We start from the raw sequence: 72,089 nt of genomic DNA, 5'->3' as shown, positions 1-72,089 counted from the left end.
AAGTTTCCTCGGTCTGGCTGCACGACGTGGGCAGGGAAGGAGGACACTCGCCTGCTCCACTCGTGCAGGGAATAAATAGTACTGACCTCCTGCCACTTCAGACCTGCACAGCGTTTAATTAATGTTATAAGGCTCCAAACACCAAATCCCTTCCTCTTCCGAAGGACGGTGGGACCCTGGCAGGCCACAAGACGACTGCCAGCCGTTTTGAGGGCGACAGGCTGGAAAGGACCGAAAATCAGTAAGTCAGGAACTGTAAAGAGGCACTTGCAGCCTGTCAGGGTTCAGTACATATTGCCGTGTGGCCATCCAGGGACAGAACTTAGCTGCTGGCTATTTTCCTTCCTCCACAGCTTGGAGCAAGGGGAGCCACCAGGCTGCATCCCTGCCGCAGGCAGAGGCTTCTCTGCACCCAGCTGAGCTAACCTGGCTTGGGAGACTGCCTGACTGCAGGTCTCTGCGATAGAAGTTTTGGCAGATACCCAGAGAGTTAATAAATGAAAATTACAATATCACGTTATACACTTATTTTTGGAGAAATGTCTACAGCTTACTTAAAGAAAAAGAAGTCCTACTTAAAAAGGCCAAACCATAAGTATGGGAACTGGGTGCAACGGAGAACCTGAACTTCCTACCGCCTGAACGACTCAGAAATCAAGCATTCCCACTACTTTCTCCGTTTAGATTTATCCATTTTAGCTGTAGAATGCGGAACTGCACTCATCTGCAGAACCATAGCCACACAGCACTCAGGATAATTTTAACCCCACAGACATATGGAGAACACTCCTTTCACCCTCCTCTGCAGAAAAAAGGAAAGATGATCTGAGCCTACAGACTTTCAACAGGGAAAAAACAAACTTCTCCAGACATTTCAAATAAAAAAAAATAATAATGGAAAAGAATTATGGCTGTTTATATTTACAGTGTAAAAACATGCACTACATTTTAGTCACCAAGTATGCAGTGATACATACAAGAACACAGGGGGAACAATTTTATGCCACTTGCAATTTTTTTTTAATTTCAAACGGCTAATTTCTACAAATTTAATTACTCTGATTATGAAGTACAGTTGTTAGACACCTACAAGTACCCTTTTAAAACCTATCATTGTAACCATACTTTAAGAAAAGTAATTATGAAAGTATATGTCTGAAGGAAAAACCAGTATGAAGCAGCTGTGGGTGCCAGCTGACTGCACTTCACGGCATTAATCCAGGTGCAGCTTGTTTCCTCCCAAAGACACAATATCAGTAACGAAAACCAAAATAGGTTTGGTTTCCTGATAAGCGTAAACTTTCTTGAAGAAAACGCATTTTATACAACCACAAAGTAACAGGTACAAACGTAAAAATAGAATGAATGTGCTCTGGATTAAAAGCGCTCTGGCACAATGATGGGAATAATTACCAAATGTGTATGTCTTTATCCTGAAGTACTGGAGATGGGACTGCCGTGGCTCTGGGGAGAAGCAGGTAGACCTTATGATAGTTTTGTAACTGTCACTTGTGTTTTCCCAAATCCACAGCTAATCTGAAGACAGGAAAGATCCTCTGCACTTCTCACTGCAATATAAGGTACGGAACAGAAGTTCCAACAGCGCAACAGATAGTGGCAAACCACTGCCAGACCATACACAGACGCCTCTGTGCATCACCCACTCGCATCACCGTATCAATCCCCTTTTTTCACCTGGCTGGGATCCACCTCTTAAAAAGAGCATTGAAAAAAAATAATAAAATAAATTCAAAGCTCCGCAACTGCCCAGCCTACTCCGTGCAAGAGTAAACTTTAAAAAGTTGAGCCTGGACCTGACAGCACTGCAGCTCTGATGTAGAGGCTTCCACTTCAGTTCACCATTTCCTCACTGGTTTTACACTGTTATACTGGAAAGCAAGTGCTGGTGCCTCCCAATATGCAGGTCTTCGATCCATTAGGCAGCCACAAAGACCTACCAAATAAAGAAGCAATTAAACGTCGCTGCAGAGTAAAATGGAAAAAGCGGTAACTACTCCAGGGACTGCACCACATTGCAATCTGAACATATAGTGAATTATGGGAAGGGAGAAGGGGGCTGGTTGCAAATGCTTTCTCTGATGTATTCAACCCCAGCATAGAAAAGAAGTTTCCTAAAAGATGAGTGCTACGGGAGGAACATCCCTACCCTAAGGTGAAGCAGAAGAGGAGCACATGCATTTCTGCTGGTGAAGAAGCATGTGTAAACATCAGCCGTTCCACGGAGAGGAGTTTGGAAGACATCTCCTGCTTGTTCCTTGTTTTATAAATAAAACAACAGCACTCTCAATAAAAGTGCAGCCAGCATCAATTCCTCCCAGTAATAAGAGCAACAAGCAAACTCCACAACAGTAATACCTCAGGTCAAAGAAGAGAAGCAACATTTAATCTAGAAAAATCCATCAAATTTTTCTACTGATGTGCACGAAGTCAACAGGAGTTTGCTTAAGACTAAGTTACTATTTTTTATCATAAAGCTTCTCCATTTTTACATGAGTCTAAACAAATACCTTATCGTTTGCTTACCAAGTACTTCCTAACTTTTATTACAGTAAACGAATTGAGGGATTAATTTCATTACAACTACGTTACATGCCAGGAGTCTTGCACCAGAACAGTACTTGTCCTGTAGAGACTAATAGTCTTGAAGAGTAATACTTGTACAAAATATTTTTACATGGATAGCGGGTGATTAAGAAACAAGTAAAGATGCTAAAGAATGTATCTTTCCACTTCCTTCTAATTAGCTACTTGCCTGTGACCTGATTACTTTTCCTCTTTGAAAAAATATATGTTTTTCTGTGAATATGCCAATAAGCTCCAGTAGAAACCAAACCATTAGGTAAACAAGTATTTATTTTTACAGTTCTTACGCCTGACTTCATTTGAACACTGCCTTGTTCTGGCCTTTCTAAGAAAAGGCATTTAAAAAGTCTTCAATTTATATTTGAATTATCTGTGACCCACAAGCAGCTTGAAAAAAAAAAAAAAAAACAAACACGGTCCTGTGGGTCCTCCAAAAATTACAGAAATGAATAAAAATGAATGAAAAACGTGAAAAAGCACACAGGCCCAATTCCCCTACAGAACAGGGGAACATTGGACACGTGGCAAGTAACACATCAAACCTTTACCAGTATAGGCAGGGGATTTCAGGATACCAAAACTTTATGCATATGCTGAAAGCAAATGAAAAGCTGAGAATGGGAAAAGATCACCAGCTTCGTAAAAGCGCCAGGCTTCTAATCATCCCGCTTACCCAAGTATTTCTCTTATGTTAATGGTTTTCGTCTAAAGGTCTGTGAGTTACATATATACATAATTCATTAGGAAAGTGGAGGGAAGAGGGGCTATAATAGAAATTTCTGAATGAATTCTAGAAAGGAAATGGAAAGTTGAGACCGAGAAGAGCGAGAAAGAGGACACAAAAAACGTCAACTGAGGCACATTCACTTCCCCCAATGCTGCATACCTGAGAAAAAACAAAGGGGAAGGATATCCTTAGAACCATTATGGAAGACTATTAGCTGTTAAGATAGCAGCAGACCACTTGCCTAGAGCTTTTTGATGATGTACCACTTTTTGAGCTCTCCCAAGCAAGAATCTGTTACAAAACCCTCAGGGTTTGCAGGCAAGGACAATGCTACACCCGATCTGACCCTCCAACTCTTCTTCTTGCCCTGTACCTCACCACTAAGGCTCCCAGGAGAAGTTTCCAGGACTTTCAAGGATGACCATGTGGGGACAGGTTTCCTGCTTTCCTTTGAGGATCCCAAAAGATATAGCCTAGATACCCCGAGAGTTTTCTCCAGTGGGAAGAGGAACACTTCTGGCAGAAGCTGTGATCTGAATCCAAGCTCTCAAAATAACACTTACCATCAACCTTCTAAATGCTCTTCGACTCCCACCCAAGAATGGCTAGCGTGATTGTGCACCCCAAACACCACTAGCCCTTCTCAGAGGAAAAATGGAGAATCTTGTGACAATTTTCCAAGCTGATGCCTACAGCGATGGCAAATGTTATACGTGGACACCTTTTCTTCAAGTAGAATGACCAAAATGGGCAGTGGTGGGTTTAGCTCTTGCACCACACAGGCACTGTGAGATTTATGATTAGTATTCCTGAGCACACTGTGCATCCTGAGAATATGATTTTCTTTGAACAGAATCCCATCAAACAGAGCAGCTTCACCCTGAAGGTTTCCATATGTTTTATACTTATTTTCTTCTCAAGAACTCTTGTGAGGTTGGATCATTTTCTGTTTCTTATTTGGGCTTGTAGTTTCAGAAATGGCTACTACTGAGGATTAATCATTTCGGATTCCTCTCTTCCTGAAGTTCCTGTTTTCACTATTTATAAGCACTCTTGAAAGTATCCCTGTTGCAAGGAGCTCCACTCCAGATTTATCTTTCACATTTAACAAGTGCTCTGGCAATTTCAGAAGATTTTTTTTTGTACTGTTTATTCAAGTGGTATGCAGTCTATTTCTTCCTCAAGCAATTACTGAATTACAAAAGCATGAATGAAACAAAAAATCAATTGCAAGAATTTATTTTTCACTCTGAGCATAGTACTGTGCCTTCAACCAATGCTCTGAAGTAGCTTTTCACTTGGTGACCACCTTGCAGGCAGAAAGCATTCAATCCGCATCCATCTGCATGACTCAGATGTTAAGCTTTGTTTAGCAACAAGAAGGTTAGAGAAGGTTCTGCCCCATCGAGGGAAATTTCTCCCCTTTTTTCTTGACATTTCATAGTTTACATCCCCAAACTGATTCTTAAGACAGCAGTGAGAAAACACTGTGGCTCCAACAACTCCCAGACTCCTTGTATGCTGCAGATAGCCACTTTATTTGGATTAGTTTCCAGAAGAAACGCTGTTTCTTGTGTGTCAATGGCACCTGAGTTCACTCAGGACCCCAGGCAAAAACAAAAATTAAAATATCATGGTTATTTATTCTAGCAAAGCAAAGGGTCAACTTCTTGTTTACAAGTTTAGAGACAGTGTTACAAAGGAAAAACATCTAAAAGAATACCAAGGAGAAAATTCTGGCATTACGCTCTCACTCTAGCTATCTTTTGCAGCTTCCCTGAGGTGTCTTTGTCTGTAAAAAAACACATTACCACCTCAGCAGAATATTGTCTCTAAAACATTGCCAACAGGTTCCTTCTGGGTTTAGGAGAGCAGAGATGACTTCTCTTCCAGACATGACTTACAAAGCCACCCTATGGCATCAGCTTGTTAGGTGCTCCCGCTCTGCTGTGCTTCCCGGCTCTCTGTCATCTTCAAGACCATAATGTTCCCTTGAATTTATTTTAGACGACCTCTCTTTCCCCTTTTCTCTCTTCCTACTCCTGTACTTGTAGAACGGACCTTCTGCTCTGTGCGTTCATTTACAACAGACGCCTTGAATATCTTGTGCAAAATCATTCTTTCATTGCAAACATCACACCAACAGCCCCTGTCCTACTTTGTGCAAGTTGAAAAGTATTTGATAAAAAAAAAAAAAAAAGGTATTAGTACCTGCTGCTTGGTTACCCTTTTAGTCAACCTTTTGTTACCTGTTATGTATTAACTATAGTCATTCTAGTTCTGCTGCTGCTGCTGCCTAACACTTCATGCTTGGAAGGCGCACATTTTACCACAAATAGCTGCTGTTCCCTGCAAAATCTGCTGCATATAATCAGGTCAAAAGTAGGGTATTATCAGCTACGCTGCAAATAATTAGAGAGCAAATGAGTATGTATTAACTGTTTAGCAGCTAAGTCGGGTCAGTTTAATGTTCTCAACCGACAGCTGTTTGCAAATGAAGTACATTTCAGCAAATGACAGTCAAATTATTTCTCAAAAATGTCACCTAATAGTTTGCATCCTCGTGCTCCCATTGAATCGCGGCACAGACCTTCAACATAACGCAAAACCGCTGAGGAGGTTTTCCATCCTCTTCAAGGCATCCCTCATGACACCCCAAGAAAAAAAAGAGAACATCAGTCACCTCAACTTTGCACTGCAAAGGATCCTGGTGGCTTCTACTGCTTTTCTGTTACCAGAAACTCATTTAACATATGATAAAGTACATCATACACTGAAATACTCGTATTTCATCAACTTACCTGCAGCCCACAGGAAAACAGAAGTGCTGTAAGTGCTTTCTTGGTCAACCAACAAGGAAACCACAGAGGTTTTTGACCACCTGAGGAGGTTTTGACCACCCATCCTCTGAATTAACTAGTGTTTCAATTACAAAAAGAAACTTTAAACAACTCAGCCTTCATTTTCAGAGACTGGAATGCAAAGAGAGGGGAAAATTCCTCTGAAGAGTAGTAATAAGGATTTAAAGTCTTCAATGGTACAAAAATTTATGAAGCTTGCAGCTCTTTTTGATCAGGTTCATCTTTTCTGTAAGTGCCCAGACAGGACGTTCCTCAGGCTCTGGCTTCCCCAAGACAGCCTCCACAGCCTGGTTTGAAGGAACCTCTGGTGTAGGGCACAAAAGGCACTGACACACTACATTTAACATTGGATAGTGAACATCCCATCGGGTCTCTGAAAGGAACATCTACATTTATTCCTAAGTCTAAAGCTAGCGAGGCAAGGGAGAAATGGCTTGGTTTACTGGCAAGGAAGGGTCAGTATGGCTACAGCAAGGGTTGGATGGAATCCTTCACGGAGGGAAGGCTCAAAAAAACCTTAGAGCTGACTCCGCTTGCTGGGACAGGAAAGCAGTCCCCATATTGCCGCTGGCAATGGTGACAGCCTAACAGGAATCATTTTTAATGGAAACCTGGATCTTAACTCCAGCTCATGAAGGCTGCTCATCTTCAGAGCCCATCAAAAGACGTTTGCCTACTTGGCTCCAGCCGTCACAGTTTAAGGACCGCAATTTAGCACATTTAACACATTTTAGCGTGTTAGCTGCTCCCATTTCCAAATCCAAGCTCAGAAACTCAACCCTACCCCTATCTATGGCTTTAACCGTCTAGTCAAGACTTATCCTTCAAGGCATTTCCCCGTATCAGCCCTTTTTGGTGTTACGGAAATGGTCATCAACCCACAGCCTGGCAATCCCTAACCCTAATTTTAGTCATACTACTACATGCAAAATTTCTACACATGGGGAAAAACACCTAAGCTCATGACAGATCTCATCCCTTTTCTAGTGTCTTTTTATGCCATGTCGCACTGAACTCTCAGGTACTTCTACCCCACCAGAACCTACTGTAACTTCACATAAGCCAACAGTAACTCCATGTCACCCACTCACGTCATCCAGAGCCCAAATGCCAAATCCAATCAGCCTCATTTCCCCATCCCACAGCCCATCATAAACCATTTGTTTGTGCTAGCACCAACTCTTATCCGTCTCTCAACTCTTCAACGATTTAACAGTAAAGATGTTCAGCCCATAAGGTACCAAGCTTTATAATTCTACCCCAAATAAGCTACCTTTTTTTCCTATCTAAAATAACTCCCTCTATAAAATACCTTTGGTCTACACTGTCCCAATTCCTAACTTACGTTTTCAGTACCACCAAGACTGTCCTTACTTCTTCCAGACCCTGAACCTGCACAGTTGCCTCCAGATCCTACATCCCTGTTTGTCACAGCCCGCTTTCACGGCTCCCCTACCAACACTAAGCAACCCTGGTCGCCCTCATGGAAACGTATTATCAGTGTCCTACCCACACCTGATAACACCTCGCCCCACAAAGGGACATCCTCCCTCCCCTCTCTCTGGCTGCTGGCCACCTCTCAGCAGGTGACAAACCAGGACAAGAAGGCATAGGTAGAAGGAAGTAGGCAAATGCCATCACGTGCACAAAGCACTATCCAGCCCATGATATAGCTTTTGGTTCCACTTGCTTCCTCATTCCCCATTGGCAAAACTATATATAACACTCTTTGCTTGGCTTCCAAAAGCAGAGAACATTCAGGAAAAAGAGATGGATGGAGAGGAGGAAAAAAATCCCACAAACCACACACACAAAAATCCCACACAGATAGAAAGAAAAGGGAGAAGCAAAGACAACTAAAAGGGGAATTTTCTGGATCTTCTTCCCCTGACTTATTAATAAAATAAAGTGTATTGTTAAGTGCACAAACATGAGAAAGTGCCAAACTCAGAGTGCACATGTGCACTTACCGAATTACACTTTTTAAGCATCTGAATAGCCACAAATCTAATCCATCATCATCCACTAATCTATTTTCTCATCACTGACAGTAACGCCAGATGCTTCAACAGAAAGTGCAAGAAATTCCACTGTAGGCAGACGTGGAATAATCTGCTCTCCTAGAAAGTTTCCTCCAAGCCTTCTTTCTCAGAGACTGGCTTAAGCTATGAAGGGTAAACATTTACATCTTTGCTACAGCTCTCCAAAATTGTCTTTTTAGTATTTGCAAAGTTTTTCATACTTCTGGATAATTCTGTGATTTACAGAAATTATTTTGGATCTAGCCAAGTTCTGTGGTTCAAGAACACCCTGGCAAATAGTCCCTCAGTCTATTTATACCTCTAATGGAAAAAAAAAAAATAAATTAACAGTCTTAGATTTTTCAATTTCACTGCATGTCTACTTGTTCTTACATTGTACGACCAGTAAAGAGCCTCTTAACTTACCTTCTCTGTACCATTTACCATGGTCTCTCAAACGTGTTAACCTGAATAAGGGATATACACTTAAACTATTTGAGACTTACAGGCATGTAGGGCTTACCAACCATGTTTTACACTCACAGAATGACACTGACAGAAAAGAGAAACAGACCTTTCGTGCATGTTTTTAACAAGCACCATGATACTATCAATTTGCCTTTTATTGTATAAACAAGATTTTAACGCTGAAAAATATTTTCATAATTAAAGATATTCAGCTAAAACCTTTTTACCTAAAACAGCTAAATAACCATTCCTCTGCATTGCCTGAAACCAAAACATTGCAGCAGCAAGAATTTGAAAGTGAAGCTGACAAATTATTTTAATTCTCTAAACTAAGAGAAATACAAGGGGGAAAAAACCCAGAGCATGAATAATAACATCAGATTATTATCCTTTTGCTTTAGAAGCAATGCATGTAGATACACATTCGTTTGCAATAGCCTTAAAGTTTAGGGGAGTTCTTTCACTTTGTCATTCATTCTACGCCTTTCTAATATTTTTTCCATCTGCTAAGGCTATATTTATCCTACTGCCATAATTGTACAATTTCATTTGCTGATAGAACTAGTCTAAAGTTTTACATGCTTTATTTTCTGCATAATAGGCATTTAATTTAAACAAGAAAAAGGTATCTCTACACACCATTTTGTCACTTTTTTTCCTCAATGCTTAAGAACTATCCACATCTATACCGGGACAGCTTGGATCACTCCAGGGCAGGGTTGTTTGGGTAAACCAAATCATCCCAACTGGCCCAACCTGTCAGCACTTAAAATTGCCATTTTAGGAAGGATTTTACAAATCTATCCACAGCTATCCATTTCAAATATGGAAATTCACGACAGTTGATTGTAACAACTTGTTAAACAAGACTACTGTTCACAAAGATGATTAGTCAGCTAATCTGTTATAAGCTTCCTAAGTCAGACTCTTGAGTAAGGATGTGAATGCTGAATAAGGAGAGGCTCTCACATGAGGTGGAAAAAGCTGGGAAGTAAGTACAGGGGTGGTTGGGGAAGAATTGGAAGGCCTGGGACACAAAGCTGCCAGCGCGGGCAAACCCAGGGGCTGGTGAGCACCTGGAAAAGCGAGAGGAAAGACGACGAACAAAGCAGGACAACTCTGTAGCACTTTCACAGTACTTCAGAGCAGCAAAAGAGGCAGCAGCAGAAGGACCTAGTGATTACGTTCAGCACGGTCAGACCAACAGGTACGGGAAACGGTTTGGACAGTGAGATTGCCATCAAATATACAACCGCACATAATGGTGCAAAAGTAACCACAAAGAAGGAAACTGCAGTAACCAGAAGGCACAAAGCTCAATGAAGAGTTTTTGCAATCTAGCTCAGAAGAGGAGAAGCTGTATTTGCAGAAGGTAGCACCTTAGTTACTACCAGAAAATTAGAAAAGGGTCCCTCCTACAAATATCAAAATAGCATGGGATCGGGATTTGGTACACCACTTATCTCATGACACAGAGTAGACTTTGCTTGAATTTTTGCACATTGATGCAAATTCAACCTGAATATGTTTTTGGAGGAAGCAGCCAACAAGGCTGAATCTTGTATTTTACTTCAGGTTCATGTTTAAGCATTACATAAAAAATGGTTTACTGGAATCTAAAATGTCCAAAGATGAGAATAAAGTAAGATATAGGTGTACCTGGAGCACCTGAGCAGGCACATGGAAACACACTAAAATAGAGTGGATGACAAGAGAAACAGATAATTACTATGAATAATCTGCTATATGCAGCACAGTATACTGAATAGGGTACTAGAAAAGCACCCTTTGTACTAAAGAGCTTTAGATTCTAGATGATTTATAAATCAGAGATTTGTTTACAATCTGACCACCATCTCTGGAGCCAACAGTGAGGGATGCAGCACACAAGCGTCTCTCTTGAAGTGGTATAAAAAGTTCCCTGTTTCATTGGATTTAAAACATGCAAATGCAATTATTCAGCTTATTCACTGCTGCTTCGTCTGAACATCAGAATTTCAGAGGAAAAAGATAAAAAGCGTTGTACTAATTCTGCTGTTAAGATAACTTACAAATCTATCAGGAATTCTCTCTTCAGTGTAGGCGACCTCTTGGGATATTTTCTACTGCAGCTGAGCACCACACAAAACAACTCCTTACCTCCGAGGCTACACCGCACCCCGACAGACCTAGAGTAAATAGCTCGTTGCCTATCAGAGGCGATTTATCACTCCTCAACCTTCACCCAAGGAGGTGAAGGGAGCACCCCTCTCTGCTCTCCTGCCCGGCACCCCACGAGCATCGGAGACGATGTGGAAGACGATGGAAAACTCAACTTCCAGATCTATGCAGAGGAAACACTCAACTTCCAGATGCTCCCTAAACTCCCAACTCCCACCAGGCACCCAAGTGAGAAAAGGAGAATCAGAAAATAAAAAAAAAACAAACCAACAAACTGACTCAAACCACATGCTAGCGAACATGATGCATCGTTGTAAAGCCTGGAAGGGAAAATGTCACAGAGAAATTAAACGTGGGGAGGGCTGACCCGAGAAGAAGTGAGGGGGACCCAAGGCTGCAGGCCAGGCTGGAGGCGCAGCCACTGTCCCACCCGTTTCGGGGGGCGGCCGCACAGCGTCGCATCCCCCGGCACAGGGCCGCCGTACCGCCGGGGGGAACGCAGGTCCCGGGGACCCGCTGAAACGAAACGCGGTGCTGTGAGGAGACAGCCTTCATGGGTCTAAAATAAAACGAGTAATTCCAACGGAAATGTGAGGGGGGGGGGGGGGGGGGGAGGAAGTAAAAAAAATTAAATAATTAAAGTATATCTTCCCTCTTTGAAAAACATAAAAAAAAACCACCTTTTTTTTTTTTTTTAAAAAAATCCTATCAGTTCTTAATGCCATGCGATTCAATACGACAAAACTTACTGAAACCACCGAAACAACCCACAAGTGACTCAGATGTTTTCCTCAGCCCAACCTGCTGCGCGCAGGTGGCGGTGCCGCGCAGCCGGGCTCACCCCGCGCCCGCCACAGCCCCCCGGACCCCCGGGACTCCCGGGCAGGACGGCCAACGGCCCCCCCCGGGGGGGTCCCTCCCTCACCAGGGGCTGACAGATCCCCGGCCCCGGGCGGCGGCGAGGCGCAGTCGGTAGCCCCCAGCGCCGCTGCCGCCCCGGCCCGGAGCGGCGGGCAGGGAGCCGAGGAGCGCTTACCTTCTCCCCGGTGTCGTCTCCGGGGGCCGCGCTCCTCTCCCCGCGGCAGCGCGGTTCCCCGTCAGCCCCGCCGGCCGCCGTTCCTCAGAGCTCCATGGCTCCGCCGCTCTCCTCAGCCGGCGCCGGCAATGGCAGCGGGGGGCGAGCAAGCGGCGGCAGCGGCGGCTTAGGGCGGCGGAGCTATGGGGGCCACCACCTGCTGGGCTGGGCTGGGCTGGGCTGGGCTGAGCTGAGCTGAGCTGAGCCCCGCTCCCTTCCCCGCGCTGCCGGTAGGGAGCGGCGCCCTTCCCCTGTGGGCGCGGGGCGGGCTCGCCTCAGCGCCCCGCTTCCCGCCCGCCGGGCGGGGGCGGCCTGAGGGGCGAGCGGCGGCGGGCCGGCCGTGAGGCGAGGCGAGGCGAGGCGGGGCGGGGCGGGGCAGGGGCTGCGGCCCGGCGGCCCGCTGTGAGAAGGACGGCAGCATCGGGGGGGACCCACCGGAGCCTTCGGCCCTGCCCTGCCTGCGAGCCCGGGCCCAGCAACGCCCGCCGCGGGAGCCATGAGGGTGTCTCCCCCTCCCCCCCCCCCAGCCATCCGTGAGGCGCGGTACGGGCCTCCCTCGCCGGGTTTGGCCAACAGCCCTGCTGGGCGAAGGTGAGCTGTGAGAGAAGGTCTGCTGCAGATTGCTCAGGAATAAAGCAGAAAGGCAATTTTATCGTTGCAGAGCAGGAGGGGGAAGCAGCTCCTGGCGCCTTGAGGACCTGCCTTCGGAAACATCGCCCTCAGCGCCCCGCAGCCTCGGGCACGGAGCAGGGGACACCCCGGCACCACCGTGGCAGAGGCACCACCGGTTCCCCACACGCCTGGAAAGCCACCCCGGCATGGCCTGGCCAGGCGGGCAAACAAGCAGCTGCTGACCTTAAAGGTAACAACAACTGCAGAGTGTTTCATATCGGTATGGTAGAGCCACTGGCTGGTCACACCACCGCCAGACGCTCATGATGTGGAAGATAAGGGTAACTCATTTTGTATGGTTTCGTTACGGTAGGAGCTTCCGTTTGATCCGAACAGTGATGGCGAGATCTTTGGGTGTTTGATGTCTTTATCAAAGGCCAAGTTTCTAGAGTAAAGATGTGAAGAGCTTGGTTCACATTGTAAAAGAGGAAGTTTCTAGTCTTCACAGTTGAGGAGCGGCATTTAAAAGGCTCAAAGAACCCGCTCCAGTTCCCCAAACCTCAGGATCCAGAATACAAACCCAAAATGTATTCATGACAAAACCTTTTGAATTAAGAGTTAAACTTGCCATTTGTGGATGACACACAGACCCCTGATTTTTTCCAGGGATTAATGACTACAGTCTCTGAAAACTGAACAGAAGGCTGCTGTGTGGTAATTCTTGCTCAAGTACCATCCCATCGCCCAATGTCCCACAGACCCACAGGACAGACCAGACCAGATCTTGATAAACCGGTCTTTATGCAGTGCAGTGTAAAAGAACAATATTGAATGAAAGTTTTGTACCACATAATCATAAAGAGGAAAAAAGGTTGCCTGTATAGCTGCTCAGTTACATTGTGGTAGAGCTAAGAGTTAATAGCTGCTTGATAGATTTCTAGAATATAGAGAAGTTGCTTTTTAGCACACGCAAAATATAAAACTAATTATCAACAAAAGTTCAATTTTCCCTACCCCCCAAATAAGGGCAAATTTATTTCTGTACACGTAGTGTAAAAAAAGTGTAAGATTGCTAACAGTTGTAATTCAAATGATGATTTTTGGTATATACTGTTATTTCCTTCATTACTTCGTACTGCAAACAAGGGTAGAGAAGAAAGGCAACTTCCATGAATACATGGTGCTGTGCTGCCAGAATTTTTAAGGCAACTGAAAAGCATTTCTCTACAATGTTTTGCACCATTATAACTTATCAACTCATCCTTTCCTTTGCCCCTGAAATACCACTTTTAGGCATTTACTAGTCTATCAAGGCTGAAGTTCCAAAAAAGGAAGATTCACAGCACTATATTGGACAACTCTTCCCAATGTTGTGGTTGGATGTGGAACTAAGGATGCTTGTGTTTGGTCACAGGAACTGAACTTTGTTGTTTCACACAAAAGCAAGACACCAGAGGCTGGGGCAACAGGGACTCCAGCTGAGTTTTGGCAGAAACAGGAGCTATCACCTCACAGAGCAGCCAGCCAGGCTCTTCCCTCTGTGACCACCGCCGGTTCCTGCAGAGGAAGGCCGCTTGGTGCCATACTGCTTTACTAGGCAGCTGTCCAGAGATAGTTTACCCCCGTGCGAAGCAACAGTGGCCAAAGCAGCCTGTGTGGCAGTGTGTGCCGGAGCCCTGCTTGACACGGGGCTGCCGGCCTCTGCAAACCCTGGTCAGGATGGCACTGTAGGTCTGAAAGTGCTGGGGTGGCTTATGGCCCCATACACAGCCCAACATGGGTGGACACCTACCCATCTGCTTTCCTTGCCCTTAGCCTCACCCTTAGGTAAGGAACACCTTCATTTTTGTCATGTGAAGGATGTGCTTTTGGGGAAACAATAAGGCACACAGGTCCCATTTGCCTCCAAAGGAAGCAAGCTAGACCAGCACTAGAGCTAGTCTGACATTCTGCACTTCATAGGCCATTACATTTCACCAGGTTCCTCCTGCTCAGTATTGTGTACTTGACTAAAGCTTATCTCCCGAAGTCACCCAGCCTGGGTCAGAAGATGGGACAGAGAAGTCACCACTTAGCAGTCTGTTGCTCCCTGACAACAATAAAATGTGTACATAATGCTCTGATTTGAACTGGTCAGGCTTCAGCTTTCAAACAGTGGTTCTTATGCCCTCCCCTGCTGAACCAAAAACTTACAGCATTTTACATCCTAATCAAGTCACTGCTTAATCCACTTTTTGATAAGCCAAGTAGATCAAACTCTTCAAGTTCATTATACGTGGCATTTTCTTCACTCTTCACACATTTTTACAATTTTTTTTCTAGGCCTCTCAAAATGTGCCAATACCTTTTACAAAATTTGGGCTGCAAACCCATTTGTAGTATTTCGATAGCTTGCAGGAGCTGAGAGTAAGAAGCCAGATGTTTTCTGCCCCCTCCACCCCATATGCTGCCTTGGTTGGAGAGTCATGTGTAAGAAACCTGATCAAGAGTCTGACGTGCAAAGGCGTTAAACTCTGTGAAACTCTACAGTGAGGTCAGGCTCAGCAACCCTTCCCTAGATTCTGGATTTAATCTCTGTGGTGTAGGTTCAGGCAAATCTGTAATTGTTGGGTATGGAGTGTTTAGGAGAATTGTTTCTTTACTGTAAGCACTGAACATATATGAGTTATGGCAGGACACGACATTCTCAAACGGCTAAAATAAACCTTTATCTCCTAGACTACAAGGCCAGGAAAATTGAAATCTTGCTCTTAGTCCCTCACAGCCTTCGGGCAGCACATACTATCTTTTAACTCCCTGGCAACAAGAAATATCAGTAATCCTGATTCAGTCAACAATTCGTGAACACTGAAGAAGTTCCAAAGCCTAATAGACAGCAGCGCTTCACCCTGATGGGAGGAAGACCTGGTCGCTACTGCTGTATGTTAGCTTGCAGCAGCAGACTCAAACGATCCTCATCTCTTCACCAGTCTCTGGCTTTCTGATGTCCTATTGGAAACTTGAATACTGATAGCAGAGGGTGATAAGGGAGGATGAAATTAAGAAACTCCTTAGAGCTCATGCTGTGATCGTATCACAGCCTGTGTTATTCTTATCTTCCTCCGCTGAATCTGCCAAGTCAACTTCAAGAAGTCTTACGTGGCATTAAGATATTGCGCCAACCCTGAGCGCTCGTAATCTACACTAGAACTGAATACTGAAAGCTGCAAAGCTTACTGTTCTTACACTGCTGTACTAATGTTTGCCAAATACCATTCGTGAGCACAAATTTTTCATTACCGAGAAGCTCTAAACACCCTAAAGGACTTAATACCCATAAATCTGACTGATATCCTGCCAGCCTTGTGAAAAGGTGGTGAGTGACTTACACTGACCAATACTGTATGATCAATGCTACTGTCATTCCCCACAGGCATCTATTTGACTCTCAAACATCCACTAGTCAGGCAAATCCTGAAGATTCCCACTTAGGGCACACCTGTTTATGGCAAAACCTCCCTGTTCCTGTGAAAGTCCAAAGACAAGCTGCCAAAGGCCACCTCCAAGCGCATCTCTCTGGAACTAATATTCACAGCTCAGCACAAATTCAGGCCAAGGCGTAGAGATGAAACAGTTTTACTGCAGTGATGAACTGGTCTCCTCCTCTCAGTAGGTAGGAGGAAGGCATCTGTTCTCATTCCCCAGAGTCACTTCATGCTTAAACTTTTGACCCTGGGATCCCACTGCCTTCCATACAGGAATTGGCAGGATAATACACTACAAGGCTTTGAATGCTTTCTGAATGGGGACATCTGTTTTGCAGTAATGGGACCATGTTCCTCCACTGCTGGACCTTTCACTGACAGGGTCCCATACCAGTCAGTGGACAGACATCTGATGGTAAACACTCACATGCCAACAGTGGGGAGATGATGCACAAGTGGTCAGTTCAGGCAGTAGCTTGGGAGTGGTTTTGGATGCATTGTTGACACTGAGCTCTCACCGGTCTGAGTAATGCTTTTCATCATCTCCCGGTGACTTACCATTTCTGTCCCATTCTGGTGGATGACTTGACTGCAATTATTCATGCCTTCATCACCTCTCAGTTGAAGTACAGCAGTGTGATGCAGTTGGGAAAGAAGCTAACAGCACTTCAGAAACTCCAGCAAGTATACAGGACATTGCAGAACATCACCGCAGCAGCACCGGTAACTGTCCTGGATGCAAGTTCCCAGTAAAACAAAATCTAGTGCAGGGTTCTCACCTTCCTAATCCTCCATGCTGCAATCCCACCATAGCCAAAAGGCTGCCCAGTAGGATGAAGAGTACCACTGACACCTTCATTACTGCCAGTCGGTGGAGGGATGGTACGGCTTTGTGGCCAGAAAGAAGAACTGCCTCTGGATTAAACCTGAGGATATCAAGTTAACCAAGAAGTAAATATCATTAATAAATGTGTTGCCAGTTGTTCCACGTGAAGTGTACATTTCTTAGGCATTGCTTTGTCAACTATAAAAAAAATAGACCGATGTATATGTAAAAGAAGATGGGGAAAAAGTCCCATTTACCAAAATAGGACACTATTGCATCCTTTTTTTTTTTTTTTTCCTGAGAAGACTGAGAGAAAAAAATAACCTGGCAGATGTTAGTCATTTTGCTTAATGCACTCAGATACTTTGGCAATAAATGTGGTAGGAGAGCTTGTACAGAATAGAATAAATGGCTTCAGTGAGGTACTGTCAAAACAGTAAAAAGAAGATATGTTTCCTATTAAAATAGAAAGGGAGTAAAAGCAAATGTGTTTTGAATGAGGATGGCTGATATTAGCAATGCTAAAAATAAGGGGAAGCGAAGGGGAACACAGCCCTTACTCCACTGCCAAAAGAAAAAAGAAAATTTTTCTGTCTCTAAAGTGAAATTACTTCCCTCCCCAATCTCTTCTTTGCTGGTTAGCTAGTTGGTGTTGCACTATGAAGAACATGCCTGTCAGAAAGGTTTAAGGACATCCCTGGCAGAAAGGTTTCCCAGTTCCTCCGGTTCCTATGCTTTTCCCCACTCCCCCAACAGGCAGCACAGCCCCAGATCTTCCACAGAGAAGATAGTTCCTGTTTTGCGGTATTTTGCGCAATCTTCTGTGTTTGTTCTTGGTTTGTTCCCCCTCCATAATTCCTCTTTTCAGAGAAGATCAGAAGAAGATTCTTGGTACCGCCAACACCAAGCAGAGAAGACAGCCAGTACCGCCCCCACAACTGTCTTCTTTCCTCTATGCCCTCAGTTCATCTAACCCAAATGGCTTTGTCATAAAATCATAGAATCACAGAATGGTTTGATTTGGAAGGGACCTTAAAGCTCATCTAGTTCCACCCCCCTGCCATGGGGAGGGACACCTCCCACCAGCCCAGGTTGCTCAAAGCCTTGTCCACCCTGGCCTTGAACACTTTTGTCATGTCCTCTCCTCTTCCATAAAGGCCCTGGTACCAGAAAAAAGGAATTCGGGTGAAAACTGATGGGAGGCTGCAGGCTGCTAGGAGATTAATAGCTCAGAATGGAAATAGGGGAAGGAAACAAATATCCTGAATAGTCTGAGAGATCAATGAATTAATTCATTGGGCAGAATTAACGAATGTTTGTGCTCCCATCTCTGTCTTTCCACTGCAGCTGAAATAGCTGAGAAGCTTATATATATCAAATAGAGGGGAGTTAAACGGGGTATAACAGATACTGTCTGTGCTCCCGTGGTCAGGCAACAAAATTGACCCTCCACATTTAATACCAGAAGTAGGAGAATTGTTGCTTTTGCTTTCAAGAGCTGAGAGAAGAGAGACTGAGCAGAGGGACAATGTGTGGGGCAGGCACTCCATCCCCGTTTAGCGTCCCTCTAGTATTATTAGAAACCTATTTGTGAGAAATGCGTAGAACGGTTAGCTGTGCTGTGAAGGATGCACTTCCTAGCCCTTCAAAAGTTCATTTGGGAGGCTGTTAATAAGTCGTCTTACTCTCACGAATGGATGAGAAAACTGTTGTTGATTCCCTAATCATGCATGTGAACAGATAAATATAGCAATCCAGGCAGCCCCACCACCCAACAGATGAGCTTCCCTAGAAAAGATCAACGAGTTTTCCATATGAACAGGGCAGTAGCTTACTAAACCCCTGACGTTCATTTTACTCATTTTAAAATCTTTGAAAATGCAATGTAGCTTTTAAACATAGCCTACTTCTATGCAGCCCTAAAGCAAAGCCGAGGATGGTATGCAACCACTGGGATTTCTCATTTATAAACCAGCACGCGGGTGTAGCTTGCAGCGGTCAGGATGTCAGGAGATGGGAAGCAGCGGTGGCATGAAAGGTTTTATCGTAGTCTAAAGCCAGTAAGGATAATTCCATGGATGATTTCTCCTTCTGAAATAAGTTTGAAAAGCAGAATGTTTTGGTTAAAGACAACAGTGTTTCAGTGCAGAAGTAACATTACAGCACTTCCTGGGATGTGAGGCTGAGATGGCTCAGGCTCCCATTTTTCTCTATAGACTGGGCTCTAAGAGGGAGGCTGGGCATCAGGGGAATCCTTAGCCCTGGGGCATCATCACAGACATTCTCTGGGAAGCGCTGGATGCCCTGTAAAATACATGTAACAGAGCAGAAAAAAGATCAGCAGGAAGGTGGATTATTTTGTGCCGTTTTGGAAAAGCTGGGTGTTCCCACTGCTTCAGTTCAAGGTTCAGCATCTTTCCTAACAGGCCAAAAGGTACCACCTTAACGCCTGCTCCCAAGGGATCGGGTTTAGGAGAGAGGGCAGGACAAGGCTGTTTCTTTCAGGCAAAGTATTGAGAAAGGAAGAAGCTTGTGTCACTTAGCTAGTGTGCTGTAGCTTCTCCACAGCCTTGGTTGTGTACTGATCAGTACATGCACTTCACTCCTCTTCCTCCCCCTCAGCCACCCAGTATTAATTGACAAGACTGTCAGACACAGAGCTGATTCATTCGGCCAAGCCTTTTATGAATATCTAAATCCCTGAGAGGGTCGAAGTGGAAAGTGGTGGTCAGGGTCACAGCTGACACTTGCAGAGAAACCTGCTTGTGAGTAATTCAAGTCCTCGCGGTGAGGACTCACTGGCTGGCAGCCTAAAACCCAAGCGTTGATGCATCCAGCCCAGTTTATAAAACTGTAGGAGGAAGGGCTGCTCTGTTGGCTAGATGTCGAGGAGTTCTGTGAAAAAATAGCCACTAACAATATTTTTCAGCTCTCGTCTTGCATAACAGCTAAGGCTGGAAGGTCCTTGTATTTTATGAAGCAACCAGCTAAAGTTCCATCTAATAAACCGATCTGATCACAAGTAATACGTGTAACAGGTACAAGAAATTAAGTCCTGACATTAAAGCTAGCATTCTTCATCTGTTGGGAAATGTTTGGTTTCGCAAATTGCCAATAATCTAGCCACTTAACTTAATTAACCATTAGTATTTTACATGGAATAGGAAAATAGGTTTACTTTGAAACAAATATTAAAGGCTCAACACTACTATGAAACACAGCTTTAAGATCATTTATCCTTAACAGTTAGTTACAACCACAAATTTCAATGAAGTTTCAACCCATTCTCTCCATGGGCCTTTCTCTTCCCACATCAATTGTGGAAATCCCAAGTGATGTTCCCCCCCATGGCAGGGGGTTGGAACTAGATGATCTTTAAGGTCCCTTCCAACCTAAACCATTCTGTGATTCTATGATTCTTGTACAACCCATTCTCCACTGAGGAAAACAATGCTTTTGCGAATTACACCTTAAACTTGTTCAACTATCAAAACCCAAGTGGACACAGTCGTGGGCAGCCTGCCCTAGCTGACCCTACTTTGAGCAGGGGGTTGGACTAGACAATCTCCAGAGGTCCCTTCCCACCTCTGTTATTCCATGACTCTCTTCATGCAGAACGTGTTCATGTTTCTGGCAGGATAGTTGCAAATCACCAGCCCAAACTGGATATACGCTCATCCAAATAATCTATTCTGCACACCAGTTCCTCACAGCTGTGTCAGAGAAAAAATTCTAAGTGAACTACAAAAAACCCCAGCTGTTGCATTTTAGGACATTTATGCCTGTTTTGTTCTAACAAGGACGTCACTACCTCATCGTTCCTCTAGGCAGATTCCCAAGCCTCCATCCCAAGGTTCTGGGGACAGTGGTGCTCTGGCTGGGTCAGGTCCAGTGACAGTAACTGGGGGAGACACGTCCCAGTGATTGCTGGGCAGGTCCATAGCGATGAGACATGCCTGGGGTGAAGTCAGCCCACAGGCTGGGATCAAGGGTGTCCATGGCCATGTACAGCTGCGATGGAGCCACAGAGAAGTGCTCCTCCAGCATAGCCCAGGTGGGGGCTGAGGGCTGAGGACTGAGCTTAACATCGAGCCCTCGGGCAGGGGTGTGAGTGGAAGCCCTGGGTGAGGCTGGCCAGGGGCCTCCTTTCCACCTCTCATACATGCCTTGCAAAGTGATTTTCTCTCTTTTGCCACCAGGAAAAATGACAAGAGCCACATCAGGGTCACTCTCTGCCATAAACACGAGGCAGGTACAGCATTCTCATCGCATCTTTCGCGCTGCTGCATGTAATGGAACGGGCACTTCTTCCACTGACCTGGCCCTCCTTTTTCTGGTCTTCATCTGCAAGTCCGAGTCTAGACGAACGTCTGTAAACTGACCTGTGACACTTTGTCATGGAAGTCTGTAAGATGACAGGTTCCTACCACTTCACACTTCTTTCCTCAGCTCGCGATGTGTTTTGATCAGCCCTGAAGAATGGATGGCTCCAAATGGCTTGTTAAGAGCTACAATTAGATTTGTACATTGCAGTATTTTTCCTGAAATAAATTCAGCAGCAGGATGAACATGTCCCTTCATGCTGGCTATTAGTGCTCCCATGCTTCTCGTCCCTTTTTCCAGTTGTTCATCCTGACTGATGATGTCATTCTCCTTAGAAATCATTGTCTTTCGAGGATTTGAGCCAACCTTCTGCTTTTCCTCTCCCAGGTCAGTATATGTCATAAATAGGGCCCAGAACAGTTGTAGCTGTCTGCTGTAACCCATGTCCTCTGGCTCACGCAGTGCTGTATGCAGGCTGCCAGCACCCATTGCTGTCGTACGATGTTCTTTACAAGGTGTTTTTCTTCACTCCTTTTCTGCAGCTCGTCTCCAGCTTGGTCTGCAGGACAAGGTTTCGTTGCTGTTGCCTGTGCGCACACACACAGAAACTCGCAAATCCAGAGCGCAGACCAGGTAAGCTGCATCTCATGCACAAACGTCTGAAGTCCTCAGTAACCCACAGCCACCGGCAGAAGGAGGCTTACAAAGATAACGTCTTATTTAGCTTTCTTGTTTGCATCTAGGTTTTTAGAAAATCTTGTCCAAAAAAAAATGTGTCTAATTGAGTCAGGGTACAACTCCACTAACATAACCCATTTTACAAATCAGTCATTTTACTAGGCTCAGCTAATTAACATCAGCTCTCTAAAACCATACCAAAGCAGTAGCCATTTAGACTTGAGATTCTAACCCTGTGATTTTTTTGAGTGTGAAAAAGGATCTCAAATTGGCAAGAAAAGTCTCAGTGTCTTTCACACACTACATTTTGCCCATGAAAAACAGAGCAAATTTTTAAAACAAGAAAAACATTCTATGTTTTAGCCTGACAATAACTGATCCGAGGAAAAGAAGTTAGAAGAAAACAAGATAGAATAAACAACAGCTGTTTAGGGCATTGAACGTCAGCCACATCTCTGACCACTGTAATGGCAGGCGAGACATGATTCAGGTTGTGATCTGAGTAGTGGCTATTAAACTCAGTTCTAATGATTTGTTTTGCTGACATACGTGGCAGCACTGGAAATATTTGTTCTCTGAAGACCCCCTGTATTTTCCCGTACATTCAACAGGAGCAGAGCAGAGTAATAAATATGGGGCCAGCGGGTTTCTGTCTGCTAGTGATGGAGGAAGCAGGATGGAAGGTTTTAGCAATGGATGCTGAAGGTGCATGGTCAGCTTGGAAAATGTGGGGCAATATCTGTGTTTCCAAACCTGTGCTATCCGAATCATCATCAGAGCAGGATTTTTCCTTCCTTTGTTCATTACAGCTGGGCAGGCTGTGAAGAGCTCGTTTCTTGCTGGCATTTGGCCCCTCTCGTTTGCCTCAGACGCTGACACTAGCCTGGCTTGTGTTTCTGGTCGCTGTCACTACTTAATGGTTTTGGGCAGCACCGCAAAGGTGTCACAAAGCAGCACTTGCATTGAAATATATCTTCAGATAGGCTGAATTTAGATCTCTGCAAAAGCTAGTGCAGTTTTAACCTTGCGAATGCAACGAGGAGTGGCTGCTGCAGCTGGATAGCTCCCAGTGGTTTACAGAGCGATCTATTAAACCCCAGATAGGAAATTGGCTGTTAGTTATCACAGAGTGATAAGGACAGGGCTCCTAATTCAACATCTATTTTCATATCAGAAAAAGAGCAAAAAGGGACTCACCGTTATAAGACAAGCTGCAAATAAAATGTTGTCTGTATTTTCAGAGCGCATGTCAAAATCTTACAGATTGAAAACAAAAAGAAGCCCAGCAAACATCCCTCATATTAGATACAGTTGTAGGAAGGAATGTCTCTGTAGCCATCTTTTCTTCTGCTGCAGCCAGAGAAGGTGGCCAGGGCGCACAGGACAGGGTGCAGTGCAGAAAGGGAGCCGAGGCTGGAGCCCCCAGCAGGGCACTCTCCTGGTCCTTGAGCTGAGGAGTGAGTCGCTCCCCGCTTAGGAGCAGCGGCTGCACAGCGCTTCAGCTGGTGTTTTCATGACCGCGCAACCAAAAGCAGAGGGATGGCAAGCTGTTCTAGCAAAACAGCATCAGGTCTCTGCAACTCGCTTTTGACATTAGGCAGGCAGAAGACTAAACAATTATTTCACTGCCAGGCTCTTCTGGCCCAGATCTTTAATCATCATTTGAAGCTTGAAGGAAGTCCCTGAGTGTTTCTTTCCAGCGCAAGTTCCAGCCTGCGCTGTGTCTCCTGCCCACCTCTGTACAGTTCTCCCCACACCACCTTGCCAGCGCTGATTTGGGAGGATTAACAGTGAGTCTGTTCCATGGCTTTCCCATCACACCCATTCTTCCTCACAAAGTGATATCGCTGACAGTCCATTGGTTTCAATATTGAAATGAGTTTCTCTGCTGAGAAGCAGCTTTGTAAAAGCAGCACCAGAAAGTTTTGCGGTTGTTGTCTGTCCTGAATGCTGTGCTCAGGTTTAAAGACATAAGTGGGTCTTTTGAAAGTAATTTTCAGGGATAGGAAATGAGCTTCATTTGCATTCACAAAGGACCCATCTAGGAGTATGCAAAGAGGCGCTGTGCATTGCTGGTGGTAAGAAAGGCAAGACAAGACACTCTAATTACAGCTGAAATACAAACAGAACTGTGCGCTGCGGTGACCTTTATCGTACACAGGCTCCACACGGCCCAAAGACCTCGCTGTCCAAGGCTTTTCGTCAACATGAAAAGCCCCCCCAGGACCTCCTTTCCTCCGTCTCTCTTCATCATTTGTTTTTCCATTCATTCCCTAACAGCAGGACACTGCATTATTTCATAAGCCATCAAGACTGATTTTCAGATCTCCTAGTGAGAGTTTCTCAGTGCCTTTCCCTGCTTTGCTGATGACAGCTCTTGCGTAAGAAGCTCCTGATGGGTAGTAATTAATTAGAGTCTCACACAGACAATTCACTTTTTCTTTTGTTTAGAATAATTAGTGAACAGAGTGACACCTGCCAAAACCAAGCGGTTTTCCATCCGCGAGGGTGCTGCGTATTTCCAGTTTGGCGCTTCTTGAAAGGAAATTATTTTTGCGGGTCCTTTTGGTCTTCCTGGGGCTGGGTGCCAGCAGCGCAGCGCTCCATTGTGAGAGCCACAATGCTGCCACCGAGTCTTTGTGAACGGCAGCATCTGGCCACTGGGTCAAGTGCTGAAATCTCAGTGTTTTATTGTTGCACATCGGGAAAAATCTGTATGCACACCAGGGCCTGTGGATTTCATTCAAGCCTTGACAAAATTAATTCCTGTTGCTTTCCCAGCAGAAGGAAGACTGGAGGAATGGGGTCCTTCCTCTTATAGAAATTCACACCAGAAACCTGCATTTTAATTACCTGTTCTGCAATAGGGGACACATAAACTGGAATATCCACAGCAAAGTCACAGTCCGGGTAACTACTGGAAGCATGTATTGCTCACGTCTGTATTTTTAAAACACCTCCCTCGACCCGCTGGCAGTGCTCTGGACACAGCCCAGGGTGCCGGGGGACTTCCGTGCCCCGAGAGCACATGGCTGGTTCACGGTCAACTTGACGTCCACCAGGACCCCCAGCTCCTTCTCTGCAGAGCTGCTGGCCAGCCCATTTGGCACCTACCCTGTACTGGTGCTTGTGCTGGGGCTGATTCCTCCCCAGCGCAGGACTTTGCATTCTTCTTTGTTGAACTTCATGAGGTTCCTCTGGTTTGTCCAGTGTGTCAGGCACTCCTCCATCCCCAAGATGGGAGACCAGGTCGTCCAATGGACTGCTGAGCTCTTGCAGAGAGAAACGGGGTCTCTCCTGCCCTGCGCAGGTTTGGGGGCCAGTAGCTCACTGACGGGCTAAAGGCTCTTGCAGTGTCCTATGAGGCTGGCAATTTTATTATGTAAAAGTAGTTTTGTGTTATTATGATACAAGACTCACTGAGCCGCCACGCTGAGGTTCCACCAGACAGGCCAGATCTCATCGGTAGCAGCAACAGAAAGCCGGAGCCCGTGTCTCAGAGGGATGCAGCGATGCTCAGCCAGGTGGGGGGGTGTCTCCTCTGCCCCCAGCCGGCAGTGACCCACAGAACAGAGAGCAAGTGGGTGGCTTTGGGGGCTCGGCCGGGCGGCGGAGTGGCTGTGGGCAGGCAGGGGACAGGGGACATTCCTTCTCTACTTCAGGACGCCATCTCCCGGCCACCAGCTCCCCCTGCGCGGAGTGGCAGTGGGTGCCATGGGCTGCCTCCTCCGTGATGCGAGGAGAGGGTGACGTGCAGGCTTGGTGAAAGCCCATTCCGGCAAAGAGGAATCAAGGAAATGAAGTACAAATTCTGTGCAGAAAGGAGGTACAGAAATAGCCATTTGTACTCGGCAGCTCGGCCCCAGCTGGTGGTACCCGCAGGGTAATTTCCCTGACTTGCCAGGGGATGGAAACCTGCCTGAGGCCGGTGACTACCCGCTTCCCCAAATTTCACCTGCAGCATCTTCTAAATATAAACTGCAGGAAGGAAGAAGGTAGCGCAGTTCCAGAGATCACGCTCGTTACACCTGTAAATGCCATACAGCCTCCACAGCCATCGTGCTCTGGCTGTGCCCTGTCACATTGCCATCGCCCTACACTTGTCTGTGGGGACAAGTGTTAGTGACAGTAGGCATTTACTGCAGTAAAGCTATAAAAAAGTAGGGTAATAAACCCAACTGTACTGTATAGAATATTATTATGGAGGGAGCTGTGGATTTGAGTCCTTTCCCATGGAGGTCTCAGTGAGACAGTGGCTATAAAAGAAATACCTGAAGCAGTAATTTTACCTCTTCTGTGTTTATTTAAAGGCAAAAAGACCACCTGCCCACAGTAAACCAGTTATGTGTTTCTTAGGAAAAAAAAAACAACTTACAGCATCTCCATGGGGGCTCCTTCCCCACACAGCCCCACACCGGGCAGTGGCCGGCTGGTGCCAGTGGCTCCTCGGGGAAGGGGAGATGGGGACAACCCAGCTCCCATGGGACTGGATGGCTTTTCAGGGCACCCGAGGGCTTTGTGTTGCCATTTCTGTCCCAAATCTGCCTGAACTCTGTGACTGCGGGGCAGGGGCTGCTCACAGCAATGCCTTTGTCGGGCTGCTCAAAATAACAACCTGCAGCGTCTCATCGCGAAGCAGGGAGGGAAATGCCTAACAGCAGAGCAGACACCGAGCAGGTGACACATGCTGTGCCAGCCACGCTCACGAGGGAGGGATTTGGGCAGGGACGAGGGCAAGGAATCTGCTCTTTCCATCAGTTAGGCCGGCACCTGCAAGCGCGGACACAGAGGGACCAGGCGTGCGTGCGACAAAGGAACCAGATCATGGAATCACAGATTCATTTAGGTTGGAAAAGACCCGCGAGGATCCTCCATCCCAGCGAAAGTGGGGACACCCGCCCCGAGTCCTCTGAGCGCTGCCCTGGGACACTGCAGGGCAACAGTATGTTACATTTCAGAGCTGACCAAAAGAAATGTTACGTATTATACATCAACTCCAGTCTTCTCAAGGTCCCGTTCCAGTAAACTGCAAAGTGGAACTCTAAAGATTTATTTTTTCTGATTTAACAAACCACATCAGCGATGGAGTTAATTGGGGGGAAATCCCGGGGGGAAGGACAGGCTCCCACAGGCTGCCGGCTCCCGTGCCAGGCACAGGCTCATTGTGATAAGCAAACACCTATTCAACAGCCACAACAAACATTTTATTCACAAAATTAATTACAAAATTACTCTGACACTGTTGGAAAGTGGTGGTTCAAGTTACACTCTCATCAGTGGGAAATAATTACCGTAAATGCTCCAGAAGTAAAAGCCATGTACAGAAATCAGTTTGCAGATTATGCAGGGGGGAAAGAAAAACCCAAACCCCGTTTTGCTGCAAACCTCCCAAGCCAAGGCCGACGGCGCAGATCGCGGGCTCAGAGAAAGACCAACAACCTACACAGGTACAAAATGTGAAAACCCGTTTCTTGCTGCTTCAAACATCTATTGCAGTTTAAAGAAAAAAAAGAAGGGTATTTAACTGTAGCTGCAAGTGACGTGTAAAAGGAATAATGACACATTTGATTAATTTTCTTAGATAAATGAGCTAGAGTACTGAATGCTTTTCAAAATCAATTTGCAAGAGCTTAATATTAGGGCTTAATACATACGTCAGAAGCTGCACATGGCTCCTCCTAATTGCTTGTCCAGTTTAAATTGAAAAAGCCTTTCCTGGTGGGTATGGAGCCATGGCAAAAACAAATAAAATCTCTGCAAAATGATGACATTTACTGGTAATTAACACTGAATTATTGGTAGCAAAGGCACAGGTGTATTTACAGGGAAGCATGAACAGTTTCACTGTTAGAAGCAAATAGAAAGCGTGCGGGGTTACTCCTGTGGCCCGGCCCCGGGTTGCTGGTGGCACTGCCCTGTCAGGATGCTCCGAAATGCATTTCCGCAGCGTTTCTCTTCCCTCGCTGTGCCCCAGGGCAGGTGAGGCCCTGCAGCCCTCCCAGGCACTGAGCCCGGGAGCAGCCCTGGCTGGAGGGGACTGCGTCAGAGCAGAGGTGGCAATGAAGGCCACCAGTTGACACCTGCTTTGCCCCCAGCAACCCGCTTCCTCTGATGCAGATCACAGCCTGACCCTGGTCCCGACTTTCTCCCTCGTCCTGACTTTCTCCCCGTTTCTCAGCAGGGATTTCTCCGGTCTCTTGCCAAGGCAGGTCTGGAGCCCAGGAGAGGCACCAACCATGGGCTCCTGGCTCCGTTCTGTTTCAGACAGCTTTCAGTATGCAACTCCCAAGGGCGGACGTCTCCTTCCAGCCCTTCACTGGGTGGAACAGTGGTGTCCCTTAGCACCCAGATCCGGGCAGAGCTTAGGGCCTCTTCCAGTCCCTAAAGGGGCTCCAGGAGAGCTGGGGAGGGACTCTTGATCAGGGAGGGGAGCCATAGGATGAGGGGGAACGGTTTTACACTGAAAGAGGGGAGATTTAGATCAGGTATCAGGAAGAAATTTTTTACACTGAGAGTAGTGAGCCCCTGGCGCAGGTTGCCCAGAGAAGCTGTGGCTGCCCCATCCCTGGAGGTGTTCAAGGCCGGGTTGGACGGGGCTGGGAGCAACCTGGGCCGGGGGGAGGTGTCCCTGCCCAGGGCAGGGGGGTGGAGCGAGATGATCTTTAAGGTCCCTTCCAACCCAAACCATTCTGTGATTCTGTGATTTCACAGTGTGTGTGTGGGGAAGCTGAGTGCCACCTCCTACCCCGGTCACAACAGCTCAGCTGTCAGGAAAAATTTTCCTTGTGGGATTAATACAGATTAATTAATACAGTTTCCTCTGCAGTTTTTCACCTCTGGTAACTTCAATTTCAAATAGGAAATGGCACATTTAAATTTCACTGGCTTTCAGAAGAAATGTGCCTGAAAGGGGGTTGTGCTCACCGATATAATTTCTGTACAGCATTTGGAGTTCCTGGGTACTTAACAATGCTCTACCTGCTCTTAAAAATCAGCACTCCGACTCACTACAGGCCCAAGCAAAACTCTCTTGCTGGGGGTGGAGTGTGTCTCCAGTGCTTCCAAAGGGAATTGAGCCACAAGTCTCCAAGGACTGAAAGCCAACCCTGGTAGGAAGCCCCGCTGCTGGCACAGGCAGGAGCACATCCGCTGCTCCAGCCCTTCTCGTGACACAGAGTGGCAGCCGTGAAGCCACTGAGATAAGGCAGGAGGGGCGTCTCCTTGCAGCTCCGCGGGGGAAAACAACCCTCCAAAATTACCTCTCAAGATGGCTTTGCCCAGGCACTGTACCTGCCCGTCTTTGTCTCACCCAAGAATAAGCAAATGAGATTTTACTCCTGCGTAAAGCACGTGTGTCGACTGCCCTGTGAAAGGAGGAGACCACTGTAAACACAGAATAAACCTCTGTTCTGTAAGGTGGCATGTGAAGATTTCTGCTTTGTTGTATGAATTGACCTGAAGTCGAGGGGGAAAAAAAATAATGGTGAGAAAAGAATGTGGTAACTGACCCCAGCTCTTAATTTCCTCTCCCAAAGGCAGATGCTGCCCGCGGGAGCGGCTGAGGCTGAAACCGTAACCGGAGCCCAGGGCAGAGGCAGACAGCAGCAGATGGCGGATTCAGGATATGCAGATTTTGGCTTTACAGAAGAGCGAAGAAAGGTGAAGAGCGGGATTGAATGTCCATTCAACGCGGATGAAAATGCCAGCCCGAGAGCCAGTTTTAGGGAGTATTTATTGACTAAACTCACACAGCCGTGTTCACTGTGGGTCAGGACCTGGGTTTACCTGCACTATCAGAAACTTAGTGATGGGAGACGTGATGTGGAGGCTGCTTCAGAAAAAGCACACCTACATTAAGGGATTAAACAGCTTGGTTCTACAGTAATTATACTTAAATTCTTTTATTTTTGCTGAAGCAGAAGTGGTCAGCTAATATTTGCAGTATTTCTTCCATTCACAGCAGGGATTTTTGTAAATACCCTATCAATTTGGTTTTTCTAAGGAGCACCACTCGCTGTGGCCATTAGGAAAACCCCATGATTGGGATGGCAGAGGCACCCAGAGGACAGGCTGGACTCCCAGAGGTGGTGATATCTCGGTACTACCAACTGCCACCGAGGGGAGACATTCTGCAGTACTTTTTTAACATAGCAACCCTCGAGGGCAGCCACGGGCATCACATCGAGCCCAGGCTGCAAACAGTCGCCTGCCATCAGCGCTGAGGCACGTCCGGGTCCTGCATGACAGGCGACAATTAACTGTGGCATTTCCCCATGTTCCCAGGAAAGTCTTCACTGGTTCACTCGGCTGATTGTCCCCACAGATAATGGTACTCCTGTCCTTACAGAGTCACATGGTAAAATCAATGTGAGCTTTTCATTTCTTGAGAAAGACGATCTTCAAACACAACTAAATAATTTTTCTGGACACTGTAAGTAAAGAAATCCAAACCTCATGGTGAACTACGCACTTATTATTCCAGTCTACGGAGGGATCCCCGTGGTGTTAGCTGCAGGAGTCTGGGGGGGGCAGGTGATCTACCCTGGCCTCCCCACATCTTCAGCGTCTGGAGACGTTGGAGGGTGGGCAAACCCTCGGGAGAGGCAGAATCCAACACCTGAGGCCATTCCCAGGGCGCTCTGAGGGCCCTGGAAGTTGTGCCATGTCACATTCACGTGCTGGCAGGAGTGAATTTCTTTTTTCAGATGAATTCTTAGTTTAGCATTCACCTGGGTGCTAATCACAGCTTTACTCCTGGAACTCTAGAGGAACATTTTCAAGACTTCAGGTTTGTCCCTGAAGCCTTTGATCCCATTTTCAAGTGACAAGGAGTTTTGGACACTTACACAAAACATGTTTTAATTCCCCCCGCCCATACAGAATATTTTTGAAACAAGTACATTAGATTTGTGTCATATTCAACATCCAGAAATGGAGACACCCAGCGAGAGCCAGGTTAGCAGCTTGTTTGAGAAAAAGCAGTGGGTTTTTTTGGTAAAGCTTGTCTTAAATTCAAAGTGCAGATAAATGCTTGCTTTAGTCCCTTTTACTCCATAGGATTTCTTATCCATAATATATTAAAGTGTTTCCACACCTCTCCTACCACTTACTACTGTTGCTGGGTTTTGCCCTCCTGTTTTTAATTGCCTAAGTTTTACATAAGTTTAGCTTTGGAATACGCAATATATTCATCTTAGTTCCTCAAAATAGTTCTTTGAAAAGGCACGTATACAAAAATATTTACTAACTATGAAGTAGAAAAAAATATATTTGGCTTGCAAATAAGTGCGGTTTTCTTTAGCTGCTTATCCCAGAAAATACAGCTGAGATGCGGGATCTGATTTTCCCCCCACCTGAAGGTTTTCAGCTGAGCGGAGCCAGGCTTGAGGAGGCAAACTGACGTCTCCAAGTCCATACAGACAGACTAGCTCACCGAAGAGCAAAAATACACGATGCTCGGATCAAATGACTGCCTTTTCAACTGGGGGCTCTTAGAACAGGGGTTTGGAGGAGATGTTAGTTCAACGGCAGTACCATTTGTACTAGAATCTCATTTCCAACAACAAAAATGTGGACATTTTACTTCCTAGTACATAATTTTACCCAGATAACCCCCCACAATTAATGCAGCCATGAGAATTTTGATTCTCTTCCTCTTCTTGCAGTCCCGTAAGTCTTTAGCTACTGGACCATCACTTCTTCAGGGAGTGTTTTACGCACTGATGCACTGTTCAGCACATGTCTCTGACCTCACAGTTTCTCTTACAGCTCTTTGATGCTACTGAAGAATATTCTCAGTTCACTTTTATAAAAGAGACCCCAGAACAGCAGCCACAAGTTTGCTGTCACTGGTCGGGGCCTCCCTTTCAACAACTGGAATACAGCATTCTGACTGCTTTTTCATGTGGACCCCCTCTGTATTCACAGGCTCAATATAACGCAGATGTCAGCTAAGCAATAAATAAATCAGGATTTGGGAGAAAAAAAAAAGCCTAACAAATATATTTGGTATTTGTACAGTGCCTCCTCCAGTCCAAGTGGGTACCAATGCCTCATAACCTGTCCATCTTTCTGAGCGCCCAGTGGCTGCGCCGCATCCAGGCTGACTCAGTCTGTAGCACTCAGTGTCTCAAATCATTCCCAGTGAAATGACACATTTGAGCTTTCCCCCCCAAAAACCACCACACGTTCACATTTCGATCTATGTATTCAGTCACTCCTCTCTATCTCGCCCTTGGGGTCCCCAAGCAAACCCTAAATCAAGAACAAGCTCTTTCTACACAGTTTGCTGATGTGTTTGAAGAGATACTTTACTCCTAAGCAGAGAGAAGAGACGTGCGTATAGGTCTGTAGTGCCAACAGATACTGTGCTCAGCCCAGTGGAAAACATGGTCATGTCTGACAGCAACAAATTGGAAAAAGCCCTCTGCTACAGAGCTGGCTGCAATCCACCTCGGGACTGTAATGGGCCACTTAGTAAATGCATGAAAAAGGAGCTGTGTTCATTTGGTGTATGTTGTTCGAATCCTTCCCAGCCCTTGAGGAGCATTTGGGAATCTCCACGGCAAGGCCTGCAAAAGCCCCGACTTCTTCGTCTCTCTGCAGCTGGAGGAAGAGTCTCTTGTCATCACCGACGACACCTGGAAGGTGCTGCTGTGCTCTGCCTGCAGACGAGCAATGTGGTGGCCATGTACATTCGTAGCAGCCAGCTGTGGCTACGGAGGGCTAACAAAGACGTTGAAGGCTCTGCCCTGGGGACAGACCACAGCCAAGCATGGAGCCGGTGGACAGTGCATCCAGATCACATCCCATCCTCTCGCCTCAACGCCTACAGCACAGAGTCCAATTTCAAGTGCAGTTCTTCATGGGGTTGCTCAGACATACACCTTATAGGCACCAACAACAGATAATTTGGCACCAATCAAATCTCTAAAGAAAGGCCTCACATTTGAAAATTAGGTCAAGAAATGGAATTTCTTCCTACTAAAATCCTGGCACTCCAATATAGAACCAGTTACCCAGCTTCAAAACAGGAGAGCTCCTGAAACAAGTCAGGAGAGGGAAAAACAGGGGAACGTATCAACAACTAAAGCCCCAAACATTAAGAGTATCAAATTATGGTGTGATGACTTAAGAGTTTTTCTCTGTGGTTTCTTGGACCTTGGCAGCAGTCATCTGAAACTGCGGCATGTATGGCACAATGGCTTTATACTTAAGGCTACTTTGGATAAACGCATTTAAATTAGGAGGCGTATGCTGAAGAAACCCCACATCTTTGAGTAGATCAGTTGTACGGAACTGACACATCACCCCAGAACTTTCTGTTAAAAACACATCACGTTCTCTTTCTTCCAATGATGTTATCCCTAGGTAATACAGGCTCCGCTCAGGACTGTCTCCATCTGTGAAAGTGTCTTCCTGATCCAAAGGCTCTGAGAATCCCTCTGAAGAAATAAGAGAAAGGGAAAGAGTCTTGCTGGGCTGCCTGCCGGGCGGATCGGGCAATACGAGGAATGCCCCATTTCCCACCTTCCAGGAGCTGCTTAAGAAGGTGCCTGTAACTAAGGAATCCTCAGCTAGGAAGCATCTATCAAAACAACAACTCAGATTCATTTTCTGTTCATAAAGCCCACTTGATCTGGAGTTACTGATAAGAGTAGCATATTTAATATCGGACTGCCTTGTAATGTCTCCACTGATTTGGTCATCACGGGAGCGCTCGGAGAAGCTGCTACTATTGAAATGACTGCTAGAGCAAGCAGAGTCATGTTCAGAGTCTTGAATCTTTGTAAACATTGAATCAATTACTAAAAAATCTTGTGTGTCTTCTTTTTGCAACGCTTTAGTAACACTGATGTCTTCCAGCACTATTTCTGGTTCCAGAAGAAGAGGCTCAAATGACATTGCTTCGCGGTGCTTGATAAAAAGATGCTCAAAAGTTTCAGGCTAGAAGAAAAGATATATTTTAATGCTCATCTAATAGCTCATTTAATAGCTTTATTTCAGTATGAAGCTACTGATTTTAAGAATCACATACAAAAACCCCATAGTTTTAGTAAGGGTATATAATTGAAAATCCTCTAAAACACATTTCCTCTTTTATTTATGTCTGTGCATAGGTGAAGATGGAGGGACAAGACAAAAAAGCGAGAAGCTGTTTGCATGTCAAGTGCTGCAAAGCAAGCGCTCTGCGAAGTGCTCAGTACTCCAGCCAAGACAGCGTATCGTTTAAGCTGAAACAGCAGCAGCTGAACAGGCCCTTTCATTTCAACGTTAATAAACATGCACATATTGTTAAAAACCCACGCAAGTGCTTTGCAAGACAGAGGTCTTATACCTTTAGATTTCCTTGGCTTTTTATTTAGTTTGTATAAACAATAGTCTTAATCATTTACATGTCAACTAAAGTAACGTTCCCTGCTAGGATTTATTATTTAGGGTCAAATTCAGCCCTTCCATGGTATTCTTAGAGCATTCCTGTCTGAACAGCAGCTGTATGCTTGAACCGCATGAAGAGAAACACACATTTATTTTGGAGAAATGTATGCTTTACTACTACCTAAAATATATATGCAAGCAAAAGATACAACAGCATGAACTGACAGCAAAACTGGAACTCCTAGCTACAAAGGAAAATTCACTTGAAAAGCATATATTTCCTAATGAATTCAAGACAAAACAAATAGATAAAAACAGATTTTGTGTATATTAGCAAACCATATTTTACAGCAGGAAAGCTGCCAAAGCAACTAGGAACATGTCAAAATACTTAGACTAGTATACAATTATAGAAAAGAGTAAACTAACTTGCATATCTTAGGCTATTACTTTAGTCCAGACTCGGTAGCAGTAACGCCTATGCCCTCACATGGCAGCGCTGGTTTCAAACTGCATCGGTACCTGCCCCGCACAAGTCTATCACCTTCCCACACTGAAAACAACCCGCACACTGGAATCTCTCCTAGTCTTCCAAATTATGTCAGAAACCACACATAAAATTAACCAGCTACTGAAATGAGCTGTAGGCTGCTACTATACTGTATACATCAAGCCATAATCATCGGAACTTAAATTGCCCAATGAAAGCTATCTTCCCTCTCAAAGGTTTGCTGTGAATTGACATAGGAACGCAGACACTGCCGCGCCAAAGCAGACCCACAGCCCGTTCAGTGTACACTGCCCACAGCAGCATTTCCAAACGGGAGACACATTATCGGGAATCTTCTGAATAACCAAAAAAGCGTGTTTCCTCCTGTTACACCTGCCCTCCTACAACCAGCAGCTGGTTTATCCTGAACGGAGATGGTTTATGTTCCTTCCAAACTCTGCTTGCTCCCTCACCCCAGCTCCCAGTATCTGCTCTTATGAATGCATATGGGTACTGCAGAAAACATACAGATAATATTGCCAGCAAAGATTAAATACACCGCACGCAAAGGCAGGTATGTCGTTTGGCAAAGGCCACCATCTGTTAACTCAGACACATCACTTATTAAAAGATATTTAATCAAATACAATGCATAATCCAACGTCCTGAGAAAATGTAAAACTATAGCATGTCGGCAATGACAGAGCATACTGGGTGAACAGTGCTGTATTTCCACAGCATAAGCAGGTATGGTATAATGTGGGCACAAACTGTGTTAAACAACAGGCAAAGTAGTTCCATAAAACTCAGGAGAAAAGTCATAACCTCAGGTCACCAGATCCCAAAGTCCGCTGACCAGATGAAATGAGATCCAAACAAACACGGCATTTCAAACACCACTGTATTTTGCTCTCCTGGTCAGTCTAGGTTTTAAGCTGTATTTGTCGCATACGCAACAGACTACCTCTGAGCCAGTTACCACTCCTGAGACAGGTGAAAGTCAAAATTACTTAGTGCTTTACTTGCTAAACACAGATATATCAAAATATGCTATTGGCCTAATTCTGCCAAGACCAGATTTTTACTTTCACATATATTTAACTTTACACATTGCAAATAACCCCATGGACATAGTAGAGTAATTTAGATACGCACAAGTCTTTGCCAGACTGATACTAACTTCCCTGTAAAATATTTGTAGTTGTGCTTAAGTAATTTCTTTAGCGTTAGGTCCTAACTTTTTTTTTATTTTTCTTTACTATTTTATTGAGCAAATAAGAGGAATTTTTAGGATTTAGACACTATGCATACAGATAAAGGCTCACAAGACAGAGTCTAGATGAAAGACTCGCCTTTTTTATATTATGATTTTAACCTCTTGCTGCTGTAATACAATCAGGATAAAATAATACTCTCTAAATGCAGTTCTGGAGTACCAAATACCTAATGTGCTACACTGAATATACAAAGGAATTATCAGATGTTGACTCAAGGATTTAATATTGATAGGTACCAGGACAAGACAGGATTTCTACATCAAGGGCCTCCAGAAAGACATCAGAATTTTCCAGCAGTGGTATATAGGCTATTTACGTAATCAATGCTTATTACAACTAAGGAAAAATACCATACACATACTGTACATGGCTTTTTCTACTGGAAATTCCATACACATGCACAAAAGCAGGATTTGGCCCTAAACGTACGGTTTCAAGGAACCTGTTCTGGCCTTGGATGCTCATGAGGTGAGTGAGAGGTGATCGTGCTAATCTGAGGACAGGCACTGTGCCTTCAGCGCGATTAACATTAAACAACACTTTCCAGCAAGATTAGCACAACGTACCGAAGAGGCATGCTTTCTACTGCATAACAAGCTGTCAAAAATCATGTCAAACTTTAATTTCTTTCATACTTGCGTGCATCATTTCTCTGCCATTAATTATGGAACAAGACCTATGAATATGGAGCAGCTTCACCAGGGTGTCAGCTTTACCCTCCTTTCCTAGTTAAAACTTCATCAACTTTAATACACTTATTTCAGCTCTACCACCCGGTGAGGAGAATCATTTCCAATGTGCTAAATCCAACACGCAAACTTCATGCACCTCTGCAATCGGAGGCAGTGAGGATTGTCACGAGCACCTTTTGCTATAGATGAAAAGATTAAATAGACAAATACAGGTGCACCAGTACAACCGATACTCCTGCAACTAACAGCTGTTCAGAGAGCCCAATCCTTCCCAGGGTGCAGCCATGGGAGCAGACATGTCAGACTGGTCTGGAATTTAACAACCTGCACAAGTAAAACACACTTTAGCTTTCTGACCAGGCCAGAGGCAGAGGCTCTACTACCACCAGCCAACGTGACTGCTGCCATGCCACTGGAGAACACCCACTCTTCCCTCCATCCCACCACAAATGCATCTTCCCCAACAGAAGGCTCTCCAGGAGCTTCACTTGACATTAAAACACACAGCATGGTGTGTCAGAGAAGTTAAGTACTTTAGCACATTAAAAAGTCACAAAAAAAATGAAGTAAAAAAAAAAAAAAAAGCAGAGACTGCCCTAACACAACTGAAATCAGATTTTCCTTGAGGATTTCTGGCTTGTTTTTTTCAAACACAGATATAATGTTAAGATATTATTCAGGCATCTGCACTGATGTGGCTGCATGTTTAAATGACAACAAATGAAGAAGCCATAGAAGTAACAAGCACATTGGTATTTTCAGGAAACAGCAAGCAGGCAAACGAAAAAACAGTAAGGCAAAACACACACCCAGTTTCTGCGTTCTGTCAGCTGCTGCTGCACCCAAACGTATGTAAAAACTTCAAAAGACCACAATGGGATAACCAAGTACTTGTGCACATAAGAGATTTGATCGCTTTGATGTGCCGGGAGTCAGTGGAAACTCCCAAGGTAGCTCTCAATTAGAACAAATACTCAATTAGAATAAAAAAACACTTTCAAGTGAAGTCAATAACCGGGCAGATCTTGCACTCAAGCTGGACAAACCCCAAACCAGTGATATCTCTGCTTCCACGCCTGCACCCTGGGAAGGGCTGGGCTCTTTCAACTCCTTTTGAAAGGCAGCGCTTGGAAGGATTCAGCCCTTTGCCAGTCACAGCCTTAGTCAGTAGGGCAGTAAACAACAGTTAAAACCACCGAATCTAAAGTAAATGCTTCTGCCTGTGCAAGTGACAAACTGACAAACTGTGTTTTGGTCTGTAATATGGCACTTGCTCCTAATATTTTGCAAGGGCATTTTAGGTTTTTGAAAGAGCTACTTCCAGGATTCGTTATATTTAAACAAATCAGCATTGTATTGCATCTGTCTTCTGAATATAAATAGAAAAATCTTCTAACAATTCTGTATAGGAAGGCTGGGAGCTGGCCCAATGGTTCAGGCAGGCAGTGACCATGATTAGACTTCAAAGAATGTCCATTCTCTGTTTAAATTAAATGGAATAAAATAAAAGAAACCTTCATTGGGAACACAAACTAAATACGTGAAAAATCTTCTGCCATTAGATGCTCTTTTAGAAATAACAGGCCTGAAAATTATTAGGTTATTATGGATTATTGTCGCAATGGTTACACACTGCTGAACTCTGGGACCACAAGAAACTTTGTCTGCTGGTGCAAACTGGGTAAGGCCACGTAAAGACTCTTACTTGTCACAGCTCATCACATCACAGCTCCCGATTCACGTGCCAAACGGAGAGGCAGTTTTCCCTAGCAAAGAAATTTGGCCTTTGATACACGACACACATGTGGCACTCACTGAGGTGCATATTCACCTGTGGGATTCTGCAACTGATTTACTAATTGCCCTGGAATTTAAACACCCCATACATTCCAAAGAAGTGCTGGTCTCTTGTCCTGGCCAGTTTCCAGATATTAGCTTTTTACAACTGAAAGAACCACTGTATTGCTGACTTCAGAGGCTTCGAGCTGCTCTGTTCAGTGATTCAGGTCGGGTCTAGTCTAATCAACAGGTGGAGTTCAGCATTGAGCAAACAGCGGCCAGATCCAGGGAGTGGGGGAAGAAGCATCACCAGGGAAATACGCACCTTCTGAAAATTAACTCCTTGCGCCCAGGAGCAATTCTTGGGGTTTGGAACATCTTCCCAAAACAGTTTCTTCATTCTGAAATATCAGGTAAATTCTGGAGTTGGTACTGTTCTCGTATATTCTGTACTGCTGTCATTCACCTTTGCTATGTCAGAAAAGGAATCTGTGCAATTGTATTTATCCAGAACACTATGACAATGAAACAATCATTTTAGATAATATAGATGGCAAAAAATAATAGAAAAAATAAAGAATTAAAGTGACATACTAAGTGGAAGTTTTGCAAAATATAAAAAGTACAGGCAGTCTTTGTTAAGTGTGAGCCAACCCACCTTCCACAAAACTCAGAGGGATTTTTTTGGATTGGCTTTTACTTCAGACCTTATTTTGTGATGGCAATTAAATAAGGAACTCAGAGTGCTTAACAAATTCAAAGCACATGACGCTCATTAACTTGCCCACAAATTGCTCTGCAAAAGTAAGGAGTATGTGGTGCAGGCTGAAGTGGTACTTCTCAGTGAAAACGAGCAGCACTGATGATCATACTGCCAGGACACCAGACCCAAAAGGGCAATGCTCTGACTGGTACAAGGTACCAAGCCCGTGCACTCAAGACACTTTATTCTTGGTGCTGTATTCCACAGACTCCGCTGCCTTTCAATACAGTACATCAAATATACCATAAAAATAGTTCCTAGCTTTCCCCAGAAAGTTCAGCAGACAGGCATCAGCTCAGCTGCATCACCTTCTTCTAAAGGCCGCCTGGGACTTTTATATGATAAAGAACAACTTACCTTTGGTGCGAAACCAGCAATGCTCCAAGCAACAAAACTGAGGTTGAAAGAACTATTGGCAGAACCAAATAGAGGCTGGCATTGTTCTCGTTTTCATATCCACCTGGAAATAAAAAGAATTCAGATAATAATGCAGTAAAATAATTTGTCTGTGAACAAATAGTTTGCAATAGGGAAATAACAAACGGTAGAAACAACAGCTTAAACACACAGAAACTTGATAAACAGTTCTATTGCACATCAACAGACCTTCACCTTGAGAACAATTAGACAAAAAGGAAGGAATTATTTCAAATACTGAGGTGACTCCTCTATCCCTGTGGGAGGTGCCCACTGTTCCCTTGCTATTAAGATATGAAATCGGAGCACATGAATAAGAGAATAGTCTGCAATTGGAGAATGAAGGATCACAGGGACCTGGGATCTCAGCTATTAAGTTATGTGTATGGGAATTCAGGTCCCTCACTCAACTAATCCCACAAAGTTTTCCAATTAAAGCAACTGAAGTCTAGATCACTGTTTACAGTTATATCACGATTACTTTATTACTGACATTTTTTTCAGTAATACGTGTCTTTCATAAGATACAGACTTCTCCTGCACTTGAAGTTTACTTTTACAAGCTCCTATTTCATAAACAACGTGGAGAAACATCCTGTAAGTCACCTTTGGTAAACCGATCCGTTGTTCTGGATTTGCCAACTCCTCCAGCAAACACAGGGTACAGGCTGAACTGGTACTTCTCAATCAGAATAAAGTGATCTGGAAAGAGGAAATCAGCCTTCTGAATCAAAACTATTATGCTCCTTTTAAACAACTACCTCTACAGAGGCTCTGGTCACATATTACAGTTCAGATCAGCCCAGAGAGGGGAATAATGAAAGCCATCTTTTAGAGACACAGACTTAATACCAGAAGATTAAAACCATTCATCTATACTGGATAATCTAGCATTATGTCATGGAATTAACACCTTTATGGAGCTATTGTAAAAATTTCTAAGGTTAAAGCCAAAATGCAAATGGAATGCACACAGTAACTGAGATAATTAGCTGGTGTACTCATATTCCAGAACTAATTTTATTGCATTGCCAAAACACAAACACACTCCTGAGCTTCATTCTGTGTTAACCTGATTATTAATGCAACACTCAGTCCTTTACTGTCAGTCTTCTAATGATAATCAGGAATTGCTCTACTGGTCCTTATCATAAAAGCCATCAGAAACAGAGAGGGGGGGAAAAAAGGAATCCGAGAGCTCAGTAACACTACATTTTTCTGTTCCGTAACAATTAACATAAGATATTATATTTTCAAGTGCACACTCACCATAAATATAATATTTACTAATATTTGGAGGAACTCGCACCCATTTCATCTCCTCTTCTTTGTTAAGGTTTTTCCATTCAATAATAAAAGATGTTATCAGGTATATTTGAGGTGAAAGCGTCCAAATCAAAATCACACAAGTGCTGTTCACTGGGTAAGCGCTAAGTGACTGCACAACACTCACTGACAGAACAAGGAGAAAATAGCCGTGAATTACATGAGCTCAGAGGTAAGATGAGAGCTGACTTAGCAGGAGAGGTGTATACTATAAACTACATGCACACAAATAACTGCTATGGTTTCAGCACTTTATCATTTACTTGTTTAATTATCTTCTACATAATAAAGCCTGTTTTTTAGTTCCCCCAAAAATATCAACTGCTGAACTGTCAACATTTAGCTAGTAAAGAGCGCATTGAGAGCCTTGTAAGCTAAATCTTACTGAATCTCTCCAAGTAATACACCAAGATAACAATCCAGTCGGACAAATGCTTCCCATTACATCTGCTACCAACCACAGGGTTTCCAGAATACACCTACACACAATATCAGAAAGAATTTTATCCATTACAGCAGTAAAGTTCCAAGAACAGGCAGCAGTAATGTTTCCACAGCATATATCTGCATATGAATGCTACGGAATTGAAGTAATCAAAAGCAAAAGCTTTTATTTTATTAATAAAGCAGAGTGCAGCCAAATCAATGAAGAGGCTGCTTAGGAAGTAAAGCCAAACCTCTGAAAACTATGTACTCTGGCAGCCCGTCAGGTGAGCAGCCAGAGAAACAAGACCGTATTTCATTTTGGAAACAACAAAACATTCCCTAGCAGGAATGATGGGTGTTCCCAAGGCAAAATTGATGAAAGATCAGTTCTACAGTAACATTTTTTCTTTGATTAATTACTTTACATTGTCAGGGGAGGGAAGAAAGCCCAGTTAAAGACAACTCTTTTCCCAACCCAAAGATCATTAAGATTTTCAGGTGATGGAAATTTCATTTTTCAAATATCTCTGTTGGTGAGATACAGAATCTGTTTCCCATATACAGCTGAATGCATCATCATAAAACATTTTTTATTCTAACACAGGGAATTTCATTATAAAGAAGACTTTGTCCAAAAACATCCAAAGGATTCCTAGCATTTTCCACATCTCAAAATGGTTACTAATTGGTGTTCTTACCTGTGCTCATTTCCCGTGATAGTGTTAAATTAAAATTAATTGAAGAAACTCCAACTGAATTCATGGCTAAAACTGTAATGGTGTGTGTGTGTTCAGTCCATGGAAATGAACAGGTAGTGCCATTATCAACATATTCTGACCACGTGGTGTTTCCTGATGTCTGATGCTTTATAATGTATCGGCTCACACTGCACAATGAGTGATTCTTCATCAGTGGCTGCAACAAACATTAGCATTAATTAATTTTCCAATCTTTGATTTCAAAAGCAAATGTTATTTGGGCAGAAGGCACTGTTCCAATTTTAAGAAAACATGACCCAATAAAGATATTCTATAGACTGGCTACTGACCTTTTAGCAAAGGCACTGTAGTCCATTTAAAGACTTAATTTTTTCTGTCTCTAAGAGCTGACACACTTACTTGCTATCTTTCCAGTGAAGGGAGGGCAGGGGAGACAAGGAAATACAAGCTTTCAGACTCCTGCAGTAACTCACTAGTTTATGCTAGTATTTTTCAGGACAGAAAAAACAGAACAGATGACTGTTTGCATACTAAACACGGGCAAACAGGAGTGGGCAGTCACTAATGTACTTTTTTTTCTCTGTCCTGCATTAACCTTTTAACATAACCGTGCCCAGTTTACATGCAGTTGCAGTGGTGTTTATACAGGCAGCTGCCTAGGAATCAGTGGCACCTTCTGCTCAGAGATCTTGGTCGGCAGAACTCAGCAGCTGAAGACTGCATCTCATTATATCGTAGTGTCTTTGATTCCCTGTTATTCTTTTTCCTGAGTAATAGAACAAACTGCATTTTAAGTCTCTGTTTCATAGCATTTGTGTAACTTAACACTGAAAGTGTAGGCTGACATGAACGTGTCATACAGCATTGACGCTTCAGCCGCATTAGTACAGTCAGAGAGCAGGTCTGGTCTCTTGCAGCCTGCTCAGAAATCTGAGGGCTCTCCTAAAGTAGCAAGGAATATAAGACTTCAGGAATAATGGGATGTTCCACACGGCTGCGATGCAGCCCCACACGGCTGCGATGCACGCAACTGGACCTGCACAAGAACAATTTGACTGCAACCTCAGATGGGTCCACTGTACAAAAATCAGGTCACTTCAGAAGGCTGGGCTGTGAGCTTCCCGAGCCTGGGAATATGCCTGCTGCCAGCGCATGTCCGTGCTGAGCTTCACCTACCTCTCAACCATCCCGAGCAATCACACAGCACTAGAACAGAAGGGAGTAAAGTACAAGACAGGCTGACTGAGCAAAGAATGCAGAACCATCTCACCTGGTACCACAGCATTACAATCAATATTCACCAGCAACCTCTACTTGCTTCTAAGTATTAGACAAGAGGCAGTAACACAAAAGAAGTCATATCCCAAGTGCCTCGCATGTGAAGTCCCACAAACATCAACTGCTCAAGTTTACCCCCAGGGCAGCATGTGCTTATCATGCTCTCTTTTTGGCAATTCTACCAATGGTTTTTGGATCAAAGTGAAAGACTAAAATGTAACTGTTCTCACCTTCCACAGGAGCGTAACATTCTTCTGCCTCCTTGCCGGATCTTCAATAATAATTCTCCAAAATTCAGGGCCTTGTAAGGGAGCTGCAAGATTACATAGTTTTGAAAGAACAGTGGCACACCTCAGTCTGAAACTGGACAGACCATCAGAGTGCACTCTGAAAGCACATGTACCTTTTATATCTTTTACAAGTGTATAGGCTGATCTGCTCCAGTTGCTCCAGTAACCTGATCCATCCAGTTCTCTGCACCGGACCTGAACCACATACTCAACACAAAGTTTCTGAACTTTTATCACAGCTGATCTTGGAGCATTGGAAACTTCATAAAGCTGTAACAGAAGTCAAAACATTTAGAGTAAGAACAGAAGGCTGTGTAGGCATTTGTTAGAGTCAAAATTCCTGAAAATGAATCCAATGAGAAAGTGGCCTAATCAGTAATATTCCTTTGCTAGATAATACAAATCCTTACAACTGTGATTCATCGCATGCTACCTAACACACTAAATGACAACACTGCAACAATCCACACTTCAATGTAAATTCAAAAAGACAGTACCTCCCATGTAATTTCTTTCCTGTTCACAGCATACCGAATCTGAAATTTAAGATCGTTGTTTGTAAATACTGGGTTTGTCCAGCTCACATTCAGCAGCCCAACATTCCTGGTGATTTCTGCTTTAACATTGGAGGGAGGAAGCGGCTTCACTAGAAAATTGAAAGAAAAGAAAAAAAAAACAACGGTAATGTCTGCACTGATATTTCTCACTAAATCAAATAATTATGGTTTACTTTCTTCTGTCTCGAGGGTGGCAAGTAACACATTGTGGCCTCTGCTACTCCAAGTAAAGCTGGACTATAACGCAAACACAACAATTCAACCAATCCAGGCCAGCTTGCCCATTCACTGCACACAGAAGCATTGCTGACTGAGAAAGGCAATGCTTGTCTAATGGAAAATTCATTCAAATTTTGTCCAAACCTAAAATCACCAAAAAAATCTTAAGTTGAAATATCAAAAATCAAAGTTTCTTACAGAACAAACATTTTACTAAAAAAAAAAAACAAACCCATGGGCAAGTTTCAGTACATTTCATTTTAATTTAAACCACAAAAGCTTATATTGGTTCTAGCACTTGGTACCTCCAATGGTACAAACAGCAAAAGATGTAGCCTGGCACTAATGGAGTGCACCACTACGGAAAGTAGTGGCACACATGGCCCAGAAAGGCAGATCCTATAAAGAATGGTGACAGACATTATGCAATGATTCATAGAAATATTGCATTAAGTTTTTATTTTACTAATAGTTAATTCCACCAAAATTGAGCTTCTTCAGCAGACTGAACATGAACATCACAAAACGCTATTTTGTTAACAAAGCAAAGTTAGAATAAACTAATCAGATGGTGACTGAGCAGATAACAAAAAAAAAGAAATAAGCTTTAAATTTTGGGTGGTGCTAGAATGAGAATGTTTTATTTTACTACGATACAGAGCGTCTTTCGTCCAGTATAGGTCAATTCTATTAATTGCTTTCTATTTAAAGTGATGACTTGAATAAACCAGACTTCTGAAGTTCTGCTAGAATTCCTCACTGGGCAGCATCATATAAAGCCACCAGCTTTCCTCAAAAAGAGCACAGCCAACTGAGAGCACAGACGTGCCCGACACAGACTAACACTACAGCTGCCATGCTGACAAGGTGCCAGGTTCCCTTGGCAAATTGTCTAAGCAGCAGAAGTACAGGATCCCTACCCACCATCCCTCACACTACCCTCTTTTCTGATGCCCAAGGCTCCCAGTAGTTCTCCAATAATCAGCAAACTTGCTCGTCTAAAAGGCACAAACAGCTCTGAATTAGACAGGAGCAACCTTGAAAACCACAAGGCCACCAAATTAATCGTAATAATAATTCCCATACCCCACTTAGCTATAATGCACTGAACTTTGCCTTTCCTTCCCGTGACATTCATTTTCGCTTACTCTATTCAAACTTTGAAATGCAAAGGATAGTCTGGTTTAATTTATGTTCTCTGTATGTACACTTTCCCACACACATAATAGATGTATTTCATTATTCTGCTTTATTTCATGTAACACTTCTGTGGTCTAGATGCCATGTTTTCTCTCCACATATGTTCACATTTGTGTCCAAAAAATACACAGTCCAATGAACACTCTGACTCATAGACCAGATAATAAGACATGCTTTGCACATTTTGCAGTGTTTGAAAACAAACACTGTTCTTGCCTCTTGCTTTTACACACATTTATGTAAGTGCTCTGTGTCACAAAAGAAACTTTGCGCAAGTATGCAAGAGCATGAACAGTCCCTATAATTTTAAACGAATACACAACTGTGTAAGTAATACATATAGTGCTAAACTGTATCAAAGTATAAACTTAAAAACTAATCTAAGACTTCAGAAAAATTAAATAACACGGGACCTTAAAAATGAGACAGCCTTTTTAAATATCATACTTCCATTTTCTGTAGATGTCTTTGCAAAACATCTGAGAGGATAAACATACAAAACTGGATGTTTCATTTTATAGGTATTAGCTGCAGTTAATGTCTGCTCCTGTGCCAAGCAAAATGTATGGAAATAACATTTAATACAATCTCCTTTAGAAGGCAATATAAAAACTCTTATGGTTTTGTGTTCTTCCCACAAACTAATTTATTTAAAATGCTATGAAGAAGTACTTTACCTACACCGTATAAGGAATGAAATCCAAGGTCACAAGTGAAGAAAGATGTGCACGAATCTTGACCTACCCACATCTGCTGGAACGACACAAGTTGGTGAGGATTCAAGTGTTCCTAGTGAGTGGTTAAACTCTATCCACATGGTATATCCAGATAAAAGAAAAATAGGCTGAAATGTGCACTCATAAGAATGATTGTTCTGTAAATGGCATTCTTTCACCTCTGATTTTGGAGAAGTACTTGGAAAGTCAGAACAATAAATTTTGCTCCTTGAAAGAGAAAAAAAAACACATTCGTTAATATACTGCAACTATAAGCTGCTCATGGCATCAGTAAACTAGAACTCTGAAGGCAATTAAAACAAATGGTGTTACTGGAACCATCTGGGTTTTTTGATGATTATTTGGACAGATCTTGAACTTGAGTCTGTACTAAATAGATAAATAACACTGTGGTGTTACTCCTTAAAGCTTTGGCTCTTAGCCTTAAAAAGCAGGACGTGGAAGGCTCTCCCTAGTGCAAAATCTCTTGATAACAGATTAACCATAGGAAGAAACAGGTACAACAAGAGCAGGCATCTCCAAATACTCATAAATCATGTTACTTGAGTGGTATGTATTAGCAATAAACATAGCAAGGCAGATGTCCAGCCAAGAATTTACCCCAGACAGGAATATGACTTTCAAAATATCAACTGGTGTCCAGGGGAAAGCTGCCACGTGGACCAATTGGACACATACAGTGAAGTCTCCACGAGATAGAAATCCCATAAAAATATCAGTTCTGGGGGGTGGTATTAAAATCCCACATACATTTAGTATCACATCTGGCAACAGAGGAGAGGAGACCTGGACTCTGGATAAAATGGCACTGGACATCTTATTGGTGATGGAAAGGAAAAGTTTTCCAATTTCTCCTGATTTCTCCTAAGCTTGTGCAGAGCTCAGACTTGTGGTGAGAGTGGCCAGATAGGGCACTAATTATTCAACTGAACCACAAAAGTTACACTTAGCTGACTCTCTCCTCTTCCTGTCAACAGAGCTAATACTGGTTAAACTGGTGCCTTGTGCTTTGAAGGTTTAACTTCGCATTCTCTGTTTTTACAGCACCATCATTTCTGTGCTGTTTCTGTTGGCAGCACTAACTGTAGAGGAAGACGAAGTAACAACCCAACCAAAACAAAACACCAACAGCAAAGCTATCACACCACATTACTGCAGAGCATTGGATTTCATCTGTAAAATGTAATTGCATCAGCAACTCAGAAGAATAGCTGCCTGCTCCTGGAAAACCCAACATGCCTGATGTGACTGCAACACATGTAACTTCCAACTTTCACCCTGAGGATTTGTCTATGTCTAAGCAAATCCTAGCAACTCCAACAGGTATATGGTGCCTCTTACAAGCAAGCTTGGGCAATTAAAAAAACTGACCACTTCATTTGGTTGCAAGCTTGTAAACATTCCAGTTCTTTTTGCGTTTTTGTTCCCAACATGCAACGGAATGTTATGCAAATGAATTGATATTGGTGTTTTCAAAACTATAAATTTTTAAACACCTTATACTTTAACATTTTGGTAGTCGCTGCATTCATGTGGTCCCCTGTGATTTATTTTTTTTTATTTTTCCTCTTTCAGATTGTACTATTAACAAACCCAAAAAAGGAACAAAAAGAAAGATCACAATAAATACTAGCATCTGGGAAGCATTTTCAGTCTGTATTCATGTTCACTATTTGATCTAGCAGGGACACTGTAACAAAGGTACAGATTATCACCTCCTATTAGAAAATAACATTTTTATCTAAACCTCAACAGTAAAAAAGTGGGAATAAAAACCATGGCAAGAGCAGCATGGTTTTTATTTCAAGCTTCCTGCCCAGCAGTACACTCATTATATTCATATTTGTGAAGACAGTTGAAACAAAACCTACCTTAGCAGACAGCTAGTCACTAATCCTGCCTTAAAAGCCTCCCACTTGAAATCTCAAACATTCCAGTTATTACTTTAGTCCACAAAATCCGGAGAAATATTCACCTGGGTACCATGATAGTTCAAAACTTCTGTCCACCTCCAACAGAGAAGACAGTCCAGTTTTCCAAATAGGATTAGGCCCTCAGGGTTGATTTAAGCTTGTTTGCCAAACCTTTTGCATATCCAGTCTAGCAGAGCAGCAAAACTAAATATTTTTTCTCAGGAAGGATTGTCTGTCTGTCTGTCTTGTTCATATAAAGAATAACACGGTTCTAGGAAACTCTCAAGCTCAATATATTAGTAACTCAAAGGGATTTCTTAGTTTCTTGATAAAACAATACTATCACAGGCAATACTTGTGCATCTGAATGAAGATAAGGATGATCATACTGCTACTTTAATAATCAGGTTCGTATTTTGCAAACAATAATGTGTTTGCCCCACACCACACCCCAGTTCTCCTGCTCTGTCCAAAATCAGACCAACTATCTGAAAACAAGCGAGGCCAAAACACCTGACCAAAACCAAGAGAACTAAGAATTGCTCTAGCCACCAAAGATGCTACCTTCATAAAGCAATATTCCCTTTGTGAACTAAGATTTGATTCTCTTTTTATAAGCAAGACTTTTTCTGTCTGGAATGAATTAAACTCCATCCCTATATTTTTATCTACCGTCTGTATACAGAAACAAAAGATACAGAATTATAGAAAAATCGAAGACTGAATGAAGACCTCAAGAGGTCTCAAGCCCTACCTCTGACTCAAAGCAGGGTTAAATTCAAAGTCAGAGGAAGTTGCCCAGGGTCCTGTCCAGTTGATATCACAGAATGGTTAGGCTTGGAAGGGACCTCTGGAGCTCATCCAGTCCAACCCCCTGCCAGAGCAGGGGCACCTCCAACAGTGGCACAGGAACGCATCCAGGCGGGGTTTTGAATATCTCCAGAGTGGGAAATTCCAGAGCCTCTCTGGGCAGCCTGTGCCAGTGCTCTGCCACCCTCACAGGAAAGAAGTTCCTCCTCAGGGTTAGATGGAAATTCCTATGCTCAAGTTTGTGCCTGTTTCCTCTTGTCCTGTCACTGGGCACCACTGGAAAAAGACTGTTCCCATCCCCCTGGCACCCTCCCTTTAAGTATTGATAAGCATTGATGAGATCCTCCCTCAGTCTTCTCTTCTCCAGACTGAAAAGCCCCACGTCCCTCAGACTTTCCTCATAAGAGAAATGCTCCAGTCCCCTCATCGTCTTTGTAGCCCTTTGCTGGACCCTCTCCAGCAGTTCCCTGTCCTTCTTGACCCGGGGAGCCCAGAACTGGACACAGTACTCCAGATGTGGCCTCACCAGGGCAGACCAGAGAGGGAGGATGAACTCCCTCGACCTGCTGGCCACACTCTTTTTGATGACTCCCAGGATGCCATTGGCCTTCTTGGCCACCAGAGCACACTGCTGGCTCACGGGCATCCCGTTGTCCACCAGGACTCCCAAGTCGCTTTCCACAGAGCTGCTCTGCAGGAAATCCACCCGCAAACTGTACTGGTGCATGGAGTTATTCCTCCCCAGATGCAGTACCCTACACTTGCCATTGTTGAATTTCGTAAGGTTCTTCTCCGCCCAGCTCTCCAGCCTGTCCAGGTCACGCTGGACGGCGGCACAGCCTTATGGCCTGTCAGCCACTCCTCACAGTTTTGTGTCATCACCAAACGTGCTGAGGGTACACTCTATCCCTTCACCCAGGTCACTGATGAATATATGGAACAGGACTGGACCCAGTACTGACCCCTGAGGGACACCACTTGCTACTGACCTCCAACTAGACTCTGCACCACTAACCACAACCCTCTGAGCTCTATCTGTCAGCTCTAGCTGAAAGTCTCCAAGGACAGAGATTCTACAGCCTCTCCGGGCCACTGCTCCAGTGCTCAGTCACTCTCACTGTGAATGCTTTTTTCCCTTATTTCCTTACAATTTGTAGACAGGAGCAACTAGAAGAATAATTTTTATAACCGATACAAGCAAACACATCTACTTTAAGAAAACCAACTTCCAAACTGCACCTACAGGTTTTACAAATGCTCAAAAACATGGTAAATAGAATCCACATTAGATACTCGGATATCTTTGGTCCCCTTTCTGCACACGTAGTTAATACCCCTGGAGTTCCTGTTGGGAATAGTCCAGCTTACAGAAACTGAGCACATTTTATAGTTACATCCATTCAGAATTCTTTGCTGTAATAGTATTTCCAGAGCAATGCCTTCCAAACATATAGAGTGTATTAAAAGCTATACATACCTGTAGTATCTCAGCTGCAAGGAACTCCCCAGGAGCAGTGTGTTTGGGTTTGCAGACCATCTGCAAGTCATTTTAGTTAAGTACCCATCCGTTTCACATGTGATATTAATATTCACATCTAATTAAAACACATTGAAAGTTTATTAATAAAGATATGATTGTTTATACAAAGACATGCATTACAAGTCATAACTGCTCAATAAAAGCTAACTGGAGTTTAAAATGGAAATATTCCGACCTTACTATTAAAACACACCAAAATTATAATTTAAAATCATCTGGAATCTTACCTACTACATATAATTCAGCGTATCTATGATGACACTCCCTATTTTGATGACAACAGTATAATGCGTTATAGAAGAAACTTCCTCTAGGTTTTGTTGCTTTCAAGTTGAAAAGAGTAACTTTGCTTACGCGATCATTCACAAGCGTATACTGACTTTCTGGGATTTCTTCTGCTAAATTCAGCCACCAAACAATCTTCTTGGACACTACAACCTTGGTTTTGTTTTTATAGATGCAGTGAAAGGAAACATTAGAACCAACACTGGTCAGTATCTTAGGAGGGAAGTACAGAACTTCAGCTACACAGAAGGGGAAAAAAGAGGAAAAAAATTCCATTAAGATTAGAATCTGAACCAAAACCAAAATCATATGTCAATAGAAAAATATTATTATTATTATCATACAGTTGTATTTCTAAATTTCCTAATTTTTAATTCCTATTAACATCTTCAGGGGAGAGAGGCAGAAATGAGCCTTTGACTGTCTCCCTCCATAACTGGTATTTGTAAATTCTGGTAAAAATAAATCTTTGATATCCCCAGGCAAACAGGAATTAAATGAGCAGAAAATCACTGGAGGGTACAGTGAAAACAACACACAGCAGCACCAGGGAAACAGGGAATCATACAGGCTCCTGTAAATTAAATCTTGGGAAACTAGATTAACACTGCTGCTTTTTACTTGGCCCACTTTTTTAAGGCATCAGGTCAGCTTATTTAAATACCGCAACAAGTACTTGCAACCTAGGAAGGGTTAGCTTCTGTAACTCGTCTCACAAACACATACACCACAGATTTTAAAATCATAAAATTGTCCTTGGGTAAAAGCGTGAGAAGATCCAAGTAAGAGAAGAACTATGTTTGGGTTTGGAAAAAAAATTATCTAACCCTTTGAACCCTGCAAGGATGTTGAAATCATACGCTAGCTGAAGCATTACTGTACTACATAGATTTTGAGGAAATTGCCATTCAGATCTGGTGGAGAGGGGACTGAATAAAAATGAATTTTAAAAAAATAATAATCAAGCTTTCCAGTAGTTACTAATCCTGCTTCTATTGAAGTCAGCAGGAGATTAATGTCTCAAAAACTTGTTTTACAATCTCAGCAGTGTAGTTAATACCAAATGGTAGCAGTGGTAGAGTAAGTAATTCACCTAGGCATAAAGACACTGAATTTGCAAAGCACGTAAACATGTGTATGTGCAGCCTCAATCAGTCAGGTACTCAGGGAAGCTACAGGTGTTATACACCTGCTAAAATGGAACTGTTTGCCAAAGATCAACCCAAAGCCAGCACGAAAATCCTTAAAAGGCCAGGATTACTTTCCACAGTTGAGGAACCACGTCAGATATTTTTAGTATTTTTCCAAAATACAGACCTCCTCAGATAGTAGAGCAGACTTACAATATTGTCATTGTCAAAGACTTCCATGTTAAATATAAATGAGAACATGAAACTGGTCGATTGTACAAAAATATAACTGCCTGATTTCAGCATTTACTCTTGCGGTGTTAATGTGCCTCCACGCATGCAAGGCGGTGTTCCTGCACCAGCTGCTGCACTGCTCCCAGCTGTGCTGCACACTCCACTGCTCCTCCATTGGCTCATCCTAACATCAGCCATTGGGAGAACATGCCAATTTGAGCTTCCTGCAGTGAAGAAATTAATCCTTCTATGCTGCTCTCAGGTTTGGCACAACGGGATTATTTTGCCGATGAGATCTATGTTTAATACAATTACATACCCCATAACAGGATTAATAAAAAATAATCTAACAGTATCTACTGCACCTCTTTTACATCCATATTTCTCAATACGCTCATAAACCCTTTCTGAAAATATCATTATGTAAGCAAGAACATGTATCTACCCCCCAAAAATTCTCAAAGCTACACAGTTATATATGTATGTACACACACGGGTTTTTTTAAATTTTATATATATAGATATAAATCCAAAAGACTAAGGGCCAGTTAGACCTCTAGTCATATAATCAGGCATCTTGTTTTTCATGCTTGACTGCCATGAGGGTCTGTGTATTTTCAGCTTTCTTGGAAGACAGCTCCTTCCTCAAAGTTTAGTTACTTCCTTGGTACTTATAAACACACACATTACGTTACTTAGCATAGAGTAAGCAGGTGTACATGTAAGTGCTTAGGTACTAGTACTGTCATGTAATAGTTGGTTGAGAGGATACCTGTGACAACACAGACCAAAACATTTCCAGTTAATCATAAGCAGAGCACAGAAAAATACGATGCAAAAAATCCTGAAATCTTTAGGCTGATCCAAAATGGCTCAATCTGCAAAGGAAATCAGCAATCCTGATAACTGACCAGGGATTTGCCTAACAATATTTCCCTTCCTCCCTACATACTCTGGCCATGAATAAAGAGCCATTATGATTTACCTTTTTAGCAGCAGCTATGTTGATACAAGGGACCTCATTAAATCATAAGAGCCCTTTACTCAGTCTAGGAGAGCTCTTACTGAACGCAACTTGTCAGGAACTCGCCCTATTTGGGCAGTAAATTGATTACAGTATATAAATTTACATGCTTAACACTAAAGCCACATGCATTGAAACTGATTGACTGGGGCTATTACGCAGTTTATGAATGGGACTCAGCATTACAAACCAAGATGTTAAATCTACAAACCCAAAACTGTTTTCTGTGCTTTTAGTTCAGCTACAAATACAAAACTAAAAGTTAGAGAAAGCATCAGGAGAAAAATCTTGTGCTGAGTAGAGGTTAAACACTGCCAACTGCCTTTTGAAATGGAAAAAATCTTAGAAAAAAAGGCTTTTTCTGGGACTGAACAGGTGCTTGGTAAGCAAGCAACAGGGCCAGATAAGGAGGTGTCACAGAGCTGACTGTGCATTAGTCCAGAACTCTTTTAATGCAAGTATTGTACAAAGGAAGGAGCAGAATCTCAGGCAAAGCCATGCAGAAAGAGAAGCAGAAGGGCAAAGAACTTCCACAGGATTTTTCAGCCCAACTCATGTATTCTGTATGTCAGTGGACAACACAACTATCATTCCACGAAACAAAACAAACTGGGAAACGTGATCTATTCCAAAAGACTACTTACTGCACGTAAGTGACCGCACGTAACCTACCTCCCAAGTTATAGGGTGTGCTCCAGTCACTCCAGAACCCTGGACCATGATGATTCCTGCACCGTACTTGAACTAAATATGAAGAATCAAGTAGTGTATTGTCTATGGCCAGTGAGGTTTCTAGAGCAACTTGAACCATCTGTTGGATTATCAGAAGCGATTATTGTTGTATAATGGAACAGGAAAAAGAAAGAGACAGAGGGAACCAAAACAAATAGTCTACAATGTAGTTTTTAGGCAGCAAGTTGGGTAAAAAAAAAGCTTTCTTCCTTAAATTTACCATAAATTTGAATATAGTGGAGGTTCCAGACCTCTGTGGAAAACAAGTTTTTTCATTACGGACTGTTGATTAACAGCTCCTTTTTATTCCAGAGCCAGTTGTGTGGTAGCAACAGAAAAAGCAATTCACCAATGAAAGCCACAAATATTAAACATATACACGTAACAGATGTAAAGTCCAGCTTGCCAGCCTCACCACGTTCTGTTGATGTTTACCAGGGTCTACTGGACACACCAGCTCAGGAGAGACCAGTGTGCCATGCCCAGCTCCACCAGACCAGCCATGTTGCTCAGCCCACCAGAGTCACTGCCCAAGAAGGAGGAGGGTGGTAAGACATCCTGGGCTCTGGAAGAGACCCACCGACCTGTACTGCTCCATCATAAAACAAAGCAAGCAGAGCTGACTCACCTGCCAACCATTTTGACCTGAATTTGCAGAGATCTTCACTTCATACTGAAGTGGGTATGGCACCAGCACAGGGTCAGACCAGCAGATCTTCAATTGACCTTCCTCTGTCATTTCCAGGCGCAGGTTCAAAGGAGGCTCAGGCTTTACTGCAGACAAATTAATTAAGAAGGATACCACTAACCTTATGGCCTGTGACTGCTGGCGGTAATGGGTTTTTACTGATTCAGAAGTCTCTTTCAACGCCTTTTCTTTAAAGTCCATTCTCAAGAGCTGCTCTACAGCTAGTGTATGACAGACTGATGTTGTGTAACACCACTGGCAAAGTGCACCCTGGTGCTGTTATATAGTTAGTTACCAGGACATGCTGTTTGACCTAACGTTTGCCTTAAGACTACGTGAATTTCTTGCCTTGGTTCATGATTCTCCCCAGTAACCAAGCACTAACTTACCTGTTTTGCTGAAAAGAGGACAGGAGGATGGGAGTGCTGAGCAAAGCAATTAGCTCAGCTCTTTAGGAGACAGGAGATAATGTCCTCGTATCGTACGCAAAAAATTTCTAAGTATTCCCATCCCTTCCACAGTGATTATGGCTATGAAAGAGGGTCTCCAGGAGAGCTACATTAGGGCAAAGTAAAAATGGAGAGTTTCAGAAATTTCCCACAAGGCTGAAGAGAACTCTCCGGAGAGGAAAATGGATGGGCAATTTTGAATGATGGTTAGGATTACACTCACTCCTTGAGAAAAAGCATAGCTTTTAAAACAGAAGTCAGTAACTTCTACATCACACTTTCATCACTCTTACAACACAAATTACGTCTGTTCTACTGATGCCACCTGCTCTACTGATATCATCTATAAGCAAGTACAACTCTACATTATACAAGTATTCACAGGTTCACTTTCAAAATAATTTTTAATTGAGCTAAATCTTGGCAGAACTTATACCAATATTATGCTTTTTTAAAATATACTTCACTAAGCAGAACAAACTAATTATGTCATTTTTAAATACTGGCAGCAACTCTGAATTTCTAATTTTTTCCTGTAGCATAATTTAAAAGCAGCATGATGAAAAATGCAACCTCTCATCTTCAAAACTAGCCCACCCAGAGACTTTTAACTTACTTGGCCTGCAAAGGACATCAGTTAAGAAGAGGTTTATAAAACTTCTAATTTTTTTCCCCACAGCTGACAGAGCCCCTGCCTTTTTAAAATTTGCCAAAATCTGCAATAACTGTGCATATTGGATAGCAACACATATCAAATTCATAACGTCAGTATAGTTTTAACTTGATTTAATACAGATGAATGTTTCCCAACTTGGAAAAAGCTGGTATTGTATGTGTAAGGAAGCAAGCATCAGGACAAGAGAGTTGCTTGAGAGGTGGTTTTATTTGCTAAGTAACTTTAGGAACGGCTTTTTTTCCCCCCTCACTTTTTAATTTAAGTCCTCAGTGACACAGACAGACAAGCTCCACCACTGTCCCAGACTCAGGCACAGAGAGGTACTGATTAGAAATGAAGCTCAAGTACATTGACAGCCTGGCCTTTGCTCAGTATGGTTTTGTACTAGAGCCCAGACAGGCATTAGGCAGCTAAGAAACGCGTACAGCACCACCCTGCACAAGTGAGACAGCACCAGGAAGCCTTTTCCTCTTCTGTCTGTGCCCTCCTTCTCCAGAAGAGACATCTTGTTGCTGTCCTCCATTTAAAAAGGTTTAAAATATAGGTCATGCTTACCTATGTCTATGGGCTTGACTGACATCAAAGGTGACCACAGGTGCGTTACACCAATCATCACCTTCAGCCACATGATGTAAGTGTAGTTGAGCCTCGGAGAAGGCACACGGCACTCACACTCGTCATACGTGCTACAGTCACACTGAGCAACCATGACAGTCCCCTTTAGAGAGCTCGTAGATATATCTCCCAGTGACAGCTCTGATCTACAAGGGAAAAAAATACACCATAAAACAAAACAACCTAGTGTTTCTTTCTATACTCTATCTCAATAGAGGAGGTTTATCCATCTGGATAAGGTTTATTTACCAAAAAAAAAAAAAATTAATGAAAAAAATACAAAACTCAGTAATTGTAACCAATTGCTTTTACTTTGCTGCTTCTCCCTTTTAAAATGCTTTCCAAGTAGTTAAGATGATTTCATGAAAAGTATATCATGAAAAGGTTTGACTTTAAAACATATGTGTTACAACACCAGATGACACCTGTAGTTTAGTTAGACTAGTTTCTGATCCCTGATGGTAACTATTACTACATGCTTCTTAGGCACACAAAGTTAGTTTATCTTACAGTGGACTAATTGGCAGCTCTCTGCCACCTCCATAGAGGTTATGTTCTAATTCCTATTCATGAGGCACTGAAATAAAATCTAAACAATTTAACATTCCTTCCAGCTTCTGCTACAACTAAGCATTACAAGTAATATTATAATCAAAACAATTATTCAAGTGAAGAACAAGTTTTGGAGTAACAGAAGGCTAAAGAACTCCACCATTCAGAACACATGTTAGTAGTCAACAACTTAAAGTATTTGAAAAAATAAAATAGACACCTGTGTCCTCCAAAAGTCTTAACATTGTGCAGTTAATTCCAAGATAAGGCTTTAAGTATTTTTGTGCACAGCAGGTTTGTCTATTAGATAGTCTGATGTTTCCTAGGGAAGCAAATTATTTACTCACATACATTACTGCTATATCTTGGACAGGCTCATGGAAAGTAGTAAGTAACTTACTGCATTTTGCTTTTATTGCTTCTTAGATTAAAGCTCATGGGACTATTTTTGACTGAACATTCAGATTTAATTTCAAGGGGGGGGGTGCCTTTTTTTTTTTCTCCTTCTATTAACACTCTTTCCTTGAGATTTTAACATACACAGTTTTTGATTACATAATCCACTGCAAAAATTGTATGGTCTAAGATAAACTTTTGAAGTTTTAAACAACTAATAACTGCATAGGCATAATATATGTTTCATAAAAAGTTTAATCTGATTTTCTAATAACATGATTGCAATACATTTTAAATTAAATAAATGACAAAGTAGCATACACTGATACAAGCAGTCATGCATTATGTCTTTGAAACACAGATGAAGGTTTATGGTGTACTGCAGGTATTCAGTGACACAGGCCTCTTTATGGTAGTGAATTTAATAGTGTGAATACTTTGTGGCCAAACCTCTCACAGCAGCAAAGCCAAGACAAATCCTGACAGTTAAACCATCCTGGATTCTTTCCTGCTTTTGACATTTTATCCTTACCAAAAAAAAAAAAAAAAGCAAGCTTATATTTTGAATTGTTCTGAAGTAATTTTGAAATTATTTCTGTATAGTAAGGGTTTTGTTTTACTAATTCAGAGAATGAAATTGAAGTTAATATAACAAGAACCTTTCTGTAAAGGTTTTAAATAGTGTTACAGTTGGTATGATTCATTGTAATGATTTAATTCAGAAAAGGCAGAGAACTCTACAGTGAAGGAGGACAAAGGACAAGATTTTCTGCCTTTTTTTTTTAGTCAATTTGGTATCTAGTACATTTAATCAACTGTAGAGCACAGGGGAAGTGGGCATGATTCACCAATCCCGTTACCATAATCTGCCTTACTTAAAAAAGAAAAGGTCGAAAACTGAGGAGTGGTTTGAAGTGAACAAAGGGCTGATGAATTATGGGGAAGAGCACGTGCGAATCATGCTGACTGGGACTGCAAGGGAACCCACAATGTACACATGTGGATCTCCCCTCATCGTTCACTCATCAACACACACACATTATGCATCCACCTTGTTTTTAGGATACTCTTCGAAGCTGGTAACACAAGGATTATCATCAATACTATGCCCTCATAGTACCTGTACTCTGCGGTAATGACCCTATAAGCTATGCAGGTTCATATGAATATGTAGTTTATATTTATTAGTACTACAGTCAGTCAACAGTGACATTCCTAAAATAATTTTTACCAGGACTCACAGACTTTAGGACACAAGAATTGTGGAATCTTATGTTGATGGTATCTGGCACCAGCACACAGGATACAGCTTTTAAATTACTTGGAATATTTTTGTTTTTCTAGTTGTGGCTCCATTTCTTTCTCCAGAATTTCCTTTCAAAGACTTCACAGAATTTTCCTTTAAGTCTTCCTGCCTTCTATTGTTGCTCACAGATTTTATTGGTCTCAAAAAACCCACAATCAATCCATAAGAATGCAGTCTTTTCATCAAACTGTGTCTTTAATCTGATCTCTCTGGAAAGCAGTCACCACCACACCATCCCCCCATCTTTCTCCCAATCATTCCTAATAATTATTTCCATTTTTAACCATCAAACTGAGCTTATGTGCACCCAAAGGACCACCCATATACAGGGGCAAAAAATGCTAGAGAGGTCCTCCCCACGTTGTGTTGTGCCAGTACTGTGTTTCAAAGGCCATTTATTTGGGAGTAAATGGGCAGGGGTTGTTATTTCTCCCTGCTCCCACCGCACAAACCTTTTCATTTGTTTACTGTATAAAATGCTGTGTGTAGGAATACAAGTGTAACTGGAGGAAAACCCTGTGGCTCCATACCAGGCAGGTCTTCTACCTCTTGTGACAGAGAATTACCAGTACCTCACTTCTATGCTGTAGACTTCTCTTACAGGTCTACCTCTGAAACCAGGGCAAAGCAAGGGGAAAGATGTTCATATGCCAGGTCCGCTCCTGGAGGAAGGTATCCAGATACTAAGGAACAGGATAATGAGCTTTGCATTTCCACAAACTGGGAAGACACGGGGACTATCTCGCACCATCGATGGAGGACATGATCATGAGGGCCCCCCACATCAAGTTATTCCAAACTCCCATGCCTGGGCTAAATGTATGAGACCTGATTACAAGCAAAACAACAGAAAGCCGAAGTATTTTGGAGAACTGCGGCAGCCTGAGATTGCACAAGCAGCCTGTCATCTTCAGTTTGGCTGCACGTGGATCCAGTCACAGAACAACTACTGTTCCTGAACTGTAGATACTAACTTTAGAGGAGCTCATGCTTATAAAGCCCTCACAAGTTCAGGAGAGGTGAGTGCCTTCATTCAGCAGAATGAAGGAAGAAATTTTGGGTAAACTTAAGACAAAGCAAGGGGCTATTAAAAACTGGAGTTTTCCATCAGAATTGTAGCACACTGAGAGAAGCTATAAATCCTGGTTCCCTTTACATCACACAACAGAGAACAGATCTAAGCCAGATCCAAACTGGGGCGGGGGGGGGGCGGGGGGGGGGGGGGCCTTATAAAATATATACTATGTTCCCATTTGGTTTTATAGTGCTGACTGCTGAAATTGGAGAGAATTATCTTGGCACAGAGAGGTAAGCAAAATCCAGATAGGTACTAAGCACATGAACTTCTGTGAAAGGATTACTGGAGCCCACCTCTGAGATTCAACAGAAAACTAGTGACCTGGACTTAAGTTAATGACTGGCAGAGAAGGGAGGGACAATGCGCAATGGCAACATGACTTTAAGCTGGAAGCATGGGACTAAGGCACAAGACACTGCACAAGAGGGAAAAAAAATAATAAATTCTGCATGGAAGTAATTAACATTGCAACAAGGGCATCTGTGGCCCCGTGATAAACTTTTAGACTTTAAATTAGATATTGCAAAATGTCTTTACTGAATTTCAATCAATTTCTTGCAATTGGAACACCTCACCGAAAACAAAATGTCGAAATGGTTTAGGAAGAAATACATGAACTTCTACAATTCATCTAATTTCAGAAAATGTACAACACGACACTTAGGTAGCTATGTTGAGGCGTATCAGAAATAAGGTCACCATTGTAACTCTGCTTTCAGTATTTACTGTGTTTGGGCAAACGCTACCTTTATTAGGAATTGATGGAGCAAAGCTGCCTGGGGTTTTAAGGATTTTCAATAATTATATCTCAATGTATTTCATATATAGTAGCTCTAAGACAATACTTATTTGAACAAGCTGCCCCGTTAAACTACAGAACATCCGATGGCTGCATAGCCCATGACAGGATAAGTCTCTAATGAAAGGTTAATGTTCTTCAGCTAAAGAAGGCTCAATGTACAACTGATGCATCCAACTAGGCCACCAGTCTTAAGACAAACTGCATGATTTATCCCTAAAAACATGGGAGCCTAGGCCCAGAACTAAAGGAGAGCATCACAGGTACTTCAAATAGGTCAGAAATAGGAGTACACCCTATACATCACCATCTGTTGAAAGGGTAAATTATAATCAGTGCTCAAAATTAAACTGGAAGCATTCATCTGTGACACTACGAAAGGATCCCTAAGGCTAAGTGACTTCAGTTAATGTAATTAATCACCAGGGTATACAGCATTCCTAGAACACATACAACTGGAAAGATCATTCACTTTTGGTAGACAATTAACCTAATTTGTCTAATTAAGTTTCAAAATAATGTTTCTCCTCCCAAAGACATGCTGCCAGGGAAAGTAAAAGCCCTATCATTACCCTTTCTTGAGCCTCCTAGAGAATACTGTCATAGCACTGTTTTGGAGAGAACACAACATTTTCTATTCAAAATAACCCGATATCATTTACAAGCAGGCAAACTGTGGATGTGTAAAATAAGAGGATATTTCTTTAATGCAGAAAAAAATTAAAGCTGTTGAGGACCCAGGCTTTTTTGTTGCAGGTTCTTCTAGGTCATTATTTTTGTACATTGCCTGTCCTGTATGTGAGAACTCTGGCTTGATCTCCAGACTCCCTCAGAGTAACACATGCCAGGAATACATATTTTTAAAACTGGGAATGTTTTCAAGGTATTTTGGCTCATGTGAATAAAATGTTAAGGTATCAGCAAGCCAGCAGGGAAAGCTGTCCCCTTACCAAAATGTGAATGCTTTGCTAGCTGTTCCTCCAGAACACAGGGACACTAAATGAAAAATATTAATATGAAATCTGGGGAGCGAAACAAATTCTCCAATGTCAGGGACTGCACTGCATCTTGCCTTTGCAACAAAAAGTAATCAAATACAGTAATGCCACAAGGACTCTAGTGAGTCTATAGGGCCGGCTCTCATGAACTGCATGACACTGAATTCCCTTCATAATACAAAGAACCTCTTTATCCCAGCTGGGACTCAAATCTGTTGTTCTACGGATGTCAGGCATACCAAAAATATTCAATATAGAGATTACTACACTAGGATTAAGGGTGAAGATTCTTCTATTGCAGTTGAGGCTGGATGGAACCGAGACAAATTCAGATCTACATCTCCCACAAACACACATATAACGCTATTTCAGAAATCAAAGTAATGAAGAACACTGGAAATGGGAAACCACTCAAAATCTGATTTCAGCTTTAATCATAAAATCATAGAATGGTTAGGCTTAGAAGGGACCTTAAAGATCATCTAGTTCCAACCCCCCTGCCCTGGGCAGGGACACCTCCCACCAGCCCAGGTTGCTCCAAGCCCCGTCCAACCCGGCCTTGAACACCTCCAGGGATGGGGCAGCCACAGCTTCTCGGGGCAACCTGCGCCAGTGCCTTACAGCCCTCACAGTCAAGAATTTCTTCCTGATATCTAATCTAAATCTCCCCTCTTTAAGCTTAAAACCATTCCCCCTCATCCTATCGTTCCACCCCCTGATGAAGAGTCCCTCCCCAGCTTTCCCGTAGATGCTTTAGGTACTGGAAGGGGCTCTAAGGTCTCCCCAGAGCCTCCTCTTCTCCAGGCTGAACAACCCCAACTCTCTCAGCCTGTCCTCACAGCAAAGGGGCTCCAGCCCTCGGAGCATCTTCATGGCCCTTGTCTGGACTCACTTCAACAGGTCCATGGCCTTCTTATGTTGGTGGCCCCAGAGCTGGAGGCAGCACTGCACAGGGGTCTCCCCAGAGCGGAGCAGAGGGGCAGAATCCCCTCCCTCGCCCTGCTGGCCATGCTGCTGGGGATGCAGCCCAGGATGTGGGTGGCTTTCTGGGCTGCCAGCGCACATTGACGGGTCACGTTGAGCTTCTCATCCACCAACGCCCCCAAGTCCTTCTCCCAGGGCTGCTCTCAAGCCATTCTCCACCCAGCCTGTACTTGTGCTTGGGATTGCTCCCACCCCAATGTAGCACCTTGCACTTTGTCTTGTTGAACTTCATGAGGTTCGCACAGCACCACGTCTCAAGCCTATCAAGGTCCCTCTGGGATAACACCCTTTCCCTCCAGCGTGTCAACCGCTCCACACAGATTGGTGTTGTCGGTAGACTTGCTGAGGGTGGACTCAATCCCACTATCCATGTTGCCAACAAAGACGTTAAACAGTACCAGTCCCAATGCCAAGCCCTGAGGAATGTCATTCATCACTTGTCTCCACTTGGACATCAAGCCATTGACCACAATTCTTTGAGTGTGACCATCTAGTCAATTCCTTATCCATGAGTGGTCCATCCGTCAAATCCACATTTCTCCAATTTAGAGACAAGGATGTTATGCGTGACAGTATCAAATGCCTTGCACAATTCCAAGTAGATGATGTCAGTTGCTCTTCCCTTATCCACCAACACTGCAACCCCACTGTAGAAGGCCGCTAAATTTGTCAGACATGATGTGCCCTTAGTGAAGTCATATTGGCTGTCACCAATCACCTCCTTATTTTCCATGTGCCTTAGTATCGTTTCCAGGAGTATCTGCTCCATGATCTTGCCATGCACAGAGTTGAGACTGACCAGCCTGTAGATCCCCGGGTCTTCTTTCCCTTTTTAAAAATAGGGGTTATGCTTCCCCTTTTCCAGTCAGTGGGAAGTTCACCAGACTGCCACGACTTCTCAAATGTAATGGATAGTGGCTTAGCAACTTCATCCACCAGTTCCCTCAGGAGTCACAGATGTATCTCATCAGGTCCCATGGATTTGTGCACCTTCAGGTTCCTCAGATGGTCTTGAACCTGATCTTCTTGTACAGCAGGAGGTACTTCATTCTCGCAGTCCCTGCCTTTGCCTTCTGTGACTTGGGTGGTGTGGCTAAAGCACTTGCCAGTGAAGACTGAGTCAAAAAAGTTGAGTACCTCAGCCTCCATATCCTGGGTAACCAGGTCTCTCATTGTCTTCTGGAGAGGGACGTCTTTTATCACTGACGTTTAAAGTATTATGTCAACTAAACAACCATATTAATGACTGGTTAATACATTTGCTTTCTACCCTGACTTACAGGGATAATTTGTGGCAAGTGGTAATTGGCTTTTCAAGTAGAAGTCATCACCTGTAAATTCAGCTCATTCAACTATTTATGTTTAGCATGTTTCCTAAGGAATTTAAGTTTGTGTGTTCATGCCATTCCTCCAACCTATCAGTAATTCAGTATGTTTTTTAAAGTGGAATCAAATAAATCTCTTTATGATCAAATCTGGCAGGGCATGCATACAAGACCTGCCTACCCCACAGTCAGGACAATTACCGTCTATTACTATTCCAGAGAAATTTTACCACAGTGACAACTGCACAGGTGGATGTCTCTCAGAGGCATCAATGTGATTAGAGTAACATTTGGCATTGTATTAAATATTAAGTAACGCAATTACTTCAAGAGAGACATTATGCTCAAAAGCATAAAGGCAGAACCAAGATCACAGCTTTAAAATTAGGCAATTGTAACAGCAAAGATATTTTAGTAAGTAAACACTGATTTCATGAAAGCATTTTAAGAAACATGGAAAGGATAGAGGAAGGGGACTCCATTCCAACCATTCCTCATTCAAAGACAGAAACACAAACTTTCCATATAGTCCAAGATTACTTTTAGGCAAGACAAAGGTACATAACATATCATCTGCTTGCAAAGCTAATGCTACCACTGTGCTGGAAGCTTGAGAGGCAAATGTTGATGTTTTAGAAAATGCTTTCAGATTTCTAAAGCTAATAGTGACAAATTTAACGGAGTCTGTACTTACACAGCATATAAAAGATTAATCTTCAAGTCAGCTCTCAAGTACAACTTCAAAAACCGCAGGCTGCAAACTAACATGTCCATCTTGCCTTTAATCCAACATTCAATGTTCCAATTTGAATCTGAACAAAAGAAAGGGATTAAGCATTTCTGAACTATATCAAAACAACAAAAAAAACCAAAACACCAACAACCCAACAAACAACTGAAGAGCCAGGATAAAATTCACTCACAAAGAGAGGACAAGTAACAGAAATTCATGAAGGTGAGGCTGGACCACAAGTGTGCAAATATTTATGAATAATCCTTGCTGAATTGGGCAGCAGTATATGCTCTTTAGCACTAAAAAGGCTAACAACTTATGTGATACTGCTGTATTCTAATTATTAGAAAAGGATGATATTCTACCTGGCTTTATGGACAAGGCCACAAGGGGAAGAAAGAAATTAAGCTGCTGCTCCTGGTTGAAGGTTTTGCTACTGTTAACTGGTACAAACTCTACGTGGCTGTACTGCATACACTTTGTGCACAGATATGCAGCTGTACTGCATACATAACAGCAACAAATTTAGTGTGGCAGGCTTTAACAGAGATTTATTTGTTCCATTGCGAGAGTTCTTGTAAAATGAAATTCTAGTCTACTGAGGTCAATGAGATTCCTGCCACTGATAGCAGTGTGCCAACAGACCAGTATGCTGCTGCAAGACTAGTTTAAAGGAAGAGAAAAACAGCCTAGGAAAAAATAATCCAATCTAATCCATGTACAGATATTCACCAAGGCATCACAATCCAGGCAGAAAAGATTGCACTTGCTCTCCATCTCCCCCACCTCCTGGAGGAGTTTAAAACCCATATCGACAAAAATATTTAAAATATTTCTCATAGTGTCTAAACACCTTTGAAGATCTGGGCTTATATCCTCATATGCAGTGCTACGTATTTTATTCAGAATTCCCCTAGAAAGAGAGTCAACTTTTTTTCCCCTTTGAAATTCTGCTATACAATTTCCTTCAGCTTCAACTACAGACTTCTGTGAGGAAGGATCTTACCATGTCTGCTCTGGATAAAAATGAATATACTTTAATACAACCCACCCACCCCTCTCCCAAACAACAAAAAATCCCAACAATTTTTTGAAGAAGTAACTTCTTATGGCCTTTAATGGAAAACCTACCTATTTCCTGAGAAGCAGAGATACTTATTTCTGAAGGAATAAACTTCCTTGCTTGCATGCTTGCTCTGTACAAAGAACAATCAATGTTGTTATCACTCCAAAGGCAACACAGAAAACTTTCCTCATTCGCTAGCAAGGGAGGCTTGGTTTCAGATGCTCCATGCTCTCTCCTCAAACCAGACCAGCTCTCCACAACTTCAGCAGAGAAAGGACTCAAAAATGTCTCATTCAGCAGCGTAGAGTGTAATGTAAAGTTCCTAGCAGGAATTTGATGGACCATACAATGGGCAACTGCCATTTGAAGAAAGTCTGCAAATACGAAGGCAAAGATAACAGAAATAAAAGAAAAAGTTCATATTACTTGACAATGAAAAGGGAGTGGCTGATGTTATACACAAACACATTCATTACTTAAAAATCAGATTATTTCCAGGGGCTATTCTCCTCAGAGTTGCAGACAAAATTACTAAGAACATCCCCTCTGAACTGGTGTCACAACTGACAGGTGCCAACTTTCTCCCCCAAAGTCACTGCACTAACTCTTTGTTTTCTCAATCTCTTGAAATAGGTCAAGACCAAGGCTGCAGGGGAAGCATCTCTTTGGGGTAAATTGGCTTAGAGTAATACAAAATCCAGTGAAGCCTAAATCTAAGTCCACACACTATACAGGTATAAGTCTCATCTCCTCCTGCAGTGCTGAGACACTTGCAATCCAGGTCTTATAACATGGCTCCATTACTGTACAAAAAATAATCCCATTGTAAATATAACATATTCCCATTGTAACTGTTAAATACCAAAGAATAGTATTACAAGAATACATGACTGGATGCAACTATGCAACCCCAGGGCATTATCTGGGAAATGAGATGTAGGAAAAGAATCATCTTTTCCATCAGACCTAGATTCTTCAAAATAAAGTCACTCTGACCACATTTGTAGCTCTTGTTGGTAAGTCATAGCTTGAATTATGCTAACAATGATTTTGAGATCGGTTTTGGAAATAGCTTACTGTAAAACACCGCATGAATTTCAAAGATAAAAGCTCTAGTTACAGAAAGGCATGTGGGTCATTTGTGCACTTTGCATTTAGCTTTTTGCTCAGTAAGGGCATAAATATTTTAAGCAGTTCATTAGATAGAAATTAATTCATGCTCTATGCCTTGCAATAGCCAAAATAAGAAAAACAATTTCTCGAACACTGTTTCCTTAATAGCACGTAAGCATACTCATCAACTAAATAATAAAAAACACAAAATGAAAGCTTTCAAGAAAAGAAGATGCATGCTACCTTAAAAGCAGGCACTGTGTTACTCTGCAGTGTGTTAAAGCGTTTCGTTTTCTCTTTACACAGAGTTTGTATTGCCAGACTCCTGAAGGGTTCTGCTCTTTCCTCCTCTCTCATTTAACAGAGTTTGTGCCTCTGTAAATATCAGCTTCATTAGGCCTCCTGGCTGCACACGGAGGATTCAGTTGACCGAACAGACTATTAGTCCATAATACATGATTAAAAAAGGACTAATAAGTGACATAACTGCCTATGAAGCAGAACAGATAACTAACACGCTACCCAATTCACAGAGGCAACTGCAGGGTGGGAAGAGATTCCTGACAGTCATCTATTTTTCTAAAAAACAGACTCCCCCCCTTGCATATCACACCAGGCAATCTCAGAGGATTAATTAAATCCTGCAAAGTCAAAATGTGTGCAGCTACTTCCCACTTCTGCAGAAGTGTTAAAAAAAAGATAATGCATTACAATACAGAACGTTTAGCATAGGATTGCTACAGCTCTTTAAAATGTCTGTTGATGAAGTGCAGCATGCATCAAGAATGTTTTTCTGCTACAGGTGTACCTGTTTGTCCATGACACAGACACACAGGAGGCCATCACTTACAGTTCTGTCCCTCAAATAGCAGTCTGGGTTAACAGGGCTATGAAGATGCCAGCCATAGCTATTTTCTTATTCGGAATCAGACTGAGATGACAACTTAATAGATACACTGATTTTCAGGCGTTACAGGCCACCGGATAGTGACAAACTGCTCTGAAGCCTCATGAAAACTCTCTGAGGCATCCAGGTTTTCTAATTAAAAGGTACACAATATGTTTAGATTACGAAAGGTATTTAAAAGAAGAATGTCAACAATGCAATATTTGATACAGAGTGGATAATGGTACGTAGATAGAAAGATAAAGATGCACATGTATATAGAAAAGATATATATATATAAAGCTGTATATGTACATAAAAATATATAGAAATGATTTATTCATCTTTTGTGAAGATACAAGATGGCATAAATTTTGAAACAAACTTCATTGGATTACAGCATCTGCTTTCTCCTTAAGCATCATCACCAAAAGCCTTTAAATAGTTCTTATTTTAATCAAAAAAATGAAAGGCAAATACCAGCTGTCCCTGAACAGCATACACCAATATTGTTACAGACATTTCCCCATTAGAAAACCAGTTTATTATATCCAACATTTGCAGTTAATTGAGCACCCTTTAACAGCACTGTGCACATGAAAGCAGGAATGTGAGCTACCTAAAAAAGCTGAGCTCAAACTCAAAGTGACACCCTGGCTATGCTGAACTAAACAGAAACTTCACAGTTCTCATGGAACTGGGATTTTCCTTTCTGGTTTTGGACCTATTAGGGTAACAAAACAAATTGCCCATGAACTTCTATCTTATCAAATTTTGACTGGGGAATTGATTTGACTGCATCTTGAGTCACCGCATACTTTCTACTGATATTTCCTGATCTTAAAAGCCAGTTGCACTGCTTTTTGGGATAAAACACATAAGCACAACCCTGACAGTGTCAACATTTCAATTCCGCACAATGATAACATCAGGTCCTTTGCATATTCTAGTTGCATGACGTCATAAGATACTAATCCAGTAGCATGACTTGAAACACCACTGTAAAACACAGTGATTAATTTTCATTCTACATAATTTCCAACAGATTTATTTTTTTAGTAACTTACCCAATAGCACAAACACGGTCAGAATGATTTGCCAATACATCTTGCTTTGTAGAGCTGATCTGAAAAACATATAGAAAATTAACTGAGAGTCAATAATTATCAGTCTATTATTTCATTAGGGCTTCATTTTGGTGCACTTAGGTTAAACTGATACTCATACCTTTGTAAGCAGAAAGGAAGAAGAAAATCAGAATGCCATTTGAGGAAAAAAAAATTGCTTAGAATATCGATTAAATATCAATACTGCTCTTTTTTCATCATTAGAGCTATATAGTACCTCATTTCTCCAGGCTTTTGATGATCATTGTTCAGCCCCTGGGTTTGGTCATCTGAAAGGCACTACAAATCCAAACAATGAAAATGCCTAAGAGAAACTCAATTTTCAAAGTGTAGCACACACAAAAGCACTCAGGCACCCATTCCAGTGGTGAAGACTTCACTAAACTTTACAGGAATATTTCAATGCTGTTCTTTCATTTCAGATACTTTATTCTTTTTTATTTTCATCCCATAGTTACATAAATTCTGTTAAAACCCTAATATAAGCATTTTTATACTTTACAAAAAGCTCAGTAGAGGATATTGGAATAAAACACATGGAGTTTGGTTGCCGTTGTAGTTAACCACAACTGAATGATTAGTAAAATTTACAGCTTAAATCAGACAGAGAACGCTGGAATAAGATTTAGGGAGTCCCTCCAAAGTATTCTCATTCCTTCAATATTTTTGAGAACAATTTACTTGATAACATCTATGTTGCCAAAAGAACTGCTGCTGATGCTATGTAATCCACCAGCCTTTCAGTTTGGGGGTGCATGTACTGTACTATACACACGTACACACTGTATGATACATACAGACTACTGCAGTGGGAGTCTCCATACTGGCTATGCAGCAGCTGGCTCTGCAGCCTGAAAGGAAAGCATATGTGGACACAGAAGACCAGAAGGAGAGAAAAAGGGTAATTCCTGGTTTTTACCACTCCTCAGTGCACAGTCTGAGAACATCCCTGTTGTCTTACCCAGGGCAGCGCATCAACAAGCCAGCGCAGGGCAGAGGGTCAGCCCCACAGAGGAACCAGTAGCTCATAAAAACCCCAAAGAATTCGGTTACAATAACGAAAGTCACCCTCTGCTCAGAGCTGCCCCTCCTCTCCCTTTTGCCCTCACCAGAGACTTTGACATGAACATCCCATGACCCTGACGCTGCTTTAAGCCTTGACCACGTGATTCAATAGGCATAGCTGTCTACCTGAAGCAGCAGACAACTGACCAGTGAAGTTACAATATTTCAGGATTCTTGTCTCCCTGCAAGCTCACCCACAAGGAAAGCCCTTGTAAATTTAGCTGGGGCTGGAGCCAGAGCCAAGCCATTTCTTCAGCACAGACCAGCTTCATTTTGGTCTGCAAGATGAGTCAGTCCCATCCACTCTTCTCCCCATTCACCCAGGTCATAATCAAGAGTACATTTTAAGCTACATTTTGAGCAATTAAAGAGGAAAGCTCAAGATTTCAAAGGCAGTGCTTCATAACCCCTACTTCAGGGGAAAATTTGCCTCTCAGCACAGCTGTTAGGAGGCCAGCCTTACCTGTACCTCTTCCATTAGTCTATTTCCTAATAGGTGAGCCATGAAGGCCAGAGAAATTATCTAGCTACAACCTTCTATTAAGTCTGCCATTTCACAAAGATGCAGGCCAGGACTCTTTCCAAAAGCCTATGATCAAAGTTATCTAGTTTTTTTTCCCAAGCTTCTGACTGAAGGAAAAAAAAAAAAAAAAACAACCACTTTTAAAATAAGATACTTGACATAAGTGCACGCTTTTCAGACTATTACACATATGGTTTAATGGAAAACAGTCCATGGTCCTCTTTTACAGGTGCAACAAAAATTTGCTGTTCCTAGCTCAACCACTTCTTAGCAAGAAACTGGCAGAGATCGCTTCCATACCTTGTACAAGAAAAACAGATATATATTTCAAAGGCTTATAAAGTCATCAATATGTCATGGATGTTACTGCAAATGTTTTAAAACTCTCACTTTCAAAACAAGGAAAAAATGTCCACCATCAAGAGCTCTAAATAAGCCATAAAGTCCATCACTTGCTCTCCCATCACAGGCACTGCAAAAAGCAAAAGCTGTCACCCAGATATCTTAGCCCTATCGCTCCTATATGCTTGAAGGAAAGAACCACTATTTCGGTAACTACGTATATTTCATTGTACTATTTCAAAGCAGAACGTGAAACACCAATGAAACACCACATCTCATTTGTTCCTGCAAGTAAGGCGGAGATTAATTGTGTTAACAGCAGCTGCTGTGTTAGTTTCACCCATGCAATACCTACCGTAGACTGAAAAGAAAGCAACCGCAGACCCCCAGAACCACATGCACCTCAAAGAAGGAAAGTTATAATCATGTAGTCTACTGAAGATAAAGGCATTTTCACTTCCTGCTGCCATAAAAATGACCACATAAAGCAATCAAAAAAATTCTGATATCAGCACTAATTTAACCATAATGAACAATATTTGGACCAGAAGGCAACAATACAGTTCAGGCGAGCTCGAGACATCTTCTCTTCCTACTCCTATTGCATCCATCTAGGCTGATTTTTACAAAGGTGCTATTTTTCAATCCTGCTTCCAATAACATTCCTGAACAAAAAATAGTGCTGTACATGATGAAAAAGCAATGTAAGCTGCACGTCACCAGCATTAGCACCTCTTCTGTCCAAAGTTCAGTGCCACTTGTGTAAACTTTACACAGGAATTGGGTAAAAAGAGATATCTACAGATAAGTCCCAGAACAAGATGAATATAGTACTACTGGACCCAACAAGACTAACCAATATCTCTTCTAGTGAGAATACTGAACTTACCAGAATTCCTACATTCATTGTAAAAAAGAATGCAAGTTTTACAAGAACAGTTACAGGGAACAGGAAGTTAAATAAAGGAGAATTACTAAACTTGTAATTCTAGCTCTATCCAGAGAGAGTAAGTTAACACAGCAAGGAAAAATGGTTTTATGCGTGGCTGGGGAAGTATCTATACAAATGGAGGGAATCAAGGCCTATTTTAACACATCTACCTTAAGATACTCCATTCTGAAACCACCAACTTTGCTGCTGCTGCATACAATACATTTTCCAATTCTGTATGTAAATAACATGTTCCTCTTCACGCTAACCACTGTACAGAAAACTTCAGCGAGTCCCTGCCTTGCCGAAAACAAAAGACAGCAGATAAAACAAGCAAGGAGGACAACAATGAAAGTAAGATCATTTTTTTTAAAGGCCGGCTGAGAAGTCATACAATCCATT

The 72,089-nt window shown here is 42.7% G+C and overlaps 1 protein-coding gene across 1 annotated transcript; it reads right to left on the bottom strand.

Annotated features, from left to right (window-relative positions):
- Positions 1–32,693: 32,693 nt before the first annotated feature.
- On the bottom strand, positions 32,694–68,806 carry LEPR (leptin receptor; the record flags this gene model as incomplete). Its single annotated transcript, XM_082483949.1, has 18 exons — positions 32,694–33,765; positions 38,761–38,836; positions 39,556–39,658; positions 40,222–40,317; positions 40,885–41,067; positions 42,066–42,282; positions 43,595–43,677; positions 43,768–43,924; positions 44,152–44,300; positions 46,375–46,574; positions 50,568–50,685; positions 50,858–51,154; positions 53,976–54,114; positions 54,664–54,809; positions 56,404–56,609; positions 64,596–64,713; positions 65,766–66,074; positions 68,767–68,806. 18 exons carry the CDS (start codon positions 68,804–68,806, stop codon positions 32,950–32,952), a joined length of 3,453 nt encoding a protein of 1,150 aa, XP_082340075.1. The 3' UTR covers positions 32,694–32,949.
- Between the last annotated feature and the right edge of the window lie 3,283 nt (positions 68,807–72,089).

This window comes from Vanellus vanellus (genome assembly GCF_965231255.1).
Source record: "Vanellus vanellus genome assembly, chromosome: 5".
Taxonomy (NCBI): Eukaryota; Metazoa; Chordata; class Aves; order Charadriiformes; family Charadriidae; genus Vanellus; species Vanellus vanellus.
This window is presented reverse-complemented; position numbering and strand designations above follow the sequence as displayed.